At 43.0% G+C, this 71547-nt stretch overlaps 4 protein-coding genes across 6 annotated transcripts; 3 read left to right on the forward strand and 1 right to left on the reverse strand.

Annotated features, from left to right (window-relative positions):
• Positions 1-5173: 5173 nt before the first annotated feature.
• On the forward strand, positions 5174-9556 carry RNASE12 (ribonuclease A family member 12 (inactive)). Of its 3 annotated transcripts, XM_025884390.2 has the most exons (3): positions 5174-5269; positions 5628-5756; positions 8904-9556. In XM_025884390.2, exon 3 carries the CDS (start codon positions 8942-8944, stop codon positions 9377-9379), a length of 438 nt encoding a protein of 145 aa, XP_025740175.1. In that variant the 5' UTR covers positions 5174-5269; positions 5628-5756; positions 8904-8941; the 3' UTR covers positions 9380-9556. The 3 variants fall into 3 exon arrangements, with proteins under 3 accessions (XP_025740175.1, XP_025740176.1, XP_073745840.1); XM_025884391.2 differs by lacking the exons at positions 5174-5269; positions 5628-5756 and adding an exon at positions 6034-6164; XM_073889739.1 differs by lacking the exons at positions 5174-5269; positions 5628-5756 and adding an exon at positions 7998-8203.
• A 4721-nt stretch (positions 9557-14277) lies between these two features.
• On the forward strand, positions 14278-14859 carry RNASE11 (ribonuclease A family member 11 (inactive)). Its single transcript, XM_025883753.1, has one exon. The coding sequence runs from the start codon at positions 14278-14280 to the stop codon at positions 14857-14859; it is 582 nt and encodes a 193-aa protein (XP_025739538.1).
• Positions 14860-33709: 18850 nt separating this feature from the next.
• RNASE9 (ribonuclease A family member 9 (inactive)) lies at positions 33710-34315 on the forward strand. The gene has a single exon (XM_025883721.1). It carries the CDS (start codon positions 33710-33712, stop codon positions 34313-34315), a length of 606 nt encoding a protein of 201 aa, XP_025739506.1.
• A 29745-nt stretch (positions 34316-64060) lies between these two features.
• On the reverse strand, positions 64061-64708 carry RNASE10 (ribonuclease A family member 10 (inactive)). Its single transcript, XM_025883821.1, has one exon. It carries the CDS (start codon positions 64706-64708, stop codon positions 64061-64063), a length of 648 nt encoding a protein of 215 aa, XP_025739606.1.
• Between the last annotated feature and the right edge of the window lie 6839 nt (positions 64709-71547).

The raw sequence follows: 71547 nt of genomic DNA on the forward strand, positions 1-71547 counted from the left end.
CCCATCGCTCATTCACCCTCTCTCTCTCTCTCTCTCTCTCTCTCTCTCTCAAATAAGTGGATAAAATCTTAAAAAAAAAGAAAGCAAAAAACAAGCAAGCAAGCTATCCTCTGACTGTTCTCCACACCAGGGCAGGAGGCAAAAATGGTTTGGGAGGGCTCCTTAGTGGAAATGAATAGGGAGGAAAGAAATCAGATCCCAATTTAGAAGTACTTCCAACCTTTTAACCTTCAGGGAGGGGCTAGAAGGTGGCAGCTGGGTGATAGAGAATTGGGCACGAATGGTGGGGGAGGAGAGCCCCTTCTGCCCTAAGTGACCTTCCTCAATGCAAGCCATTCCCAGCTTCCCGGCTCCTCACTGCCAGCCCCCACCCCCACCTGGCCCTGCTGCCAACCCACAAGCACATTGGCACTTCTCCCTCGCTCCTGCCTGGCCCTGGAACCTCCCTCCCTGGTGGACCCACACCACCCCAGTTCACCTCAATGATCCCCTATGAAATGACTTTCAGACTTGCTGAAAGAGCACAGGTAATTGAGCACCACAACTAAGGAATACAGACCAATCCTCCCTCCTCCAAGGTTCGTTTGGGGGCAGGTCCTCCCACTGTCCAGGGAGGGAGATACTCCAAGGAGCTGCTTTAGTCATGTGACATGAGGCAAGTGCATACCCTTTGTCTGGGTACTGAGTATTCCATATTATAATGTAAAAGTCAGTTTTATTGTGGGATGGGTGAAACTCTTTAGAAATTATGCTGTTTACCAATTCGGAGCTCATCTATTGTGGTGACCCTTAAACATCCGCGTGCATTATAATCACCAGAGACGGCCTACTGATTACAAATGCAGATTCCAGGGCTTCATCTCCAGAGACTTTGATTCAGTAGGTCTGGGGTAAGGCCCAGGTTTCTGTATTTTTAATTAGAAGCCAAGAAACTCTGATGCATTTCACTTAGAAGCCATCTCCCTCCACTACATATATACATATGTATTTTTTTAATCTGTGAGAGCCAGGCAGTGGCAGGCCAAGGAGTGGTTAAGGGCCGGTGATGAGGTCATTAACCCTCCCCCAATACACTCTGCAACGACTGTCCTTTCCCATTCTATGATAGGGGCAAGTCATGCTTCCTCAGCTTTTGGAGAAGCACTCAGAAAATGCATCTTCAAGAAGAGTGCCGCTCGCGCCTCCTTGTGGCACGATCACTGTCTTTTGCATCCTCCACGGAAATTCTGTGGTCACCATTATAGGGGGCGTGAGCCCCAGGACTTGAGGAAAAGGAGATATAAACCAGGGGTAATAAAGGGACTAAGCAAACCCCATATCAGAATGACCAAGGAAAGGGACATTCAAAGGGAGTTCTAGTGAAGGTCTGCTGATGGTTGCTGGAAGTAGTCCATGCGAGTTAGTGTTAAGATTTTTCTCTCAACCCTATATCCTTGTGTTAGAGGACATAGGGCGGGCCTGTATCCAGGCTTTGGGAGGAGGGTGAAGCAGGCCAGAGGCTGAAGCCCCACGGGGAGAAGCACTTATGAGAAGCCAGGGATGAATAGCAAGGAAGTCTGGAAGATCCGTTTTGGACAAGAAATTTAAAAAGTACTCCTCAGAGAGCTTCTAAAACATTTTGGGAAGGGAACTAAAATTCTAGTAGCAGTGAGGGATGCGGTTGGATTTTTCTTTTTTTTTTTTTTAGAGGGGGGAGGGGCAGAGTGAGAGAGAGAGAACCTTAAGCATGCTCCACGCCCAGCACAGAGCCCAACACAGGACTCGATCTCACAACCCCGAGATCATGACCTGAGCAGAAATCAAGAGTTGGACGCTTAATCAACTGAGCCACCCAGGTGCCCTTGGATTATTTTTATATGAATATTAAAGGAAGGACAATCCCCCAAATCTAACAAATTGGGACTATTTAAGTTAGGTTCTCTTTGTTTATTGTTTCCTGGGTTCCCACTCAGATGCCATCTGTGGCCCCTAGTCCCTTGCATCATTTCACAAACTGATGTTCCATGGAACTCTGTTCCTTTGGATGTTAATAGTGTTAACCAGTTAATAGTCAAATGAAGCTCCATGCTCAAATCAGTTTGTAAAATTCTGAATAAAATGAAATTAGTCCAGCCTCTCAGAATCTCATGCTTTGTGAATCTCGTGATTCTCCAAGGGAAGGAATCTTAATAAACAATGTTTCTGAAACTTATGATCAGGACACTTTTTTTTCCTTGAAGCGCACTCATTAACATTTTCCAGAACAGTGTTTGCCTGAAGGCAAGTAGGAAAAGTGCCGCTAGTTGTCCCCCACTGTTTATTCTCCCCTTCCTCCTTAGTCATAGTACACCAGAATTTGAGCCAGGCACATGCTCACCCAGAATACACCCATCGTTTGCCACTGCCCCTTGCGGTTGGATGTGACTGGGTGGCCAGGTTATTGCCAATGAGACGTAATGGGAGATGGTGTGGGGAACTGGGGGGTGTGTCCCTAGAAGGCAGTGCCATGCCCCTTTGGTGCCTTGCTTCCCCCTGGTGGTGGGATGCCGACATGACAGCTAGAGCTAGCGCAGCCGTCTGCACTGGGACAGAAAAGCCAGGCGCTGGGACTGAAGTCCAGCACCTTGGAGCACCTCGCCAATCCAGGACTAACTACCCCGGGCTCTCTTTTGCATGAGAAATAAACTTCCTTCTCGTTCAGACTACTGTCGCTTCGTGTTTTCTGTCATTAGCTGCCACTGGGGAGCTAATAACCTCTTTAGGTTTGCTTTTTTTTTGTTTTTCAAAACCAGTTGTGTATTAGAATATATGGATAGCCTGGGAATTTGTACAAAAGCCAACAAAAATAATAAAGGATATTAAGAAAGATACTTGGAGGAAGGTGAGGTCTCTTCCTATTAAGAGCTTTTAGGATCAAAAGATATATTCTAACAATAAATATGCTAATTATAATAAATTAGGTTATTTGAAAGTATTCTTCTAAAGTTTCTGTACATAGAGTCTATATAAGGGAAACTAATAAGAATGTTTTTCCCTTGGTTGATGCTGTTGGCCAGTCAGGGCCCATAGTGAGAAGCCGCAAGAACAGTATGCCTTCCAGATTCTCCGGACCCCTGGCTAGGGAGGAAAAGGAAACTTAATAATGGCATAAGTTGAATTTCTCCCCAGCTTAGTAGGATAGAAGACTTAGAATTAATTTCAATTTGACATAGAAGCAATTAAGAAATGTAAATTTCTTGCCCATGTTTGTAGAGTAAGATTCATACCCACTAGGTAGCAAAATATTTACTTACAGTACTTCACTGATTTTTTTTAAGTGACTGGATGATGAGGAAGGGTCTTCACTTGGTCACAAGGTGATTGATGGGAACGTAGGGGGCATGGGGAGAGCCGGTGGAATCCGGGAGACCTTGTGAGCTAACCCACAGCGCAGGGGAGGCTCTCTGGGCAGGGATGGAGAGAGTTGGGGAGTTAAAAAGGAACTTTTGGGAGTTTTACATCAGGTGGAGATTTTAAAACTAGCTTTGCAGGGTGCCTGGGTGGCTCAGTCGGGTCTTGGGATTGAGCCCCGCATCAGGCTCCCTGCTCAGCAGCAGGGAATCTGCTTCTCCCTCTCCCTCTGCTTGTCTCCCCCCACCCCCGCTTGTGCTCTCTCCCTCTCTCTTTCTCCTTAATAAAAAATAAAATCTTTTATTTATTTGAGAGAGAGAGAGAGAGATAGCGAGAGAGAACACAGGTGGGGAAGAGAGGGAGAAGCACTCGCTGAGCAGGGAGCCTGTCGTGGGGCTCAATCTCAGGACCCTGGGATCATGACCTGAGCCGAAGGCAGAGGCTTAACGACTGAGCCACCCAGGCCCTCCAATAAATAAAATCTTTAAAAAAATAAATAAATAAAACTAATTTTGCATTATTGTTTGTGTGAGAACTTAAACTCTTTATCCAAGAAAACTTCACTGGTATCTATTATTGCTTAACCTTTGTGGGATTGGATTTGCCTCGGGAGATTTAGCAAAGTGGTGAGCCCCGTGTTCTGCTTATCTACTGCTGCTTTACAATCACCTTAAAATGGTGACCAAAAATAGTAACAATTATGTGGATCCTTAATCTGGAGGCTGACTGAGATCAGCTGGGCAGTTCTTACTTAGGTCTTGCCTGTTTTTATTCACATGGTGGCTGGAGCTGGTTGGTTGCAGAGGTTTTGCTACTCAGCAGTCTGGCTCCTAGGCTAAGAAGACTCGAACATCAGGGAACTGGAACGGGTGGGGGCAATCTGGGCATCTCTTGCTATCCATGGGGCATCTCCAGGTGGTGGCCTCAATATTGCCAGACTTCACACACGGCGGCTGAAGGCACCCAAATACCCCAAGAGAGCCACGGCCGGGCAGAAGCTGTGTGTGTGACCTAGTCTCAGAACTCACATAGGATCCCTTGCACTATATACTACCTTAGTGGGAGCAGACCCAGAGGCTCCCCCAGGTTCTCAGGAAAGGACATGGACGCTACCTCTTAATAGGGGAGTGTCGAGATTCTGGAAGAGAATGTAGAATGGAAAATATTTTGTGGCCATTTTTGGAAAATACCATCTGCTACATTGCCTTAAATTGAGCGCGGCATCTGGCAATTTGCAGAAGCCTCCCAAGGGTGGCCAAGCACAACCACAGGGCATGAATGAACAACCTCCGCAGTTTCCTGTGGGAGAGCCGAAACGGGGGAGCCCTGGGAGCCTTTCTCTCTACCCATGCGTCCTCTCCATGTGGGGGTCTCAACATAGCGGAACCCCGTATGTGCCGGCTGGAGGCCCCCAGAGTAAGTGTTCCCTTCCTCTGCTATCACCCGGTGCTGGAGCTGGGTAGCCAACCTGCAGGGCAGCTTATTCATTTGACAAAATGAGTAATTAGGGGAACTGCTAATGATGGTTTACAGCCTGACATGAATTTTAGTTTCCAGCAGCTATGTGGCTCCTGTAGCCCCCCGTCCCCCGCCGCATTGTCCTAAGGCTCGGCAAAGGGGGGTCGGGGTGTGGGGAGGAGCTTCAGGACAAGCCAGGCGTCTGAAAACAGACCCAGTTTCTCCCTCCCTTGCCTTCCTCTCCTCCTTCCTCTTCGTCTTCCTCCCCCTCCTCCTCCTCCCGTCAACCCCTTCTTCCTTCTCCCCTCCTCCCCCTCCTCATCTCCCTCCCTCCCTTCCGCCCAACTCCTTCCTTTCCTCTTCTTCCTCCTCCTGCCACCTTCCCTCCATCCTTCCTTCTTTCCTTCCTCCCTCATTTCCCTTTTCAGACACACGGAACTGAGTATGTCCTAGTCCCTTTATAGCCCGTGCTAGGCCTCTCTTTTGTTTTATTCAGTTTTATTATTTCCCCTTTTATTCCTTGTGCCTGCTTCTATTTCTCTCACCCTCCCAGGCACCTATGCTAGAGTGTTTAATCCATGTTCTTCCATCCTATTTAGATGTTGTGTATCCTTGGAAATTTTTTTGTCTTATCTTGGAGCATGTATGTTTTAAATTTAAATAAACTGGAAAGAATTTTCATTCTGTTTCGTACCGTTTTTCACACAGCACCACGTTTTCGAGTTCTATCCATGTTGTTAATTTGTAAATCTAGTGCATTATTTAAAACTGCTTTATACTATCTTATTTTATGCATCCAGCGCTTCTTTACTCATCCATTCCCTTCACGGGGGACACTTAAGTTTCCTCCAGCCCTGTTCTGCCACCAGTCATGCCGTGATGAACACCCCTTCATGTGCTCCATCTGCAAGAACTCACAAGGGCTCAAGGTATATCCCTTTTTTTTAAGTGTGTGTGTGTGTTTTTTTTAAGATTGATTTATTTATTGACACAGAGAGAGAGCCAGAGGGAACACAAGCAGCGGGAGTGGGAGAGGGAGCAGCAGGCTTCCCACCGAGCAGGGAGCCCGATGCGGGGCTGGATCCCAGGACCCTGGGATCTTGACCTGAGCCGAAGGCAGATGTTTAATGACTGAGCCACCCAGGTGCCCCGGGTATATCCATTCTTTTTTTTTTTTAAGATTTTATTTATTTATTTATCAGAGAGAGAGAGACAGAGGCAGGCAGAGGGAGAAGCAGACTCCTTGCTCAGCAAGGAGCCCGATGTGGGACTCGATGGGATCATGACCTGAGCCGAAGGCAGATGCTTAACCGACTGAGCCACCCAGGCGTCCCCAGGTATATCCATTCTTAATTTCACCAAATACTTCCAGATTATTTTCCTGTATCACCACACCGATTTTCATGCCCACTAACATTTTTGCCAGCGTTTGATGTAAGATTTTCTAATTTTTGATAATCTGATGGTTATAAACTGATATCTCTTGGTTATCTTAATTTCCATTTATTTGATTACTAATGAAGTTGAGCATTATTCATCACCCATTTTGGCTTCTCTACTCAAATTGGCTTTTCATCGTTTTTGACAGTTTTTTCTCTTCTGAAGTTTTTTTTTTATTAAGATTTTATTTATTTATTTGACAGAGAGAGAGAAGAGTACAAGCAGGGGGAACAGAGGGAGAGGAAGACAGAGGGAGAGGGAGAAGCAGGCTCCCCACTGAGCAAGCAGCCTGATGTGGGCTTGATCCCAAGACCCTGAGATCATGACCTGAGCTGAAGGCAGATGCTTAACCGACTAAGCCACCCATGTGCCCCCAAATTTCCTTTTTATTGCTGATAGGAGTAAGTCCCTTATATCTAGATGTTAACTCTTAATTGGTTTTAGGTATTACAAGTGTTTTCTCCCAGGCTGCCAGCACTATTGAACATTTGAACCCAGTCTCAGCTCAATTTCTGCAGGGTAATTCTCTGAAATGTACAGACAGGTCCAGCTGCTACAGTTGAAGATAAATTTTGTAACAAACATTGCCTTCGGGTTTGTAAATTTAACATACCATCTGTAATTCAGCTACTTGGAAGTCTCAGCAGGATATATTGAACATATTACAATATGTATATATATTTCTCTTTATACAGTGGAAATGTTTCCGCAGATGGTGTGCAAATCAAAATTTGTTCACTAGGAACAATTAATTATGCATTTATATCTTGGTGGCACGAGGCAACACGTATCCCAAACAGGACAGTTTGAATTCTGAAAGAATGCCAATTATGCACATTTGGGGAAAGTAAATAATAACCTTCTGGTTGTTCATTTTCATGCTCTGGAATTACGCTTTTGTTGTTATATAGAAAGAGACCTGTTCTTTGAAGACTTTTCCAGTAGTTTCCACCCCAAAATCGTTTTCTTCTTACCAGTTAGAAAGACACCGATGTGTAGAGAGGAGACTGTGTAGCTGTCTCTCCAAAAGAGAAATGATTTCGGGGCAAGAAGTAGTAAAATTAAGTCCATTTTCCCATTTCTATATCAAAGGACCAAGAGATGATAGCAACAAAAAGTCTTCTATTTTCTCAATGCCTTGTACCACTGTCTTTCACCAAACCCTCTTCAGCTGGTTCCCCATGTCAGTTTCCCAAGAATATCATAGGCCAGTGGTTCCAAAATTTCCTCCATTTAGAATCACTGGAGGAGCTTTTACTAATCTCAGACTCGGGTCACACCCAACACCAATTAAAGCGGAATGTTTCAAGGTGGCATTGAGAAATGCCCAGGGGATTCCAATGTTCAGCAGGGTTTGGGAACCATGCCATACTCCCCCAGCAGCCCAGGGCTTTATCAAGACTAATGTTAATGTCAGGGAATTGTTTCTGTCCTGTCCTGGACACCCTGTGGGAATGACACCTGCTAGAACTTGGCGTTCAAGTGTGAAGTGTTGAGAGGGTGAGACTCTTGTTACTCTCGCCATCTCCTCTCTCCACCTGAAGCTTTCTGCAACTCATCTCTTCTTTAATGAAATGGGGGTAATAGCTATTTCACGGGTTTGTAGTAAGGACTGACTGCAAATGTGAAAAACAGGATACTGTGTCTGACGCACATCAGGACTTTAATAAACGTTTAGGAAAGTCCACGCTTGTTTAATGAGGACACATTCGGGACCTGCCTTATGCAACTCTCACTTAGGAGGTAACTTGCCCTCCTTCCCTATGGCACCCAAGCACACTCCCCACAGGCTCCTCCCTTTATGCTCTTTACACTTTGGCCCTCCCCACACTCAACTGACTCCCTACCTGTTATTGTCAAGGAAGAGCTAAACACAAAGGACTTTCTCAGATCCATGATCACAAGGATATGTTACCTCTGAGACCTACAGCAAAAGGTGAGAGGAGCTAGCCTAGTAGGAGAGATCAGGAAGAACTGGGAAGAACAGAGTAGAAGACAGTGCTGAAAACATGTGGAATTGGATGGAATTAGTGTTGAGACAATTATGGGAAAGGAAGTCATTCAGCAATAGGAAAAAAACAATCAGGCATGGGTACTTTTGAGCATCCTTCTACATGTTCGGCTCTGTGGTAAGCACTCTGACGAATTCAGGAGAAATAGGAGCTCTCAAGGAGCTTGCAGAAGCAAAACAAATACAACACAATGGAATGAACAGAGAACAGTTCAAAGCCAAACTCAGAGAGCTGAAATGGTCCAAAAGGGCTTTTCTTGGGGAGTTGTACCTCTAGATGGAGCTTGCAGAGTCACATGAGATTTTGCTTATTTATTTTTTAAAGATTTTATTTATTTATCTGACACACAGAGAGAGCACAAGCAGGGGGAGCGAGAGAGAGAGAAGCAGGCTCTCCACTGAGCAGGGAGCCCGATGCGATTCAGTGCCTGATCCCAGGACCCTGGGATCATGACCTGAGCCGAAGGCAGACGCTTAACCGACTGAGCCACCCAGGCGCCTCTCACCTGAGATTTTAATTAGCAGAAAGATGTAAAATATCCCAAGGGTGGGGGAGCAAATCAGGGACTGGGGCTGGAGGAATCTGAATACCTTTGGCTATGTCCCGTCTCTTCTTACCCTATAGGAGTTAGAGCAGAAGATGTGAAGGGAATCTTACCCCTGATGATCCTAATGGTGATCATTTTCCTGCTGCTTCTGTTCTGGGAGAACGAGCTGAATGAGGAAGGAGAGGTCTTAACCATGGAGCAATTGCATGTGGACTACCCTCAGAGTGACATTCCCGTAAGGTATTGCAACCATATGGTCTTACAAAGAGTCATCAGGGGACCTGACAACACCTGCAAGAAGGAGCATGTTTTCATCCACGAGAGGCCTCGAAATATCAATAGGGTCTGCACCTCTTCCAAGAAGAGGATTTGTCAGAACCATTCTTCCATTTTATGTTTCCAGAGTATGACCAAGTTCAAAATGACAGTGTGTCAGCTCATTGGAGGCACCAGATATCCTGCCTGCAGGTACCAAGTGTCCTCCATGAAGGGGTTCATTGTTGTCACTTGTGATGATATGGGGCCAGTTAGTCTCCAGAAATATGTTGAATAAGTTGAGACCAGTGTCTGAGATCCTTTCTTTCCTCTCTCAGGGGTACTCGCTCTCCCTGAGGCACACCTGAACTGTGGACCTAGGGTAATGCCTTGAGCGAACTGGGTAGCCACTGGTAATTCGTTTATCCTTCCAATATTGCTGAGCTGGAATCTTTTTATTCTGCTTTAATAAAAAAAAAAAACCTCTACTGAATTAAATCATAAACTCTGCATGTGTTTTAATTTCTTGTCCCTTTTCCTTGGGTCATTTGTTGAGACCCAAAAGTGAATCAGAGGCAGAACTGGGATTAGGGTAAAGGGAGCAAGGCACTCACTTCAGGTTCAAAATTTAAGGGGCACCCAAAATTCCAGTAATCTAGATACATAAATTTTTAAAAAATCAAAATTAATGCAAAAATCTCTGATGAATAAAATATCTAAGTTTTTTTTTTAAGATTTTATTTATTTATTAGAGAGAGAATGAGAGATAAAGAGCACGAGAGGGAAGAGGGTCAGGGGGAGAAGCAGACTCCCTGCTGAGCAGGGAGCCCGATGTGGGACTCGATCCCGGGACTACCAGGATCATGACCTGAGCCGAAGGCTGTCGCTGAACCAACTGAGCCACCCAGGTGCCCAATAAAATATCTAAGTTTTAAGTCAAGACCTAAACAACCCAGTCTGACAGGGTTGGATTTAGGGTATCGGTGCATTGTGCCAGTACAGGGTCAGATCCTATTCTATGACATTTTGATATTTCTTGATCAGAGATTATTTTGCATTAAATTAAGATTTTTAACTATTGCATTAAAATATTTATCTTGATTACTGAGCTTTTTGGCACCCCCCTTAAATTTTGTACCGGGAATAAGTGTGTCCTCTCATCCCGCTGTACTCCCAGACTTGATCCTAGGTGTCGAGGCACTTGGAGTAGTCGATTAGGGTCTTCTCTAAAGATGGCACATATAATTCCAACTGCATCTGTTCCCGTTCAGCAGCTGCCTCTGTGCCTTGAAAGAAAGGAAAAGGGAGATCGGAAGGATTGCCTGACTGGTCAGAAACCATGTCCCTTAAAGACCATGGAGAGAAATGAATCAGGATTTCTAGGGCGGGATTGATACTCTCAGAGCTCATTGTCCCTGCGCTTGCATCCCTGGAAGGAACAGAGAACTTGCATCCAGACTCCTAACTCCTTTCCCCTTTTAGATCTTACAGCTGAGCTGGTTGTTTAGCTCTCCCACATCCAGCTGTGGGCAGGACGTCTTTAGAGTTAGAAGGCGAGGGGGGAGAACGAAAAGAAGGAGAGGCTCCTCATTCCGCCGATTTAAGTCTGTTCTTCTCTGAGCACTAGTCCCCACATCTGGGAAGTGAGGGGCTTGGACTAGCTAGTCTTTGAGGTTTCCAGGCCTGTTACTCCACAATTCCATTTCTCCTTGTTGGAGGGGAAGGTTAGTACAGGCGAGGTTTGAGAAATAAGAGGTAATTGGCAGCTGAGCGCCAGATTATGGGGTCACTAATTCTGAGCTATGACATTTCCATCCTGTGAGGGCCAGAAACACAGTGAGCTAGCACGGGCACAGGCAATGCACAAGCTTTAGAGGGCCCTTTCTGTTCTTATCTTTTCAGTTGAGAGACTTCAACTATTGCATTATTTATTTGGACTTAGTTCAAGGTCAGATAAAAAAAGGAGGTACACCTATGCTAGTTGTTAACTCTGTCTTTTGCAAGCATCAAATTCTAACTGACTGATTCAATTCACAGAGGGAGGACACTTAACAATTGTGAGTAAAGTACACTTTGCAGCCTTGTAAGTAGGCAAGGCTTGCTCATGACCCATTTCTCCAGGGGAGTCCCACTTCACTGTTATCTTCGTGGACATTTGGATGTCACCCAGAAAGCAGAGCCCTCAGATGCTGAGCAGGATCAAGTGGTCCCTAGCATATCACCTGTAGCCCCATCATTTCTTGGGCAAAATTTTAAAGTAGCTGAAATGTGTCTTTAAGGTCCCTGTTTCTATGTTCTGAATTCTGATTCCTTTTCCTGCCCCTCCTCTAGGCTTTACTGGCTCTTTTTTCCTTCCCACTGCTTCTGCTTTTTCTTCCCTCTTTCTAAGTAGAAACAAAAGTCTTGCAGATAAATGCATTCACACTAAGATGTGAGTAACTGAGACTCTCCAGTGGAATCTATTCTGGGAATAGGTTCATTCAATAGGGATCAAGAGCCAATGCAAATGAATTGCGGTGTATTAGACATTTGTAGTTCGAGAGGGTATTTTTTTTTAAATGGGCACCTAGCAGTCCAAATCAAATTCAGATAGTTGTGAATTCTGTGCACTTGAAAAAAGATGTTTCAGAAAAATAGTTTCAGTGCAGAATCTCTGCACTGTTCTTCCTCTTCATTCTTCTCCGCATTGTCTTTCTGTTTTTCTAGTTCACCTCACTACTGATGTTGACAGTAGAGGATATTTAGGAAAAAATCTAAATCCTTTTCCCCTACTCCCTTCAACTTGCAGCAAGTCTATGCTCAAGCCACACACGTGAATACATCCACTTAATTCCTAACCATCTATCAATAATCAATCAACCCAATTATTTTTTTAATAATTTGTTATTATTATGTTAATCACCATACATTACATCATTAGTTCTTGATGCAGTGTTCCATGATTCATTGTTTGTGCATAACACCCAGTGCTCCACGCAGAACGTGCCTTCTTTAATACCCGTCACCAGGCTAACCCATCCCCCCACCCCCTCCCTTCTAGAACCCTCGGTTTGTTTTTCAGAGGCCATCGTCTCTCATGGTTCATCTCCCCCTCCAACTTACTCCCCTTCAACCCAATTATTAAGGCTTATATATTCTTAGTCCTGGGTCTTTGCTCTATTTTCACACACAGAACATTTTTAAATTAAATATAATAAAAAAAATACAAGTCCACATGTGTTCATGTCAAATGAGTGTTATAAGAAGTGAATATATAGAATTATCAAATCACTATGTCACACATCTGAAACTAACATAACATTGCCTGTCAATCATACTTAAATAATAATAATAATAAAAGAAATGAGTGATAAGAAGATCAGGGAAGTGAACAATGGATTTGGTGGACTTAAGTAGTGAAAAATGTGTTAAAGAAAGAATATGATCTGAAATGGGCTTTGAAGGATTTCAAGAGGCAGAAATAAAAGTAGGCTTCCAAGAAAGGACCAAACATGGAGAGACAGAACAGGGTGTATTCAGAGAAGGGTGGGTCACGCTGATTTGACTAGAGCAGGTTTGTGTACTAAAATAATGCTAGAGAGGCTTGAGAAGCAGGTGGAGATTAGATCAAGAAGAGCCTTTGACGAAGTGGCCTCAGGGGATTAGATTACCTCCAGCGGGCAATGGGGATACGTCAAGGTTTTTGAAATAGTGTCATTACAAGTGCTGTTTTTAGAAAAGTAGTGTACCCAAGGAATCGGAGGGGCAAGGAGCAGTGGTTAGGAGGTAAGAGTGATAATGTGGGAGATATAAGGGAAAGAGGCTCTTAGCTTAGAGGTGGGAGCGAAAGAAATTCTTTTATTTTTTTTAAATGTTTTATTTATTTATTCATGAGAGTCAGAGAGAGAGAGGGAGAGGCAGAGGGAGAAGCAGGCTTCCTGCGGAGTAGGGAGCCCGATGCAGGACTCGATCCCAGGACCCTGGGATCGCGACCTGAGCCAAAGGCAGACGCTTAACCATCTGAGCCACCCAGGCACCCTGAAAGGAATTCTTTCTAAAGCAAGGGAAAGAATTATCACCCTAAATAACCATTCTTTCTGAGATTTTCATTATGAATTTCCCAGCATTGATCTCAAGTAAAGGGTTTTCTACACTAGTCAAGCCATGTTATGTTGTTAACAAATGTTGAGAAACAAGCATATATGCTCTTCGGTGTTTGATTCTGTACAGAATAAAAAGAAGCCTAAACTAAGTTCCAGCCTCAAGGAATTTTCACACTTAAAAAAAAAGGGAGAAAAGAATTATGTATACTAGCCAACTTGAAAAACAAAAAAAAGAACATATAAAATGTAGTGCGATGTAATCTGTGCTGTAGGGTTTCAAAAAAGCTAAAAACAAATCAGTTTGGGTTAAAGTATAAACAGGGAAGATTCCACAGAAGAAGAAACAGTGATGCTGCCCACGTCACAGAGATTCTGGCAGCCAAAAGCACACTTTATGAACTTCTCCGAGCATCCTCGACTCCACGTTGTCCTCTCCTTCTGTCTCATGCAAGGCTACCTACCCCTTTCTTGCCCCTCCTTCCCTCAGCTAGACCAATAACAGAAACTTCCAGGAAACAAATACAGTTTCACTTCTTGCCCCATAACAAGCTGGATTCTTTCTCAGCAGGATCTACTTGTCAAAAGAACTGGTAAAGAGAAATTCCATGACTGAGAATGGGTGGGAAAAGAAATGAGAGATGCTTTTAAATGGCTGCCATGTGCCCGGTACTGCGTGAGGCTGTAGGAGACCCGGCAGCAGCAAAGAATGTGTTGGGTGAGATTATTATGACCACGATGTGGATTACAGACCCTTCCAGTGAGATTATGGACAAGGGGAAAAGGGAGAGAGATGACTACTTGGTTTGGGGCACTTTAAACACATTCCCTTATATAAGTCTCACCTTTCCTTTTTTCACATGGGGGAAACTGAGGTTGAAGGAGTAAATTGTTTATGAGAGGGTAGGCAGGGATTTGAAGCTGGGTCTACAGATTCCACAGCTGATTATCTTTTCATGCCATCATCCTTCCATTGAAGGAGCCCAAGTTTACATGTCGGAGTCAATCCTGGACTAACTGCCATAAGGAAAAGAGAGCGATCTCATTAATATTCTCTTTATTTTCATCTTTTACTTTTTTTTATTTCTACTGCAGAAGAGATTACCCTAGATCTGAGATGGAGACCTTCTCTCTGCTGCTACTCAGCCTGGGTTTGGTTCTTGCAGGAGCTTCAGAAAGCATAATGGAGATAATTAAAGAAGAATTTTCAGGGGGAGAGATGCCATATGACATGGCAAACAGTGACCAAGAAAGACAAACTATTGAGGTACTAATGAACTTGACTGTGTTATATAAAAATACCAGCCTCAGTATGTCCAAGGATATTCTGTCTTCCTCATTACTGACATTCAGAAGATTACATTATAGCTTCGCCAAAGGAAACAGTTCAGGTAATGACAAAGAGTATTGCAATGACATAGTGGTCTGGAGAAAAGTTTCAGAAGCTAATGGGTCACGCAAATTAAGCTATAACTTCATCTGTGGTTCCAAGGAAGTGATTCATGGTGCCCCCGAAGCCTCCAGCTGCAAGCGTGGACAGAATCTTGGCATAAGCTGCTCTAGGAGCCCAGCCCTGGAGACCACTATGTGCCAGCTCACTACGGGCAAATACCACAGTGATACTTCATTGAAGAAAATATTGGCAGTGCTGACAGGTCATTCTCTGATGAGCTGGTTAGTTAGTGGCTCTAAGTTGTAAATCCCACGGGGCTTTGAGACCAGAGTCTGTCTAAAGAAAGACATACTTATTCTCATTCTTGTTTATGTCCTTCTATTATCTCTATCTACACTTTCAGCACTATAGTAAACTCTTGATTATCTATACTAACTGGAGGAATAAAAAAAAATCCCAAATTATGGAGAATTCAATTAAAATTTATAATTAATCCTGGAGTACAGATACTCTCTCTCTCTCATACACACACCCACACACACACACACTTTCTCTGAACTAAACTGAATTCCATCCTAGCTCAGCTATAAAGCCAAGAGGTAGAGTCCACCCAACTTGACAAAATTAAGGAGGAAAGGCCCAAAACCAATATTGATAATTGAAAGTTAATTGTACTGCCACTGAGACTATTCAGAGAAATAGTGAATGAGCATCGGGGATCTTATCACTGTTTCTTTTCAAATTAAGTGTGTGCATTGATGCACACAAAATGTGAGCACCCACCCATGTAACCAGGTATCTGCCTGTCCTCCAGAAGATGCCAGAGGAAAAAGATGCTTTTTGCTTAGCTGCTGCCCTCAGTCAGCAGCTCCGGCCCTATGCAATCTCCATTCCTCCATCTGCTATATCCCAGATTGCTACAGATGGAGTAATAAAGCTCTTACTGCCATTTTTACTCAACCTAGTCTTGATTTCCTGAGGGATGGCAAGCCACAGAAGAATGGAACAGGTAGAAAGATGGCAAATGGGACATCTATGCCAAGTGCTGAGCAGGCTTAGTCTTCAATCTTGTTTATGATGTTGTATTGGATTTTTTTCACTACCAATTGTTTATTTATAAGTTTTTATGGTTCAACACTCTACACAAAGTATGGGCAATGATCTCATTCATTAAAGTGTGCCTACATTTTCCTGCTCCCTCATCTTACATCCTCCCTCCATCCTGAGACCACTCGTTTTTAATGTCCTGACTTCAAATAAAGGCATGTAAACAAATGTTACATCACTGTAACACTTTTCTTACTGTGCATCACTCTTTAGACATCAATTTTCCTAATGTTGTTCACATTTGGTACAGAATCCTCATTGTATTAAAACTTCAAAACCCTGACAATCAACCGTTATGTGGCATTAAGGGCAGATACATTTGTATCTTTTAGCTGGGTTTTCCTTGTCAGTATGGTGGCTGCTTAAATTAACAGTCACTATGGGCTTGGCCAAATAGGTGTGTAGTTAGCACTCCATTTTCTCTTGGCAGCCAGAAGAGAAGGTAATAGAGGGAATTGCCTGGGGCCCAAAGTTTTCTTCTCTGTAAGGGGAGAACCTGGGGCCCTGGGACAGAGATACAGTCACTGGGTTCCATTCTAGGGATAGTTCTATGTAGTAAGACTGGAGCTACCACCCACTCACCAAACATGGAATAGGCTCTGTCATTAGCAGAGCAGTTCAGTGGGTCTCCTCTGGATTCAAACTTGGTTCAAATTTGAGTAACTTTTTTCCTACAGTAGAGTCCTACTATAGAGTCCAACTCTGGGTGATGGGCATGTTGGCCCCAGAGACAATTACTATTCAAACTCTGGCAGAGTTTTTTGGTAATATGTAAGAAAAAGCAAATCCAGCCTCATTCAGAATTTAGTACAGATTTCTTCCTTCACCAGGACAGAAGAGCAAAAACCCAAAATAGATACCTCTTTCTAGGTCAGGAACATCCTCTAAAGAGTCTTAATTAATACCAAACCTTTCCACTTCTCTAAAGGAATCAGGAGCTCCCAGGATCTATTGAATCATCATACTATGAAGTCTGAAAGATGTCGAATATGGGGGTGCCATCGAGAGTCAGGGCTCCTGAGTACTAGCATTTCCCACCCTCGAAGCCTGTCACCTCTTTGACATAATGTGAATCCTAAGGTCCTTCATGATGACAATAGGCAAGGGATTTCAGATTTTAACGCATTAAGTCTTCATAACGTCCCTTCTCTGCTCCCAAACCATAGGGGGCTAGAGGGCTTTTTTTTTTACTTGTAGCTTTATACCTAAATTTCTCAGGCTGGCTTTCAAGGCCGTTCATGCCCCATTCTCCTCTTACCTAGCCTGACCCCAGCACTGCCCAGGCTCTGTTGCTTTGAGGCTGCTGTCTTCACAGCCCACAGAACTTGCATCCTTCTCTTCACTCTGTTGGTGGGCTGGCCCCAACAGACTAAGAAGTCTTCCCTTTCCCATTCTATCACCTCACTCTGCTCGATCACACAAGCCCCCTGACTAGGAAAGGCCCAACAAGTGTCTCTTGCACTTGCTAGAAAGTTACCTGAGAGTAGATATGTGTCATCTCCCTGTAGTGGCAAAGAAACATTAAAGAGGATGAAATGAGGGGATAAAGGAGACAGATCTAATCATGAGGCCCATGGGCGTGAGAGTCAATAAAGAGAGGACATTGGGAATGTAGTGAGAGAGAGGTTTGAGAAATGGATACCAAGGGCATTATTAGCATAAGAGAAGTGCCCTTCTTGCTTCTAACCATCCCCTCTGCTTTTCCAACATAAAAGTGCACTAAATTCCCTTTAACCAACAATTTTAAGGCAAAACAAATCCCTGGCTCCAAGGGCCCAAGATGGTGCTAAAGTAAGGAGAGCCTTCGTGACATCACAGGTAAGTTCTCATATGCTTTACTGACTCATCATGCTCCCCCAGCCCCCGAGTCATTCCACATGACTAGGATTCAATTTCCTTATCTACACAATGTGGAGGTCGGATTCGATCTGGGTTCTTAGACTTGGGTATACATCAGAATCATTTCAGGTTGCCCACCCCCAAACACCCTCCTTGGTCTCAAGTTGAAGGGGTCCAGTGAGGCACGGGGCTTCCCAGCGAGACGTCTTTTCCCAGGCTCTCTGAGCTGACGTGATGCGTGCCACTTCGGCATCCCGCTCTTGTGACATTGGACTGGCCTCCTCTGTGATTTTTTTCTTCTTCCCAACAGCTAGATCCCAAAATGGACATGGGTGTGACTCAACTGTAATCACTCAGATGATAATAGTGTTCTAGGAATGGGCTGAACAGTGAAAGGGAAGGAAGGTCTGTGCCTGATTACCTGTGCAAGGCAGTTATCTTGCCAATCTGGACTGCTTAATTTGGGGCTATTATATGAGAGAGAAATAAACATGTACATTTTTAAATGCACTGTATTTTGAGATTTTGTTCTGTTAGCTGAGCTCTACCCTAAAAATTTACTCGCTTTAGGAGCTATTATTTAATACAAATCCCTGGGTCCCAGTGCAAGAGATTTGGGTTCGATAGCTCAGAGATTGGACTATAGCGTGTGGGATTTTTCAAGTGTGAGGTTTGCTGATGTGGTTCGAAGTTTGAACCCCACTAGATTAGATGAACTTTCTTTCTCGTTATAGAACATTCTAATTCTACTCCCAGGGAGAGAAAAAAATCTTGCTTCCTATGTATTCAGAGCTTTTGAGAACAGCACTAGGGGCAAAACAAGTCAGTTTAACTCAAAGAGCATCCACCTCATACACAGTGTCCCAGAACTTGCAAGGCAGTATTTTGCTGCCCTGAAACTTCCTAGCCATGGGATACACCTGAGAACAAACACATCTACACTCTAACAGCAGCTCATGTTTCAAAAAACACAAGAGTAGCCCACACGTTAGAAGAAGGGTCACACACATGAAACGTATCCTTTTCACTCCAGCAACCAGAGAACTGGCAGGTTGTGGATAAGATGGCTGTTTTAAATCCCTAAACCTTCCTGTTTATTAATATGTTAAACTTTTTCAAGATCACATATGATAATTACCACAGGGATGATTCATAGGTAATAACAATAATTAATAACAATCACTGAGTGCTTATAAAGTGCCAGGCGCTGGTCTAAAATGTATATATTGCTTTTGTATTCTCAGAACAACCTCCACAAGGTAGGTTATTATCATCCCACTTCAGTGAAGAAGAAACTGAAGCACAAAGACTTTAGATAATGTAGGGGCGCCTGGGTAGCTCAGTCGTTAAGCGTCTGCCTTCAGCTCAGGTCATGATCCCAGGGTCCTGGGATTGAGCCCAGCACCAGGCTCCCTGCTTGGCGGGAGGCCTGCTTCTCCTTCTCCCACTCCCCCTGCTTGTGCTCTCTCTCTTGCTGTGTCTCTCTCTGTCAAATAAATGAATGAAAAATCTTAAAAAAAAAAAAGACTTCAGATAATGTACAAAGTCACACACTTTGTACATTATCACACAGTAAGTGGTCCCCCGGGAACAAACAAGGATGGTCTGATTCCATTCCTTCCATTCTGATTCCACTTTTTGCCACTCATCTTTATTTCCTAGGAGAAAGCAAACTTGCCCATAACTATACAGAAAGATAATGGTGGAATGCTCCTGAATAAAAACGCTTCCTCACATGATTGTTTTGAGAATGATCATTACTATCTTCATTATGATTATGATCAGGGCTCTGTGTTAAACACAATTGAAGAAAAGCATTTGCAATGTATATATGGCTGACAAAGGGCTGCTGTCTTTCATATATAAAGAGAGCTGTCTGTTTAATAAGATAAAGATGAATACACCTACAGAAAAATAAGCCAGGAACACAAACAGAAAATTAACAAAAGAAGAAAGAAATAGCCATTAAACATTTGGAGATTTTTCCCCCTTTCTACTAAAGGTAACATAAATAAAAACAATGTGATATCAATTTTTACCTGTCCAATCAGCAGAAATAAGATTTAAAATAATAACATAGTGGTGGTATATATAGGTACAGGAAAGGGGAAATTCTCATGCACTCCTCCTGGGAGAACAAATTAGTACATTTGCTGTCTCTCTGGAAAACAATGTGAACTAAGCCCCATTCTAGTTTTCAGATTCTCTTCACATTTGATTTCTTTACTGATGATGCTCCGCCCTCCTCTCATACATCCTTTAGGTAAGAGACTTAACTTGGTCAATTCTGGCCCTTTTGACTTTGAGTTTAGGCTCTCACTGGGGGCCTGGGTAGGCCCTGGGGCTTGTCCTGCATATGGTCAAAGAACAGGGTCTGGCTGGCAGAGCCCAAGGCATGAAAGCTCCAGGCTATGCCGCTTGGTTTGCTCTCCTTGCTCTCCGCAGTTCAGGCTGTACTAAGAACTCCATGTTCTCCTTTCCGGGAACATGAGCTGAGCCCTCAGACCCATCCCACTGAACACCCCTCCTGCCCACAGGAGGCAGGGCCCCTCAGAGGAAGAATCAGCAGGAATAGGGACGTGGGAGCAAGGCCAGAAGGATGGACTCTTGAGAGATGCCCCTTCTGACACCTTTCCCTTCTATCCCTTTCTCACCCAATGTCCGTCTTCTCTTCTCTTGCCCAGATTGTGCCCCCAACACACATCTCCCTTTTGCACCCTATCTTGGCCTCTGCTTTCTCTTTTCCTTTCAGGCTTTGCACCACTTGACTTTATGTGTTCTTCTCTGTGAGTTTTGCATTCAGACTCACTGCTCAGGTGTAGAGTGACAAGTTGGACAGGTTTCCGGGGTCAGGCCACCCAGAAGACTTTCCCTTAGAGGCCACTATTCAACCTGTCATGGTTTTAGCACCTGTTAATCCAGGGCTCCTGGAACACACGGCTCTGAGTTGCCCGCGTGGAAAAGGACAAGAACAGCATGAATTGCTGGACTCACCCTAGGTACACATCAAGCCCTTTTAGTGGATGCCTCTGCTAGTCTGCTCCCTGATCTGCTGAACTCTCCCTTGTCTTCCTCTAGAAAACTCTGGAACTGCTCAGGTGTCTTTATGAAAATCATACTCATTGTAACTATTTTAATGAACTGCTTCCTTTTGTGCTTCATTACCAGGCAATACGACTGTGGCTATGAACACCGCTCAATGTGTAGCAAATTTTATTGACATAAATTTGTTTTTGTCACAGTTCAAAAATCATGTTCATCTTTTTTTTTATTATTTTGTCATTTTCTTTCTCGGGTCAGGGAGTCACCTGTCCACAAATTATAAAAGCTGAAAGGTGGGGCACCTGGGTGGCTCAGTCGGTTAAGCGACCAACTCTTGATTTTGGCTCAGGTCATGATCTCAGGGTCATGAGATCAAGCCCCGAGTAGTGCTTCATGCTCAGTGTGGAGTCTGCTTGGGATTTTCTCTCTCCCACTTCCTCTGTCCCCCACCTGTTTGCACACATTCTCTAAATAAATAAATATAAATAAATAAATAAAATCTAGGAAAGAAAAGTTGAAAGGCATCTTTGTGTAGGTTCAGAATGGTTGAATAAGCATTTGGACCTAGTGGAGAGAAATGTCATGAGATTACAGTGACGTGGCCTGTTGAGGGGGCAGAGTAATTAGAGCGGTTAATGAGCAGAAGATGTTTATGGGCAAGCAATTGAGAAACTTCCATATGTAAGGCATTGTACCAGCTACTGTGAGGAAAAAGCATAAATAAATGTACCCTCACTATGAAAGGTATTGGACACAGGACAATAGAAGAATATCTTAAGAGAGAGAGACATACAGATCTCTTTTGTCTGGAGTGATTAGTGTAGGTACCTGTAAAAGAATAAAATCCGGAACTTGATGGATGATCCATTCAAATAGCTAAGATCTGAACAGAAGAAGAAAACGGTCCTAGGAATGGGAACAAACACATAAGGAGTAGGTGGGAAGATCGCTGTAGCACATGAGTACTGGATCCTTTGAGTATTAGAATAAATAATTTGTATGCTGTTTTCCCTACAGGATTGTGGTTGCCTGACTAGCGGCTCCCAAAGATGTCCAGGTCCTAACCCCTAAAACTGGCAGATGTTACTTTATGTGGCAAAAGAGACTTTGCAGATATGATTAAGTTCAGGAGCTTGAGATGATTATCTGGGCTGGTCCTGAGTGCAATTATAAGTGCTCCCGTAAGAGGAGTGTGGTCATTTGACTACAACAGAAGAAGACAATGTGACTGGAACAGGATAATTGCAGAGCATTTACCTTAGCTTACGGTTGGGCAAAATCATCTAACACAAAGCCAAATCTTTTTCTTTGATCAGCCCCCAAATTCCTCAAACTCACCACAATTCTTGTCTTTATATGGTGATCCCAAAGTCTGCCCAAGTCTTTGATTTGTATTCCCTGTTAACAAAATTCTAAAAGTGTGGCAAACGATCAGCCAATCACCACTAAGGCTTATTATATGACTTCATATTTTAATTTTTTATAACAGCTTTATTGAGATGTAATTGACATATGATAAACGGAATGTATTTAAATCGTCTAATTTCCTAAGTTTTGACATAGGTCTACGTCCATTAAATCATATCCAACATTTACCAAATGTCACGTCCTTTAGTTATTCCTTCCTCTCACCTGTCCCCACCCTCCAACCCCCAGCAACCATTGATCTGTTTTCTGTTCATTATAGATTAATTTCTGTTTTCTAGAGTTTTATAGAAATGGAATCATACACTATGTACGATGTTTTGTTTGGCTTCTTTAACTCAGTTTAGTTATTTTGAGGTTCATCGGTGTTGTGTGTATCATAGATAGATAGATGCATTGCATTTAATATGGATGTAGAGTGTTTATCAGTTTTCTCTTCAATACTGCTTTAACAGGATCCCGTAAATTTTGCTATGCTGTGTTTTTGTTTTCAACAGTATTCAGATAAAAATATTTTCTAATTTCCATTTGTTTTCATGTTGGCTCTATGGGTTATTTAGAATTGGTTTATTTAGTTCCCAAATGTTTTGAGATTTTTGAGAGGTCTTTCTCTTATTCATTTCTAATTTCATTCCAATGTCAGAGAATATATCTTATTTAACTTGAATCCTTTTGAGTTTATTAAGACTTGTTTTGTGACAGAAAATTTGGTGTATCCTGGTAAATGTTCTGCAGGCACTTGAAAACTGTGTATTCTGCTTTTGTTGTACAGAGTATTCTATAAATGTCAGTTGGGGTAAATTGGTTGTTAATGTCATTCAAGTCTTCAATAGTCTTGATTTCCTGCCTACTTGATCTATCAGTTATTGAGAAGTGGATAATGGAAAGCTCAAACTATAATTATGGATTTGTTCACTTCTCCGTAGAGTTCTTTTTTTTAAAGAAAACATTTTATTTATTTATTTATTTATTTGACAGACAAAGCACAATCAGGAACACAAGCAGGGGGAGTGGGAGAGGGAGAGGCGGGCTTCCCGCTGAGCGGGGAGCCCTATGTGGGACTCAATCCCAGGACCCTGGATCACGACCTGAGCCAAAGGCAGACGCTTAATGACTGAGCCACCCAGGAACCCCTCCTTATGGTTCTTTTTATGTTTGCTTTATGTAATTTGAAGCCCTATTTTTAGGGCCATAAAATTTTAGGACCATTATGTCTTATTTAATTGACCCTCATCATTCAGAAGTGGCCCCCTTTAGCCTTGGTAATATTCTTTGCTTTGAAATCTACTTTGATATTGCTCTGGCACTCCAGCTTTCTTTCTTTTTTTTTTAAGATTTTATTTATTTATTTGACAGAGAGATAGACAGAGCATGGGCAGGGGGAATGGCAGTGGGGGAGGGAGAGGCAGGCTCTGCACTGAGGAGGGAGACTGATGCGGGGCTCGATCCCAGTACTCGGGGATCACGACCTGAGCCCAAGGCAGACGCCCAACCATCTGAGCCACCCAGGCGCCCCCCAGCTTTCTTTCAACAAGCAGTAGTATGGTAAATGTTTTGACATCCCTTACTGTTAATCTATTTGAGTCTTCATATAAAGTGTATTTTTTGGGGCGCCTGGACGGCTCAGTCATTAAGCCTCTGCCTTCAGCTCAGGTCATGATCCCAGGGTCCTGGGATCGAGCCCCGCATCGGGCTCCCTGCTCCACGGGAAGCCTGCTTCTCCCTCTCCCCCTCCCCCTGCTTGTGTTCTCTCTCTGGCTGTGTCTCTCTCTGTCAAATAATAAAATCTTTAAAAAAAATAATAAATAAAGTGTATTTTTGTAGACGGTGTATATTGAAACTTATTTTTTTAAACCCAGTCTATCACTAGCTTTGAATTGGTATGCTAAGACCATTTATATTTAATGAGATTAATGATATAGGTTAGTTGGAGTCTAACTCTTGCTATTTGTTTTATTTGTCCCTTCTATCCTTTGCTCCCTTTTTCTGATTTTGGGGCCTTCACTTGATTTATCAAATTTTATGATTCCAGTTTTTTCTCTTTGTTGACTTTTTAGCTATAGCTCTTTGTTTTAATTCAGTGGTTGCATTAGGATTTATAGTATATATCTACGACTTATCATAGCTTACTTTCAATTGATAATTGTACTACTTCACTTACAGTAAAAACCTTACGATAATATACTTACATTCCTATTGCTATTGTTCGCCACGCATTTTACTTTGAAATACCATATAAATCCCCATTATACATTGCTACAAGTTTTGTTTAGTCTGTTTTATTTTATTTAATTTTTTAAAGATTTTATTTCTTTATTTGAGAAAGAGCACACGCCGGTGGTGTAGGGGCAGCGGGGGCAGAGGAGGAGGGAGAGGGACAAGCAGACTCTGGGCTGAGCACAGAGCCTGACTTGGGGCTCGATCTTATGACTCTGAGATCATGACCTGAGCCAAAATCAAGAGTCAGACATTCAATCGACTGAGCCACCCAGGCACCCCTAGTCTGTTTTATTTTAAATAAATTTAAAAAATAGAAAATAAATCATATTCATTTGCCCATGGAGTTACCATTTATAGTGTTCTTCATTCTTTTGTGTAGATTCACATCTCCAACTGGTATAATTTTCTCTCTGCCTCTTTGCCTTTCCTTTACAATGTCTTGTAGTGAGAGTTTGCTGGTGATGCATTCTTTAAGCTCTGCAACCTGAAAATGTGTTTATTTTGCCTTAGTGTTTTAAAGATATTTTTGCCAGGTATAGAATTTCTATGTCTAATTTTCTTACTGTGAGTGCTTTAATAATGTTTTCCTACTCAATTCTTACTTATATTGTTTCAGATAAGAAATCTAACATCACCCTCATCTTTGCTTCTCCTGGCATAGCATGTCTTTGTTTCTGAGGCTGCTTCTAAGGTTTTCTTTTCATTATTAGGTGGGTTTTTTGGGTTTTTTTTCTTTTCAGTTTGTTATGATGTGCCTTGGTATGGTTTCCTTTGTTTTTGTGCTTGGAGTTTGTTGAGCTTTTTTGGATTTGTGAATTTATACTTTCCATCAACTTTTGAAAGTGTTTGGCCACTACTTCTTCTAATTTTTTTTCTTTCCCCCTGCTTCTCTTTTTCAGGGACTCAAATTATCCATCTGAGGTCACTTGAATTCAGTCTACAGCTTGCTGATGCTCTTTTCACTCTTTGTTTTGTTTTCTTGTTCTGTGTTTCACTTGGATCATTTCTGGAATCTTCAAATTCACTAAACTTTCTTCTGCAATATCTAATCTGCCATTAATCCCATCTGGAGTATTTTTCATCTCACACATTTTAGTTTGTATCTTTAAAGCTTGATTTGTTTGTTTGTTTTTTTTCCCTATCATCCGTGAATCTACTTAATTTTTTGCACATAAGAAGTACAGTTATAATGATAGTCTTAATGTCTTTATTCTGTGCCTGTTTGGGATCAAATTCAATTAAATGATTTTTGTTCTCATTATGGTTTGTATTTGCCTGCTTCCTTTCATGCTTAGTAATTTTTTTAAAGCTTTGATTTATTTATTTGAGAGAGAGGACACAAGCAGGGGGAGAGGCAGAGTGAGAGAGACAAGCAGACTCCCTGCTGAGTGGGGAGCCCCTATATAGGGCTCAAACCCAGGAGGACCCTGAGATCATGACCAGAGCCAAAGTCAGACACTTAACCAACTGAGCCACCCAGGTGCCCCTCATGCTTAGTAATTTTTGATTGGATGCCAGATGTTGTGAATTTTACCTTGTTGGTTTACCTTGTAAGAATATTTTTGTATTCCTGTAAATCTTGAACTTTTTTCTGGGATACACATAAGCTATTTGGAACCACACTGATCCATTTGATTTGTTAGGTGGGTGCAGAGCAGTCACAGTCTAAGGCTAATTATTCCCTACTACTGAGGCAAGACCTTCCTGAGTATTCTATCTAATGCCCCGTGAATTTTTACTTTATCCAGCCTGGCTAGTGGGGTTAGCCACTATTTCTTCTGATAGTTTTAAGATTTTTATTATTTATGTATTTATTTATTTGAGAGAGAGAGAAAGAAAAGTGCATGAGAGGGGGGAGGGTCAGAGGCAGAAGTAGACTCCCCACTGAGCAGGGATCCCGATGCGGGACTCGATCCCGGGACTCCAGGATCATACCCTGAGCCAAGGGCAGTCGCTTAACCAACTGAGCCACCCAGGCACCCATCTTCTAATCCTTTTAGATAGTTATTTCCTCAGCCTCAGGTGGTTTTCTCCCACACACATGATAAACAGTACTCTGATGAAAGAGAAATTCTTCATAGCACAAGAAATTGTCATACTTTGGGGTCTTGATGGCTCCAAGGGATGTTATTGGCTTTTGTGTTAAGTTCAAAATGTGATCTAGAAGGTGAGGCAACAACAACACTATGTTCCATATTAAGACAATTTGTAACAGCAAGAAAAACTGTGATGTTTCCACTCAACCCCCCATACCAAAACTGAACTTTCTGTTTTACCAGGACAAATTCTGATACTTTGACTTTCCTAATTAAGTAAGAAAGGTAGAAGACACTTAAAATACTAAGAAAGGTAAGTTTTACTGCCACCCTTAAGAGCTGGGGTTTTCGAAGGGGTACGTGCACCCCAATGTTTATAGCAGCAATGTCCACAATAGCCAAACTATGGAAAGAGCCAAGATGTCCATCGACAGATGAATGGATAAAGAAGATGTGGTATATATACACAATGGAATATTATGCAGCCATCAAAAGGAATGAGATCTTGCCATTTGCAATGACGTGGTTGGAACTGGAGGGTGTTATGCTTAGTGAAATAAGTCAATCAGAGAAAGACATGTATCATATGACCTCACTGATATGAGGAATTCTTAATCTCAGGAAACAAACTGAGTGTTACTGGAGTGGTTGGGGGTGGGAGGGATGGGGTGGCTGGGTGATAGACATTGGGGAGGGTATGTGCTACAGTGAGCGCTGTGAATTGTGCAAGACTGTTGAATCACAGATCTGTACTTCTGAAACAAATAATGCAACATATTTTAAGAAAAAAGAAAAAGAAGAAGATAGCAGGAGAGGAAGAATGAAGGGGAGTAAGTCAGAGGGGGAGACGAACCATGAGAGATGATGGACTCTGAAAAACAAACTGAGGGTTCTAGAGGGGAGGAGGGTAGGGGGATGGGTTAGCCTGGTGATGGGTATTAAAGAGGGCACATTCTGCATGGAGCACTGGGTGTTATGAACAAACAATGAATCATGGAACACTGCATCAAGAACTAATGATGTAATATGTGGTGATTAACATAACAATAAAAAATTAAAAAAAAGAGCTGGGGTTTTGGTGCAGATATGTTGGATTTAGAAAAGAAAGTCATTGATCTTTTTATGACCCACAAAAATCACATTTTTCTCTAGATTTTCTCAACCTGACATTCTCAGTTTGGTTGTCGAAGTAAAGGTCAGAAGCATAAATATTGCCTCGAAATGTTTATGGAAAGTATAAATGTGAAGCTGGCTAGATTTTTCTTACTGAATTCAACGAGGAGATGCTCTGGGATTTACTCATAAAGGTAAGTCTAATTCTAAGGACTGAGTTTTTATCTTTGCTTAACCACTCAAACTAAGGAACTGACTTTCCTGATGCTGAAAAAAGTGGAAGTTCACTGATATCAAAATGTAGCAATCTGAGAAATTGGCACTTAACATTTAAGAATGTGCCCAAGCCAGCTCTTAAAAAAATCTATTTCTTAAGTGACATTTCTTTAGGATTACTTATTTTAAATTCGAAAAATAGACAGCTTTAAAGATAACAATAAGAAATCAACCATTCAGAAATAATAGTTTACTGAGGTTTTTAGTTCCTTCGCCCCCCACCATGTAATCTATATTTCCATTAATTTGGACCATGTTGTAGATATAATTTAATGTTTTATTTTTCTCCCAGCCATTTGTAATGGACATTTGCTACTCTTGTATTTGGTTTCCATTCCTTTCTTGTGTTGCAGGGAATAACCCTTCTGTCAGCAATTGGAATTCTGCTGGAGTTTTTCTTTTTTTTTTTTTAAGATTTTATTTATTTACTTGAGAGAGAGTGACAGAGAGCATGAGTGGGGGAGAGCCAGAGAGAGAGGAAGAAGCAGACTCCCCACTGAGCAGGGAGCCTGACGAGGGGCTCAATCCCAGACGCTTAACTGACTGAGCCACCCTGGTGTCCCTCTGGTAGAGTTTTGGGTTTTTTTTAAGATTTTATTTATTTATTTGTCAGAGAGAGAGCACAAGCAGGGGAAGTGGCAGGGAGAGGGAGAAGCAGACTCCCCCATTGAGCAGGGAGGCTGATGTGGGACTCCAACCCAGGACCCCAAGATCATGACCCGAGCCAGAGACAGACAGTTACTTGACTGAGCCACCCAGGCGCTCCTCTGCTGGAGTTTTAATTCTGTGATTTTGCTTTTCCTTCTCAAAGGAGGACATGAGTTTCAGGTTGGCCAATCGGAGGACCCCACATTCCTGGATTTATGCATATGACAGGACCAAAGCCAATCAGTAAAGTATTTTCTAGATTGAATGGAAGTGGGAGAGCAGGACACTTCCTACTGTGACCCTTAATGTAGGCTATAAAGGTGACAATGATTTTCTCTGCCATTACATCGCGAGACCCTGCATGAGAATGGAGTTAGCATAGAAAACAGTGGAGCAAGAGAGAAAACAATACTGTAGTGAAGGACTTCATTTCTTCATCCCACTGTGCCTCTTGGATTTGTTTTCTGTGAGTTAATACAGTTCCTCTTATGTTTAAGTTAATTTGTTTGGTACTTCTGTAACTTGTAACCAGACAGTCCTACTAGTATAATATTAAAAATATTTCATATCTTTAAAATTTCATTGATTAATATACATGTAAATTCTGGAAAACAATCCATCCTAAGAATATATAATTCCATGACTATAGAATACTATCTCAAATATTAGCTCTTATCACAATGTTTATTATTGTTTTTATCATATTTATGAACATATCAGACTCAATTTAACTTTTCCTATAATTTTTGGATATTTATGTTTTCAAATTTCAAATTTTTGTCTCTATTAAATAAAGCTTGCTGTCCATGTTTCCATATAAATTAATAGAATTCTACCTATTAAAACTAGGGGGAAATTATCAGCTTTTTAAAGCTTTGTGTTATATTTGCCAACTTTTTCATTCTAATCACAAATGCATGATTGCCCATAATTTTTGGCAATTTGAAAGATACAGTTTTAGTTTTTTCCTTTTGTGACTGAGGCTATATAACTATTATATGATCAGAATCCACTGATGCCTTATCGTAAGATCTGTTAAAAGTCTTGCATTTTAAAAATGATCTACTTTTATTTATTTATTTTAAAGATTTTATTTATTTATTTGAGAGAGAGAGAATGAGAGATAGAGGGCACGAGAGGGAAGAGGGTCAGAGGGAGGGAGCCCGATGTGGGACTCAATCCCGGGACTCCAGGATCATGACCTCAGCCGAAGGCAGTTGCTTAACCAATGAGCCACCCAGGCGCCCTTAAAAGTGATCTGCTTTTAAAAGACCACTTAATAATCTCTCTGAAATATGTATTTGTCTACCTAAGGGGCCTATGACTCATCTTAATCTTTTACTTTGGTAAAAATGGTGGTTAAATACAGAGTCCTGATCAGGGACTCAGGACCTGCATCACAGAAGCAGCTCAGGACCCACAAGTTCTCACAGGCTCTTCCCTGCCTATAAATCTAAGCTGCCCTAACCCTCCCAAGCAAGTTTCAAAGCACTGAGGAAAAGCAGGACTCAGTCAGAGTACACCCATGTTCAAAGCAGCATTATTCACAATAGCCAAAAGGTGAAAGCAATGCATCTCATTTTTTCCCCAAAAACATTTACTGAAAAGGCCTAACACTTTCCCCACTATTTGGGGATGTTTTTTATATCATAAATTACATTTTTATGTATACTAAAGAAGTGCTTCTCAAACTTTCCTGGGCTAAGACTCACCTTGTGTGTTTGTTAACAGTGCAAATATATGGGCCCATTCACAGAGATTTTGATTAATGAGGTCTGAGGAAAAACCAAGGAATCTGTAACCCATAGGGAGGCCAGGTGGTTCTGCTGTGAGGCTTCCAGGCAAAAACTTAAGAAACATCCTATGAGCACGTTTCGATGCCATCTGTTCTGTGTTTTCTTCTTTTTTTTTTTTTAAAGATTTTATTTATTTATTTGACAGAGAGAGACACAGCGAGAGAGGGAACACAAGCAGGGGGAGTGGGAGAGGGAGAAGCAGGCCTCCCGCGGAGCAGGGAGCCCGACGCGGGGCTCGATCCCAGGACCCTGGGATCATGCCCTGAGCCGAAGGCAGACGCTTAACGCCTGAGCCACCCAGATGTCCCTGTTCTGTGTTTTCTGTTTCTGTTTCTTTCTGTCTTGCCCATTTACTGCTCATCTCCATTCGTACCCTCTGCCCCAAGCAATCACTCATCTACTTTCTGTTCTCTCTGCTAACTTTTGAACAAGCAGATGAATGCATGGGGGTTGTTTTATTAGATATTAAAATATTTTATAAAAAGAAAATAAGTAAAAGCATATTACTGGCCCAGGAATAGATAAAACTATCATCAAAACACAATAGGTAGTTCAGAAACAGAATTATTTAATATATAAGGTAACTTTTAAATTAGAGGTGAGAGGGGCACCTGGGTGGTGCAGTAGGCTAAGCGTCGACTCTTTAAAAAAATTGTTTAAATACATACATACAGGGCGCCTGGGTGGCTCAGTTGGTTAAGCAACTGCCTTCGGCTCAGGTCATGACCCTGGAGTCCTGGGATCAAGTCCCACATCGGGCTCCCTGCTCGGCAGGGAGTCTGCTTCTCCCACTGACCCTCTTCTCTCTCATTCTCTCTCTCTCAAATAAATAAATAAAATCTTTAAAAAGAAAAAAATAAATAAATACAGACATACATACATACATAAATAAGAGGTGAGAGAATACATTTCATTCCCCAAATAACTGGTACTGGGATTATGAACAAATCATGTGAAAACAAAAGCCACCTCTCACTATACTTCAAAATAAATTCCAGATGGGTAAAAGACTTAAGTTTTTAAAAAATCCATAAAAGTCACAAAATAGAATAGAAGCGAAAATGCATATACTTTGAGCTGAGAAAGGATTTTGACAAGCATGAAACTACAAGTTGAATTCCTAAATAAAGGATTAAGAAGTTTAAGATACAAGAACCAAGGAGGTGTCCCGGGCAGGGCGTGATGCGTGTCCTCAGCAGGAGCCTGAGCTCTGCTGTCCGTGCACCTGCTGTCCTGTTCGCTCCAGCCCATGACGTCGCAGAGGCTCCAGGCTCTCCTTTATGGCACTGTGTGCTGGGCTCCCTGGACTGTCACAACGGGCTCACTCTCCTGAAGAGACTCCCTGGGGGAGTCTGATGGGAGTGTGCAAGCAGGGACGGGAGGAAGGGCTTCTGAATCTGGTCACACCAAGACTGCCTACTCTCACAACACCGCCGTAGGCCAGTTTTTCCTCCCAGTCCGACTCTCTGCTCTCCTGCCTTCACTCTTCCTGTTCTTTCCACTTGCTCATGTGTGGCCCCAACATCTGCCTTTCTTTAACCCCTCCATTGTCTGATTTTTTTTCTACTCACATACACACGGGTTGCGTCCAACCTGGAATCAGAGGCTCTCCGTCTGCATCTGCATGTCAGTCCAGGTCTGCGGGTTATGAGTATTAGAGAATCCCTCAGGCTGCCAAGGGCACAGAGGAGTAAGACAACCCAGGACCCTGCTCCTGCAACAGCACAGATAGGCTTCATGGCATGGCGGCCAATTTTTCACAGCACCCTAGTGGTTCAAAGACAGCTGTAGTTCTGGCCATTTTTGTGATGTCTCTGTTTCTGTTAGTCTCTACTGATAGTTACAAAGACAGCGTGGAGAAGGAAGTACCCAGTAGCCTCAGGAAGGGAAACTAGACTGATGAGGGCCATAGAATAGCAGTGAAGAACAGAGATGTGGACATTCAGAAAGACTTCTGACCTGGGCTTGAACCAGGGTTCTGCCGGAGCCAACGTAAAATTTTAAGCAACCTCCTTTCACAAAGAGATGCTAATTACAATGCAAACAAAAACAATACTAAAAGACAACATGTTTATCAAAGGTTGTTTGGATGATGAAGATGCTCATATATATATATATATATATATATATATATATATATATATGTAGTGCTTAGCATAGGGCTTGGCACATCATTGCTCATTACGTCAGCCATTATTATTTATTATTTTTATTTTATTTTGGGGTGACCCCAAGAATGTATGTATTTCAGCGGCTCAGACCTGTTTTTCTCCCTTTCCACTCCAAGCCCCTGTGCTCTTAGGGGAAGCCAGTACCCCCCATATTAGGATCTCTCCAGCCCAGACCTGGAAACATCCATTCTCTGAAGCACAGACAAGACAAAGACTGAACGAGGTAAAGAGGCCACAGGCAGAGGTAGGCCTGGCAACCTCTCCAGCGTCCCTAAGGTACATGCCTTTCTCTGGGAGGAAAGCCTCCTTGGAGAGTTCATGATTAACAGCCAGATTTGGAATAAAAATGGAAAATGAGGGGTGCCTGGGTGGCTCAGTCGTTAAGCGTCTGCCTTCAGCTCAGGTCATGATCCCAGGGTCCTGGGATCGAGCCCCGCATCGGGCTCCCTGCTCAGCGGGAAGCCTGCTTCTCCCTCTCCCACTCCCCCTGCTTGTGTTCCCTTTCTCGCTGTCTCTCTCTGTCAAATAAATAAAATCTTTAAAAACATTTTTAAAAAATAAATTATTTAACATCATGACCGTGAAGCTTAGTAATAACATGCTTCGTCAGTATGTACCAAATTCAATATTTTCATTTCTTTTTAAAGTAGGACCATTCTTTTTGAGAGAGAGACAGTGTGAGAGTGGGACGAGGGGTGGGGAGAGGGAGAGAGAGAATCTTTTTTTTTTTTTTTTTTGTGAAACCTGGTCACAGCAAAACCAGGAAGCCTACTGGAGAGAACAAAATAGGATGAACCCACCCCCCAACACACACACACAACAAGGTAAGTGATGCACCTGAGTGGTCAGAGGAGGCTGCACAGTGGACCGAGCAGCTCCTGGCAACGAGGTCGTGGTGAAAGCAGACACACAAAGAAGCAGCAGACGGTGATCCTCTGACCCGAGGTTCTTGGCTTGATCCCTTCTCCCAGGGCAGCTACCATCAGAGATGAGCCAGAGGACAAGTCCTAAGATGAAGAATCTTCCTCCGGACAGCAGGGGGAGGGGAGGGAGGATGACTTACGGCTCTTTGCAGTGCAAGTTCACAACTCCTAAGAAGGGGACTCTGTTCCAGAGGGCGGCAGCCCGGGAACCTCCTCCCCACCTCTCTCCCCGCACTGCTGTCCTGCCCTCCATCTGTCCTTTGCTCTCTTCCTCATCCTTCCTTGTTTCCTGCTCTCTCCCTCCTTCCTTCCCCTTCTCCTCCCACGTCCACAGTCTTCTAGACTGACTAGGGGCATGGGAAGGCTACTTTTCAGTCCATGTTTCAGAATATTGAAATATACACCAAGTTGTCAATTGGAAAATTGCCCAAAGCCTTAGAGCTCAGAACAGCAATAAGTGGCAGAAATGAATGTGTGCTGCTGGGGGGCAGAAACGGGCACAGTGGCACAGGGCCCCCATCTCCTTCTCTCTCCTAGTCGCCCCCCACCTCCCGGAGAACATGCCGACTCTGATCACCTCGCGGCCCCTGGCTCTGCTGCTTCTGCTGCTGCAGCCACTACAATTTAAGATTTTGCGTGTCAGTCTCGATAAGTCAGAGGAAGAGATAGAACAGTTTGAAGATTACTTGGAGGAACTGCACAGCTCAGGACCTGCCAAACCTCTGACCAAGGAGGCTTTCCAAAGACGTACAATTATCGATCCTGAGAGACCACTAACTGATCCAGACTACTGTACTGATGAAATGAAGATGAAAAATGTTCACGACAAGTTCCGTTGTGTCAGAGAACATTTCTTCCTCCAAATAGCATATGAGGACTTGCAAAAGATCTGTAAAAACTTATTTGTGCCTTGTAAGAATGGAGTTAAGAAATGTCACAGGAGCAGGCAACTAGTAGAAGGGGTGTATTGTAATTTAACGAGAGGAGCTAGAATGTCAGACTGTGAATATGAATCTTCTTATAGGAAGGGCCATGTCCTTATCACTTGTCGATGGCAAGATGATATTCAAGAAATTATTCCTGCTTACGTAAATGATATTATGGTTTTACATACTGATGTCAAGGGTAATAGCCTCTTCCACAATGAAGCACAGTGGCCATTCTAAGAGAGTAATTCTCTAAAAAATCAGGAGTAGGAGAATGTCATCTGCCCATACTGATCCTTGCAAGTTAAAATTGAGAATGGCCATTTTGATCCCATTCATTTTAATCATCCACCTTCTTCCCTTCTCACACTGTGCAAAGGCAACGTGGGCTAAGTTCATCGATGGCCCTCTGAGATGTGGTTTCAAACAGGTCAAGAAATTTAGCATATTTTGAGTGTGTTATGAGGATGAATGCCTGCAGTGAAGGAAGAGCCAGCTCCCAAGAGGAACAGGAAATGGTAATCTAGAGTGTGCTCCTGAGTTGTATTCATGTGAATCTCTAGTTCAGTAGAACTAATGAAGTGTGTTGACCTAGTGAAGTATATCCGGTATGGCTATGCGGGGTGTCTGGGTTTGGAATTACCTTTTTCTGTAACATAATTTGAAGGAGAAAGAACTCAAAGCTCCTCAAGAAATTGTGCAATTCAGCTTTCCAGTACTGTGTTTGTAGACATTTCACTTGTTCTGTTCTTTCCATACAACGAAATACTCATTGAGAACATGAAGGTGTAGATTCTAATAGGAGACATCTCGGGATAAATACCTAAATATTGAGGATAGCAAGCTCCCCAAAGTAGTTTTCAATTGTCCAGTGCTGTGCTTGTAGATTCCCACATCTTTCCTTTAGATTAGACATCACTGTTCGCAAAACTCCAAACAATTCCTCACTTTCTGGCACAGTCACCTTAATTTACAATTCCTTTTCCTCACTTGCCAGTAGATGTGGCTTCATCTGAGAATACGCCACTTCCAAAAAAGGCTGGAGAATCTGTATGATAAAGGAAATCTGTCTGGGGGCTCCTGGGTGGCTCAGTCGTTAAGCGTCTGCCTTCAGCTCAGGTCATGATCCCAGGGTGCTGGGATCAAGCACCGCATTGGGCTCCCTGCTCCGCAGGAAGCCTGCTTCTCCCTCTCCCACTCCCCCTGCTTGTGTTCCCTCTCTCGCTGTGTCTCTCTCTGTCAAATAAATAAAATATTAAAAAAAAAAAAAGAAATCTGTCTGTCCAGTACAGGTAATAATTTCTCTCCCTTTGTGAAATTCTTTAATGTCCTTTAATTATGAATCTCAATAACTTACGGAAAATGGGATAAGAAGTAGTGAAGGGAGATGGTAGGGAGAGTGTCTGTTACTTTTGCACATTGCCCTGAAATCCAATCTGCTCATTTCTTCCCCAATCCTTATTCTTGTGGTCAGACTCAGAGCTAAGAGCTTACTTTATCAATCAGTTGATGTAAATAAGGGCCTAGGGCCAAGGACTGCCAGACCCCATTTCAGTGACTAAGGAAAGAACACCAGAAAATCCCCAAACTGCTGTTCAAATGGAAGCTTGGGGCTTTTAATTGTAATGTCTGAGTGAATGAGGATCCCATCAAACTAGAAATCTCATGACACGCTCTAAGAGGCCACCTTTCATACATCAGCCAAAGAAGTTCTGCACAAAGGCTAGCCTGCGTATGTGCTATGGACCATCTTGTCTGGGCCACGCTCATCTCACATATCTCAGGATTATACAGCACACAATATATTTGCTAGAGTATGATATATTACAGTAAATACGGCATGAAATAATCATAATATTATCTCCTTCTCTCCAGATAAATGGTCAGATCCATACACATTCGAAAACTAGAATCATGGTCCTAGAACAAGCATTATTTACATGGGTTGTTCTTTTTAACTAGTTTTGCATAAAAAAATCCAGATCCTGGCATCTATCCATTGGATTACTTAAGATAGATCAAAACTATAATTGTCAGCTTTACCCATTGTAAGATTTCAAAAGATTTTCATCCAGTCTCCATTCACATTCTCTCTTCAATAATACCAAACTAACAGGATGAATATTGTCCATAACCTTGACTGACATGACAATTTATTCTTTATGTTAGAATCCCAGTAATGCTGATGCAACAGGAATTTTTTAAAAGTGTGGTAAGATACACATAGCATACAATTTACCACTTTCGTGTACGCTTCAGCGGCAATAAGTGCATTCACACTGTTGTGCAACCATCCCAGCGGCCGTCTCCAGAAATTTTTCACCTTTCAAGATGAAGCACTGTGTGCATTAAACAATAACTTCCCCATCTATCCCTCCCCTCCACCCCTGGCAACCACCATTCTACCTTCTGTCTCTTATGAGTTTGACTACTCTAGATGCCTCAGAGAAATAGAACCATACAGTATCTGTCCTTTTGTGACTGGCTTATTCCACTTAACATCATGTCTTCAAGGTTCATCCATGTTGTAGCATGTGTCAGAGTTTCCTTCCTTTTTAAGGCTGAATAATATTCCATTGAATGTATATACTACATGGTGTTTATCCATTCATCCATGGATGGACACTTACTTGAGTTGCTTCTACTTTTGGGCTACTGCGAACAATGCTGTTATGAACAAAGATGTACAAAGATCTGTTCGAGGCCTTGCTTTCTATTCTTTTGGATCTATGCCCAGAAGTGAAGTTGCTGGGTCATATAGTAATTTTTTTTTTTTTAATTTTTTGAGAAACCACCGCACTCTTTTCCATAGCAGCTGCACCATTTTACCTTCCACCAGCCATGCACTGGGGCTTCAGTTTGTCTAATTCTCACCAAAACTTGTCAGTTTCTTTTTCTTTTTTTTTTTTTAATAATAGCAATCCTAATGGGTGTGAAGTGGTGATACAACATTCATTTTCAATTTTAATCATTCAGTTAAGGAATGTAGGTAGCAGCATTTGTAAGAGTAAGGAGAAAAAAGTAGACACGGTGTTTGTCTCCTAACCAAAGTAAACCCAGCTGGTATTCTCCTTTGAAAATGTATGATGTGGGGCGCCTGGGTGGCTCAGTCGGTTGGGCACCTGCCTTCGGCTCAGGTCATGATTCCAGGGTCCTGGGATTGAGCCCCACATCAGGCTCCTTGCTCATTGGGGAGCCTGCTTCTCCCTCTCCCTCTGCTGCCCCCCACCACTTGTGCTCTCTCTCTCTCTGTCAAATAAATAAAAATAAAATCTTAAAAAAGAAAATGTATGATGTACATTATGTCATTGAATAAGAGCAGAAGAGTATAGTCCACTAAGCAGAGAGCATGGTCGCTCCATCCCTTCTCTCCTAGCACAACATCCTCAAATGACACGAGGGGAAGTATCCAACTGAAGCTTGCACCTATCCCTGCGTTGCTCCTTATTGAAGAAAACTGAGGATGCCAGGTTGAACCCTATTCATTTGCCCCCGCGTATTTTTGTGCAAAATTGAATTCATATTTCTCATTGCATTTGGTGCATTCTATGACTTGCATCAAGTATGAGATAAATATTCTACCCTAGTTTTCATGGTTAGAAGATTACAAAAGTTAGTAAATATTAACAAGTTCTTCTTAAGAGATTAAAGGAGATACCTCCAGTGACATAGAGCCTCTGGGCAGTGACTCTAGCCTATCAAAACAAGAAATAAAAGATATTTTATCCAAATGAGATTTTGAATTCAGAAACCCCTTTTCCACAAGACTGGACTCTGAGACTATGTTTTCCAACTACTAGGATATAAACTTAAAAAGAACAAGGGCATTCACGGTGATAATGAGTATATATATATATAAATGTGCTGACTTAACCCTTATTTCAAATGTCAGTATTTGACATTATTCAATTGTTGAAGATTACCTTCCTCCTCTTATTAAAATATATTCATTATAAGTTAAATAAAAGCAATTTACCACTTCAATATATGCTCTAATAGTGGTACCGGAGCAGAAGGAAGAGCAGTAGGCTTTGAGGATTTTTTTTTTTTATATTTTATTTATTTATTTGACAGAGAGAGACACAGTGAGAGAGGGAACACAAGCAGGGGGAGTGGGAGAGGGAGAAGCAGGCTTCCGGCTGAGCAGGGAGCCCGATGCGGGGCTCGATCCCAGCACCCTGGGATCATGACCCGAGCCGAAGGCAGACGCTTAACGACTGAGCCACCCAGGAACCCTGGTTCTGAGGATTTCAAGAAGCAAAATATGTTAGGGCTATTGGACTAGAAGCTTGTGAAACAAATATCAAAATAGAGGGATCACTTTTTTTTTTTTTTTTAGGGTGGAGCAGAAAGAGAGAGAGAGAGAGAGAGAGAGAATCTCAAGCAGGCTCTATGCCCAGCGTGGAGAGAGGGATCACTTCCAAGAAAGGGATAGACATTAAGAATATGAGAGGGAGAGATTTCAAGGAGAACAGAAGAGTAAGAGAAAGAGTTATTTTTTCCCTACTGGGAATAGAGAAAGAAAATGAAAACAAGGCCTGGACATGAAGAGGTCTCTATACCAGGAATAAAATTTATGTCAATAAAGGGCAATTTAAGGAGCACTGTTAGCACATGGGAAATCATCAGTGAATGCTATCCAATGTCTGTGTCATGCAACAACATGGATGAGTCTTGAAACGTTAAGTAAATAAGCCAGACTCAAAAGAACAAATATTGTATGATTCCACTTATACGAGGTACCTAGAATAATCAGATTCCTAGAGACAAGGTAGAATGGTGGGGTAGTACCGGTTTCTGGATGCAAGGAGTTCCTTCCGCATGCACGTAAAGATGTGGGAAGGTGCCACCCCTCCCTAACAACAAGTACAAAGCTCAACAGACTAAAAAATCAACAACTCTTTTAGGATCTGTAAAAGAGTTGAGGAGAGGGCAAAGTGCTGCCCCCAAGACTGGAGAGACTGACAGGCAAATATAGAGACTAACACCTTAATGGAAGGGAGGTTCCTGAAGGGTGCTAAATTAACTAGACCAAGGGGGCCAAGAGCCGGAAGTGGCTTTAATGCCTTAGTCCTCTAGGTAAACAAAACAAAACCTAAGCCTGAAAAGGCTTGAGGTTAAAAAATTAAAACCTAAGGACAGCCAATCACAAGCAGCCAACTAGGTTTTCCCAAACAAGGGGTCCCTGTCAACTATAGCCAATTAAATAATTTCCTTGCTTTGCTTCCTACCTCTTTCTATAGAAGTCTTTCCCCTAGCTCCTTTTGGTGAAGCGCTCCTAACCACTTCTGGTTTAGCACACGATTCGAATTGGTTTTTGCTCAAATAAGCTGAAAAATTCAATACCTCATTTTATCTTTAAGAGGGGAAACCACTGTGGGAACCAGTGCAGGGGCAGGAAAATCAGAACTGTCATTGATAAATTGCTGGAGGCTCAGTATGGACAACTCTGAGAGTTAAAAATTCCAGGAGACCCAGTCAAGGGGAGGCCCCACAATTTTGTGAGATTTACTTCCCGAAGCTTGAACAGGCTTCCCAAATCACAGAAAAATCCCCTAGTGCTTCTGGCAGGGAGGGGAGAAAGCAACCATATTTCCTCTGTTCTTAACACTATGTTTTCTTTCTTTTTTTTTTTTTTAAAAGATTTCATTCATTTGACAGAGACAGCGAGAGCAGGAACACAAGCAGGGGGAGTGGGAGAGGGAGAAGCAGGCTTGCCGCTGAGCAGGGAGCCCAACGCGGGACTCGATCCCAGGACCCCGGGATCATGACCTGAGCCGAAGGCAGACGCCCAACGACTGAGCCACCCAGGCGCCCCAACACTATGTTTTCTTAACAGACGCATGCTGTTCTTCCTAATAAACCTTGCCCTCAGGAGAAACTAGTTAACCCGAGGCTAAACTGCTAGGGAATTATCAGAGGCTAACTGATCTGGGGGAAAGAAAATACCCAACTCCAACCCACTCTAGACATCCTCTCCCCTGGAGAATCCAAGATAGGAAAGACATGACACGAGTGAGATTTTAGGAGCATCTGGAGAGTATATAGTAGAGCAGACAGGACCTGTTGTGCCTCAGTAGCGATAATTCCTTTCTTCCTCTGGGGGTTGTAATAGGAACCTCAAATTTTACCTGAGCACATAATCACCCAAAATAAAAGAGTTTTTTTCCAGGTTTCCTTGCAAGTAAAATTGTCCACATGACTAATTTCTAGACAGAGGAATGTCCACAGAAAGTGACCGAAATGAGTGAAACTTCTGAGACATATCCTTGAAGGGGAGGGAAATGCCCCTATTTTCCTTTTCTCTTTCCTAATGGCTGGGATAGAGACATGATGGCTGAAGCTAGAGGAGCCATCTTGGACCCTGACATGGAAGCCGCATGCTCGGTTTGAGCAAAACAAAACCGAACAACAAAATAGGAAGAGCCTGGGTATCTTACACCATGGAGCACTATTTCAGACCTAAACTGACTGTCACTGGGCTTTAGAAAAAGAAATGTAAGAGAGAAATAAACACCTACCTTGTTTCAACCATTGTTATTTGAAGTTTCTTTCCCTGTCACAATTCTAATTGATACATGCAGGAACTGGGGAGAAGGGCGCATAATCATGTGTAGATGTAGGCGGTTATCATTTTTTTTTCAGATTTATATTTATTTATTTGAGAGAGAGCATACGCTTACATGCACGCAGGGGAGGTAAGGAGGGGCAGAGGGAGAGAGAGTCTTAAGCAGACTCCACACTGAGTGTAGAGCCCAACACAAGGCTCAATCTGACAACCCTCAGATCACAACCTGAGTCAAAACCAAAAGTTGGAGGCTTCACTAATTGCACCACCCAGGTGCCCTAGCAGGTTGCTATTAAAGCAATTCCATCAATAACCCCAGACTGCTGAGGCCTGAGGAAATCTAGGTTGTCCATGTATAGGCCTGGTGTGAATTTTAAGAATGACATGTAATGATATAATTAGAAAAACAAAAGCACGACAGTGACACTATCTGTGGTAGAGAAATATGACCCTCTTTTAACTACTGCTTGCTCCCCGCTCTTTAACTCAAGTGTTCTGGCATGGGAGGACAGCAAAAGAACATTCAAATATAAGGATTAGTAGAAACAACTCTTAGGTTGGGGAATTACAGTTTGAGTTGCATCACTGACTTATTTATGAGCCTGGAGGACCACAACAATTCCTTGTGTTTCATTAGCCTCTGCTGATTCTTCTTAATCCGGAGACTGTGACAGGCAGAAATGAGGCTCTCTACTCCCCAAGCCAAGACCAAACTGAGATTCCCCATGCGTGGCATCCTCTGTATCCATCTCATGATTTATGACCAGAGCTCACAAGAAAGCTTTGTGAGAGACTCAAAATGCAGGCAGGTATCTACTGAATTTATGAATTAACTAATAAAATTCGCAATTTAAAATTAAAAGACTAAGGAAAAACTGTGGGTCTTATTTTTGTATTTTAACCAATTTAATTCCCATTGTTAAAACCAAAATGAAATTCTTTTTTTTTAATTTTTTATTGTTATGTTACCATGATTCATTGTTTGTGCATAACACCCAGTGCTCCACGCAGAACGTGCCCTCCTCAATACCCATCACCAGGCTAACCCATCCCCCTCCCCCCTCCCCTCTAGAACCCTCAGTTTCTCAGAGTCCATCATCTCTCATGGTTCATCTCCCCCTCCGATTTACCCCCCTCCATTCTTCCCCTCCAGCTATCTTCTCAAAATGAAATTCTTAATAAGTATATTGGAAAAACGGCTTGGGTGCACCAAAAAGCTCACATCAACCCGCACACCCCCATTCCTCAATAGGCTGATACTGTTGACACGCCCTCAGTTGCTAAGTGTACAGAAAAATTCTGATGTTAGGCCTGGCGCCTGCCCTGGACCCTCTGTTTCTGGCTGAGGGCCAAGACAAGTGGACTGATGCCTCTGGACCTCACTGGAGACCTTGGGAAACCCCCGGGGCAGAGCTTGGGCCTGATCAAAGGACAGAGTTGATGGGTTAAAAAAGATAATGTAGGAAATTAGGAACATTCTGGTATGTGTCATCTATGCACACGCTGACCTCATTCGCCTCATTATTCAGGAGGTATCAGCGGTCAGGTGTTCTCCCTAAGTGGGAACAGGTACTGTTTCCTTCTTATTTCAAACAGTAATTATAAAAAATCATGAAAGCTTCATGTCCAGGCTTTTATAGCCTCTCAGTATAAAATAAGGCTACTCTTCCATTAAACAACTCATCTTAAAGACTTTTAAATACCCATTTCCCCAGACAGGCATGTAATTTCCCTGTAGTATCCTTGGGGGAACTTCTGAATCTCCTGGGGGTGATGACTCCCTGCAATGGTCCCTCGGGTCCCTCCCACTGCATTCTTTGTCCAGGGGTCACGTCCACAGACTGTCCTGTCAGAGGCTGTCATAAGCTTGCGTCCTCACTGATGCTGGCTTCAGGGGAGAGAGCACTGCACCCCCTTTAACCTTAGGCCCCAAGACACACTATTTCATTCCTTTACTTATCCAGAGCAGAGCTGTGATTAGATAGAAACAGCTTTAAAATTAAATTTTAAGATAACTGGAATTTTAAAAATTCAAACAGCCATAAAATACATGGAAGCCAGCATGGTTATATAAACCTCTTCATCTTTGGAGATCTTTCCAAAGGATAGAGTCCTAGAAGTAAACTTTATGGTGTATGTGAGGATTTGATTTGTGATTGTCACTGAGAGGTACACATGTTCTGTGTGCTTTTCTATAATGAAGTTATACTTCAATTTTAATAGGCTTTAATTTTTTCTGGATCAAAGAAAAATTACATTTTAAAACCCAATGTATACTGACAAGTTTTCTCCCAAAAAAGCTATATCAATGCATACTCTCATAAAGGGTTTATTTAAATCCTTCTAACATTACTATCAAATATGTCATATTCCATTCTGATACATAAAAAATTCTGTTTGTATGGTTTTTAATGAGGTTAAATATCTTAAATGTTTACTGATAATTTATTCTTTTCTTTTGTGAATTTCCTATTCATATACTTTGCATATTTTTCTACTGGCTTGTTTATGTTTATTGATCTTTGGAGCACTTTACATACAATGTTTATTTTATTTGGGTATTAATCCTTCTCGTGTATGTTGCAAATAGTTTTTCTATTTAGATGTTTCTTTTACAAATTTGTTTGTGATATCTTCCATCATCCAGAGGTCTTAAAATTTATGCACTGAGGGGCGCCTGGGTGGCTCAGTCGTTAAGCGTCTGCCTTTGGCTCAGGTCATGATCCCAGGGTCCTGGGATCGAGTCCCGTGTCGGGCTCCCTGCTCAGCGGAGAGTCGGCTTCTCCCTCTCCCTCTCCCTCTGCCCCTGCTTGTGTTCCCACTCTTGCTGTCTCTCTCTCTCTCTCTGTCAAATAAATAAATAAAATCTTTAAAAAAAAATTTATGCACTGAATTACAACTGATGACTTGCATATCCTTTAAATACATTTTCCTTTATCTTCTGCTTTGTTTTTATAATGTGATTTTTAAATGTCTTAAATTTTAAATATTTAATTCATATGAAATCTTTTTTAGTGTGTGATCCAAGATAGAAATCCAACTCTACTATCGTTCAAGAAAAAGTCTAACATGTCTTTACTAGTTTCAGCTTCTGGCTGACTCCTGGCATGTGAGACACTGGGCATAGAACCCAGTTGAGGCAAAATTCAGAACCTATTGAACTGTGAAATAATAAATAGATATTGTTTTAAGCTACTAAATTTGTAGTAATTTATTACACAGCAATAAAATAATGAATACAGCAAGATTGAGAGTTTTGGCAGCAACAAAAAACAATGTTATAGAGAGGCGTCATGTTGAAACTCACTTTCAAATGGTTCCCTCCAAAACGATAGAGTTATAAAAACAAACGTAGTGGAATGTTTACACTTGGGGAAACTGGGTTAAAAATTTATAGGAAGCTTGGGTTTTGTTTTTTTTACTATTTTTACAAATGTTCTCTTCACAGATTTTATTCAGTAAAATAAGTACCTGAGTACTCAAATTTTTATTTATTTATTTTTTATAATTTTCAGAGGTAGAATTTAGTGATTCATCAGTTTCATACAACACCCAGTGCTTGTTACATCACGTGCCCTCCTTCATGCCCATCACCCAGTTACCCCAATCCCCCACCCACCTCCCCTCCAGCAACCCTCAGTTTGTTTCCTAGAGTTCAGCATCTCTTACGGTTTGCCTCCCTCTCAATTTTCATCTTATTTTATTCTTCCTTCCTTTCCCTTATGTTCATCTGTTTTGTTTCTTAAATTCCACATATGGGGGAAATCGTATGGTATTTGTCTTTCTCTAACTTATTTAGCTTAGCATAATATCCTCCAGTTCCATCCATGTCATTGCAAATGGCAAGATTTCATTCTTTTTGATGGCTGAGTAATATTTCAGCGTGTGTGTGTGTGTGTGTGTGTGTGTGTGTGTGTGTGTGTGTGTGTACATATACACATCCTCTTTATCCATTCATCTATCTATGGGCATCTGGGCTCTTTCCATATTTTGGTTATTGTGGACCTTGCTGCTATAAACATTGGGGTGCAGGTGCCCCTTCAAATCACTACGTTTGTATCCTTTGGATAAACACCTAGTAGTGCAATTGCTGGGTGGTGGGGTAGTTTTATTTTTAACTTTTTGAGGAACCTCCATGATGTTTTCCAGAGTGGCTGCATCCCAGGGGAATTCTACCAAACATATAAAGAATTAATACCTATTCTTCTGAAACTGTTTCAAAAAATAGAAATGGAAGGGCGCCTGGGTGGCTCAGTCGTTCAGCGTCTGCCTTCCGCTCGGGTCATGATCCTGGGGTCCTGGGATCGAGCCCCACATCGGGCTCCCTACTCAGCGGGGGAAGCCTGCTTCTCCCTCTCCCACTCCCCCCTACTTGTGTTTCCTCTCTTGCTGTGTCTCTCTCTGTCAAATAAATAAAATCTTTAAAAAAAATAGAAATGGAAGGAGAACTTCCAAACTCATTCTGAGTACTCAGATTTGTAAAGAAAACTTGGGACCCAGCTGAGTCAAGCCCGGGTTTCATAGTTCCAATCCTGAAACTCTTGCACTGGCGCCATCTGGTGGCGCGCCTCATACACCTTGTAGGCGCTGTGGGGTTTGTTATTTTTTGAGAAGTGAATACGTAAAAGAAGAAAAATTAGACCCACCATAAATTCAGCACCTACCACTTCCCTGATATTATACACACACACACACACGCACGCACACGTGTATGTGTTTATATCTTTTAATGAGATTGAATTCTCTTAAGTCAGTCAAAGAAAGACATATATCATATGATCTCATTGATATGAGGAATTTTTAATCTCAGGAAACAAACTGAGGGTTGCTGGAGTGGTGGGGGGTGGGAGGGATGGGGTGGCTGGGTGATAGACATTGGGGAGGGTATGTGCTATGGTGAGCGCTGTGAATTGTGTAAGTCTGTTGAATCACAGATCTGTACTTCTGAAACAAATAATACATTATATGTTAAAAAAAAGAAGAAAAAGGGCGCCTGGGTGGCTCAGTTGGTTAAGCGACTGCCTTCGGCTCAGGTCATGATCCTGGAGTCCCTGGATCGAGTCCCGCATCGGGCTCCCTGCTCAGCAGGGAGTCTGCTTCTCCCTCTGACCCTCCCCCCATCTCATGTGCTTTCTCTCTCATTCTCTCTGTCTCTCAAATAAATAAATAAAATCTTTAAAAAAAAAAAAAGGGTCCAATACTTTTTTTTTTTTTTTTTTTAGCAGGAGGGGAAGAATGAAGGGGTGGAATCGGAGGGGGAGATGAACCATGGGAGACTATGGACTCTGAGAAACAAACTGAGGGTTCTAGAGGGGAGGGGGTTGGGGGGATGAGTTAGCCTGGTGATGGGTATTAAAGAGGGCACGTTCTGCACGGAGCACTGGGTGTTATACGCAAACAATGAATCATGGAACACTACATCAAAAACTAATGATGTAATGCGTGGTGATTAACATAACACAAAAAAAACATTGAATTCTCTTTATTTTCAGGAGAAATTTACTTGCCCAAGTCTACAAAATTAGTTCTCTTTGTTTGCAAAGTCCATTTTCTTCACATATTGAATTGTTTCCATATCTCTTTGAAGATTGCAGTTAAAAAACATGAAGCTGGACAACCCTCTCGGGTCCCCTCCCATTTTGGGAGCTTTGTACTATTGCTCAATAAACTTTGCTTTGCTGCCCACCAAAAAAAAAAAAAAAAAAAAACCCTATGAAGTAAAAACAAACCTCACAAAGCAGGGACCAGAGGATAAAATCATAACAATTAATAGTTAGACCTTGAGTTGGTGTATTCTGAGTTATCAGAGGAACTATTGCTTTCATAAAAGAAAAACAGGATGCTATGAAAAAGCAACAGTGAAAAAAGAATAAACACTTGTAAAAATGTATATAAATGTGACGGGGAGCAAAAGAATCAGTATTAGGATCAAAAGGTAAGGACAAAGAAATTAGCCAGTGTGGGAAGTGGCGCCTCTTAGGACCTGGACCGGATTCAACAAGTGTCAAGAAAGAGACTGTAGCTTGTAGCTCTGTGCAAGTGTTACTCTGATAAACACAAAATGTGACCTGAGTGACAGAGTTTTCATTTGGGACAATGAAAAAGGTTTAGAAATAGATGGTAGTGATGGTTTCCCAGCATTGTGAATGCGGTTAATGCCACTGAATTGTATACTTTAAAATGATTAAAATGGAAATTTTTATGTTTACATATATTTTACCACAATAAGAAAAAAGAAGCATGACCCACGGTAAGATTCATATTTTGCTGAGCCCATGAATTCCACAGGATGGATTTAAGCGACCACAACTGTGAAGAAAAAAAGAACTGTGGAGCCAGGGAATTGCACTTGTTCTATTTGGTTATTTCTGGACGTGATGCTGCCTGTTCAGAATAAAAAACTTGAGTCACCATGGAACAGGGCCTTCAGGGGAAAAGTTCCCTTTTTACAAACGGCTTACTCTTTTTTTTTTTTTTAAAGATTTTATTTATTGAGAGAGCGAGAATGAGAGAGAGAGAGAGAGAGTACATGAGAGGGGAGAGGGTTAGAGGGAGAAGCAGGCTCCTCACTGAGCAGGGACCCCGATGCGGGACTCGATCCAGGGACTCCAGGATCATGACCTGAGCCGATGGCAGTTGCTCAACCAACTGAGCCACCCAGGCGCCCTTCTTTTTTTTTTTAATCTAGTCTTGGAATTTTAACTAAATCTCTTTCCATTCTAGGATTAACATTAAAAGAGTCACTTCAAAAGTGGTTGAGGTGACTAATCTGGGCAAAACAAATAGATTATAAGAGAGGAGTTAGGGAGAAGAAGCCTGGGTGTGGGAGCAACATGTCCAGGCTGCGAGAGATAATCTCGAGGACGGTAAACACCGATGCTGGCATGACCACGGAAGGGCGTGTGGCCAGGCTAAACATGGGTGAATGATGAGATGTCCGTGGCACCTGCACATACTGAGCACTATGATGGAATTTCCCTCTAGGAAAATTTCCTCTAGGAGAAATTCCTGAACCATATCTTCCCTGGATATCTTCCTAAAGAATCCCAGATTCAACATGCTGAGTGCATGACTGAAGATACCACGCAGCCATCATGAACAATCCATTCAGATTTAAAGAGTTTTTAATTTGTGTTTACAGAGTATCAAGAAGGTGTGTGCGGAAATCGGACTCATGAGGGTTTGTGTCAGGAAGTGGAGAGAATCTTAGGGAAGAGGAGGCACCGGGTCATTAAGAATTGGTTTAAAAATGGCCTATTCAGTAAAAGGTAGGCAAAGTTAAGTAACAATGAGAAGCTGTATTTTGCCTATCAAACTGTGAGATTAAAATAAAAGATAATACCAAATTGTGCAAAGGATACAGTTGGCACAGGTCCATTCTGTATACTGGTAGCAGGGGATATAATAAGTACAACTTCACTGAAAGGGAAGGTGTGAAAACCTAAAAGTACCTACAACTTTAAGATTATTTATACTCTTTGACCTAATAATTCCACTCAGAAGAATTTGTTTTAAGGAAAAGTATCTGTGCAAATATTTATCAGTAGAAGTCACTTCAATGTCCAAGAGTAGGGAAATAGTTACATAAATTATATGTCATTAATAATATATAGCTAGTAAAATTTTTAAAATCTAGAAAATGCTAATGTATAATTTGAATTTTCAAAAAAATGTAACTTTTTCCCTTTCCGTTGCTCATTTCCCCTTTCCTTCCCTTCCCTTCTCTTTGCTTTCCTCCCTTTATTTCCCCTTTCTTCCCTTCCTATACAGTTTAGTCCTGAAGCCATTAGATGGGACAGAGGAAGGTAGGCATCCACAAGGAGGGTGGGGCTGGCATGGAGAATGGGAAGTCAAAGCCCGAGACAGGCAAATGTGGCATCCATTTAGAGGTGAGAGGGATTTAGGGTGAGGTGTGACGGGGGAAATCCAGCATGAAGAGTCAGAGCTTGAAGAGCTAGAGGAGGTGTCCACTCAGAGGGTGACTTGGTGTGGGGTCTGGAAACTGAAATGGGGAGCATCTGGTAGCCTGGCACAGAGTATCAGAGTCAGAGTGGGCAAAGGGCATCCATATGGAAGAGGGACAGTGACAGCAACAGAAGATCTGTTACATACATGGAGATTGATCAAATAAGTAAAAATATTAAAGAAATTAATGGAGAAGAGGGTTATAAATATGGAAATGGAGATATAAACATGGAAAGGGAGAAAAGTAATATGAGCCTTGTGAGGTTAGATTAGAACTGGTGTGAACTCATGGTTTTCAGTGTAAGTATATAAATAACATACATGCAGGGCGCCTGGGTGGCTCAGTCGTTAAGCGTCTGCCTTCGGCTCAGGTCATGATCCCAGGGTCCTGGGATCGAGCCCCGCGTCGGGCTCCCAACTCCGCGGGAAGCCTGCTTCTCCCTCTCTCACTCCCCCTGCTGTGTTCCCTCTCTCACTGTGTCTCCGTCAAATAAATTTTAAAAAATATTTTAAGAAAACATACGTGTAAGTGTGTATGTGTGTGTGTGTGTGTGTAATTGGATCTTTTTGCTATATTCCCAAGCTCTGTCCATTGACAGAGTCTTGGAGCTCTCTCACCCCAGCAACCATAAACACACAAAATACTGTTCTCCACAGAAACAACCAGGTGTCTTTGAAGAAATGACTGGTTGGGGCAAGGAAAATGTAAGATGAACTTGGACCATTTTGTTCTTTCTCAAAGCAGGGAAGTACCTAAAGAATCTTGGGGACATGGCAAGAGTGCCCAGAAGTCAGATTTAAAGGACTTCCACTGAATAATCTGGGGACAGATTATATAACTCCTTGAATAAAACAAGAAACCATGAGTCCTTACTGATGTAAGTAGATAGGTACATTGAAAATGTGATAAGGAATGAAATACTTGCAAAGTCTCAAAGTACATCTACCACAAAATATTTATTACTTATTATTAGTTACAAGAGAAAAGTAATGGTAACTTTAGTAGAGAAACCTGGCAAATTCTATCTTAATAAAGAGAACATCACTGGATCAAGCTGACATTGAAGGGTAACTGAAGGTGGGGGAATAACATACATCATTTCCATGTAGAATCTGAATCAAATCAGGACAAACCCACACTGAGGGACATTCTACAAAATAACTGGCTTAGGGGCGCCTGGGTGACTCAGACGGTTAAGCATCTGCCTTTGGCTCAGGTCATGATCCCAGGGTCCTGGGATCAAGTCCTGCATTGGGCTCCCTGCTCCTTGGGAGCCTCCTTCTCCCTCTGCTTCTCTCTCTCTCTCCCCCTCATGAATGGATAAATAAAATCTTTAAAAAAAAATAAATAACTGGCTTATAACCTACCAAAAAGTCAAAGTCATGTATGAAAGAAAGCCTGAAGTACTATATCGGACCCAAGGAGAATAAAGAGACATGACAACTAAAAGAAATACATGACTATGAATTGGATTATTTTGCTAAAAAGGACATTATTGGGACAAATGGTAGTGTTTGTGGGGTTTTTTTATTTTTTTTTTAAGATTTTATTTATTTATTTATTTATTTGACAGAGACAGAGACAGCGAGAGAGGGAACACAAGCAGCGGGAGTGGGAGAGGGAGAAGCAGGCTTCCCGCTGAGCAGGGAGCCCGATGTGGGACTCAATCCCAGGACCCCGGGATCATGACCTGAGCCGAAGGCAGACACTTAACCACTGAGCCATCCAGGTGCCCAAATGGCTACATTTGTTACCATAGAGCCTGAGCTAGGTGGTAGCATAATGTTAGTATTAATGTCCTTGTGTGGATCTGTGGCACTGTGGTTACATATGCAAATGTTCTTATTTGTAAGAAAGATACACTAACATATTCAGGGGTGAAGGAGCAAACGGTTTAGGAAAAAACATTCTTTGTACTGTACTTGTAACTTCTGAGTTTGGTATTACTTCAAAATATATTTATAAAGTGTAATAAATCACAACTAATGTTTTATTCCAATCATGCTTTTAAAGATATACATGTTTGTATGTATATTTTTTGAAGATTTTATTTATTTATTTATTTGAGAGAGAGAGAACAGGAGTAGGGCAGAAGGAGAGGGAGAAGCAAACTCCCCACTGAGCAGGGGGCCCCATGACCCCTGCGATCATGACCTGAGCTGAAGGCAGTGGCTTAACTGACTGAGCCACCCAGGCACCCCTTGTACGTATATTTGCACATAAAAAATCTAGAAGTATATGCACCAAAATATTGAGTGATTAACTTTGAGTAAATACATTTGACCATGACTCTTCTTTTGTTCTGTATTTTTCTCATTTTCTATAACGAATTATATTGCTTTTTTTCTTGATTCATTATATCACCATAAAGAAAAAGTAGAAAATACAGATAAACAACAACAAAAATAATCAATCAATTAAAATTGCCCTCTCATTGCTGAAAGTTAACCACTGATAATATTTTGACATATATCATTCCAGGATTTCTTTTTTTTAAGATTTTATTTATTTGACAGAGAGAAACACAGCGAGAGAGGGAACACAAGCAGGGGCAGTGGGAGAGGGAGAAGGAGGCTTTCCACAGAGCAGGGAGCCTGATGCAGGGCTTGATCCCGGAACCCTGGGATCATGACCTGAGCCGAAGGCAGACACTTAATGACTGAGCCACCCAGGTGCCCCTCCTTCCAGGATTTTTTACATGCAAATATATACATATAGTTTTTTATATTTATGTAAAGTGGAATCTTAATAAACACACTATAAATTTTTTTTCACTGACCTTATCTACATTCTTCCATGTTAACAAATGTAGGTGTTTATTATCACTTTAAGGGGTTGAACAGTATTTCACTATGGGATTACCTTGCTTATTTAAATGATCCCTATTGTTGGACATTTAGGATTTTCCACTTTTTACTATTGTAAACCATGCTGCCAACTTGTTCATACAACTTTATGTACCTGCCAAATTAAGTCCTTAAGAAAAATTGTGAAAAGTGGAATTCGTGAGTCAAAGAGTATGAAAAACAGTTTTTAGGAGCTTTTACTGCACATTATCAAGTTGCCCTCCAGAAGTATGGATCAGTTTACATTCTTACCGCCTGGTACCCTACCTCAGGACATCACTGGAGATTATAATTATTTTTTCTTCTTAAGGAACTTACATAATCTAAATAAATAATAATCTTTAACTTTTCTGGAGACATCTTGATAAACAGATGCATGTCAAAAGTTTATAAATGTCCTGGAAGTGATAGATAATCTATGGTTTTTAACTAAGTTGGCGGGTCAATTATTAGCCGGGGGCTGGGGGGAGGGTATCATCATTCTTTAGGTTCCAGGTAAAGAAAAGAAAAGAATAATTATGAATGGAGAAATGAAAAACATCATAATGAGCTATTCCACAACCAAAATCTTTCATTTCATACTATATTCATTGCTTATTGTTGTGTTAACAAATTACCATAAAACTTAACAGCTTAAAGCAGCAAAAATTTATTATGTCACATTTTCTAAGGGTCAGGAGTTTGAAAGCAAGTTAACTGGGTGGTTCTGTTTCAGGGATTCTTATGAAGTTGCCATCAAGATTTTAGCCAGGGTTGCAGTCATGGAAAGGCTTGATTGGGGCTGGAGAACCCCTTTCCAAGAAAGCTCACTCACATGGCTTTTGAGAAGGGGACTTCTCCCTGCCTGATGTTACTGGGAGACCTCAGCTCTTCCCCACAGGAGAGGCTTAGTGTCCTCATGACATGGCAGCTAGCTTGCCACAGACCAAGTGATTCAAGAGCAAGAGCAAGGAGGAAGTCTTGCTCTTCTTGACCTATTTCGGAAGCAGCATGCCATCACTTTGGTCACGCACTGTCACATTTGATCAACTAGAAATGAATCCTTAAGTTCAGCCCATACTTAAGGACAGGAGAATTAAGCTCACCTTTTGAAGGAAAGAGTATCAGTAAACATGTGGACATTGAGTCACCACAGTAACTAAAAACCATAAAGCTCTTCTCAAAGCCCCTGTGGAAGTCCCAGATACTGATGACAAGTGGCTGACTCGCTCCAGATCAAGAAAGTTGGAGACATGGTACAGTGGTAACACTATTGATGTAAGGGCCAGGAGATCTAGTCCATCTTTCTCTTAGGTGGTACTGACTAGTTATAAAAGGAGGACCAGGGCATATCAGCCAACGTTGGAGAATGGGCCATGCCAAAAAAAAAAAAAAAATGTGACTTCAATTCAATACATCTACCTTGAGCACCTGAAATGCACAAGGCATTGTTAGTTCTGCCGAAGACATTCCCCACTTGTTGATAAACAAGAACCAGAGAGGTTGCTTGCCCAAGGTCAGCTAGTGAATGTTAGAACTAAGATTTGAACATAAGCTGTGAAATTCCAGATTCTCTGTGCCCAGCTAACCATGATGTCATCCTGACATTCTAGAGTCTACTCCACCTGCCTGTCTGCCTGACATGATCTCCAGCAAAACGGGTTATTTATTCCTTCCTTAGAATGTGTATGTCCTAAAGAACCAGCTTCTGTCAGGGCTTGCTCTTTGCAAAGGTGTTAGGCTTGGTGGCCAAAAAGCAGAGCCTAAGATGGAGATCTCTGAGTTAGTAATTCATTGAGGGCGTGCTCTCAGGGGATACCTGTAAGGAAATAACAGAAGCACCATAGGGCAGAAGAAAAAGCTAAACAAGGATGTGATTTTAGCAAGTCCAGCCTCAAACCTGACCCCATGGGGAGCTCTGGAACATAACTGACATGGGGCAAGAGGAAAACAAAAAATTAAGGCAAGAGGTCCAGGTTCTTGTTCATCTGGATCAATCAATCACTGGCTGTGGGCCACCCTGGGGGCAGGACGTAACCTCTTAGGCATCGCCAGTGAGGAAGCCCCCCCAGGGCCCCCCACTGGAAGTGACACTCCAGAGAAGCGTGCACCTATGAATTCTTGGCAGGTAGCACTCACAGCAGGTGCAGGATGGCTGCACCTGCCTGGTAAAGGATATCTAGCTTTACCGTTGACCCTTTGATACCCTTTCATTCACTCTGGAAATAACATTCTTCTAACCCCAGTCTCCTAATGCGGTTGTTTGCTGTATGTTGGTCCTGAACCAGACCAGCTTTCCAGAGCAGTGCCAAGTGCAGGACCTAATCACATCATCTTCCCTCTTCCTATCACAATTATTCCCTATGGGTCTCGTTTGTGGATGTGCTAAAATGGCAGATACAATAACCGGTTAACTTCTTGCTTTTTAAAAAAAGAATGTAGGGGCGCCTGGGTGGCTCAGTTGGTTAAGCGACTGCCTTTGGCTCAGGTCATGATCTCAGGGTCCTGGGATCGAGCCCCGCATCGGGCTCCCCGCTCGGCGGGAAGCCTGCTTCTCCCTCTGACCCTCCCCCTGCTTGTGTTCCCTCTCTCGCTGTCTCTCTCTCTCTGTCAATTAAATAAATAAATAAAATCTTAGAAAGAAAGAATACCCAGGAACTAGCACACTGCCAAACCCTTGTAAAAGCATTCACAGAAGAACTGTTTTCTTTTTGCTTTTCCTGTTGTCATCTTATAAAGGTACTGAAAATCCCACTCATTCTTTGAAGCTAAAAATTTTATATCCTTGCATTTAGGAATGCACAATAAGTTTATAAAGATATAATTCCAAACACTAGTCTCATGTCAGTGATGGAGAGCTGACACTTTTCGGACAGTGGGGCATCCCAGTGCCTCCTGAAGTCCTACTTTGCCCCAGCATAAGCACCTGAGTTTCCCTCATCATGCCTTCTGCTTAGCCTTAATACCACATTTTCCTCTTCTCCCTTATTCTCCCCCTAAATCCATTGTTTACTTGGTCTCTGAATCATAATTCTTTTTTTTTTTAAGATTTTTTATTTATTTATTTGAGAGAGAGAGAATGAGAGATAGCACGAGAGGGAAGAGGGTCAGAGGGAGAAGCAGACTCCCTGATGAGCAGGGAGCCCGACATGGGACTCGATCCCAGGACTCCAGGATCATGACCTGAGCCGAAGGCAGTCGCTTAACCAACTGAGCCACCCAGGTGCCCTCTGAATCATAATTCTGTTAGGAGTTAGTTGGACAGTTAGGTGGTCAGAGCCAGGGTCCCCAAAAAGAAAATATGGATTCAGGACGGCTAAAACAAAACAGCACTGACATCGTTTTGCAGCTTAGACAGGACCCCACTGACATTCTGCTTTGCAGTCTTTACAGAAATGACTTCTGCAAAATGTCCTAAAATAAGACAATTAATCACAAAAGCATTTGTCAATGTCACGGGCAAGGGGCAGTTAAGACATAAGCCCCCAGATCAACAAAAAAGGACCATCAGCACGCGGACACTAACCTCATAGGTAGACAGATACGTGCCCAAGCCCTGATTGGCACCACTCAGCACACCCTGATTGCTTAAGAACGTTCTGCAAAAGAGCTCATAAAATCCCCTAAACTTAGAAACTCCAGGGGCAACCCTCTAGGGCCCCCCTCCCTCTCTGGGAGCTTTATACTCTTGCTCAATAAACTTTGCTTTGCTGCCCACCACTCTTTGTCTGGTCTGCTTCTTCATTCTTCAGAGCAGCGTGACCAAGAACTGCAGACACTAATGGGACACAAAGCCTGTTAATAAAGAGCCAGCCCAGTTGCTCCTGGAAGTGGCATCTCTGTGATTTGAGCCACTTTCTGGCAACTAACTGAAGCTCAGTCTGCACACGTGAAGAAGAAATGGCAGGCCCATAGGTGGGGTACAGGGTACAGAGGCAAGAATATCAACAAAGAACATGCTAAAGCAAAGGATTGCTGACCATAGCAACAACTCTGTCCCTTGTGATGCGGGAGCAGAAGGCAAGCTGAGGACAAAGCACAAGCTGACACCCTGCAACCCACCCCCCACTTCCTGGGTGGGACCTGTGTGACATTCCTCCAGGAAGCCCCTAACTGTCTTCATGTTACTGCCTTGCTAGAGGGAAAAACAACCTTAACTTGACAATGGCAAGACCTCCAGTATCCTCTGAGTCTTCTTTAACATGTGAAAATCCTTTTGAAACCTCCCTTTTCCTTACCTTCCCCAACTCCCAAGTATATAATCAGCCATTCCTCACACCCCCGGGGCTGCAGCTCTTTCTACCCACGGGGCCTGTCCCCATGCTTTCATAAACCACCATTTTACCCCAAAGATGTATCAAGAATTCTTTCTTGGTCGTCGGCTCCAGACCTCACCCCACCAAACCTCACCTATATTCCAAAACTACATCACCTTGGACTCCCTTTTCATCCCACCAGGAATGAGTCTCTGTCAGACAATATCACTTTGCCACCTTGGAAAGGAGAAGGGACGAAAAGGGCCAGCCCAGTCTACTCTGCCTAGCATAAGTGAGCCCCTGCGGGAGCTGAGGAAGAGAGTCCATATCTGAAGCCCAACAAGGACATGATACCAAAGACATTACCCTGAATTTGGCTACAAGCAAATCCCTTAGGGTATGTGTGGCCCTGGTCAAAATCTGTGGGGAGAAGTGGGGACCCTATGTAGATCAGCAATTTTATTTTCTTTTTTTTTTTTAAGATTTTATTTATTTATTTGAGAAAGAGAGCACGAGAGGGAAGAGGGTCAGAGGGAGAAGCAGACTCCCCGCCGAGCAGGGAGCCCGATGCGGGACTCGATCCCGGGACTCCAGGATCATGACCTGAGCCAAAGGCAGTCGCTTAACCAACTGAGCCACCCAGGCGCCCGGTTAAAATGTTTTTCTAATAATTGCACTGCAACCACAGAAAATAAAAATAACCACAAAAACTAATTTGACCTCAGGGCGCCTGGGTGGCTCAGTCGTTAAGCGTCTGCCTTCGGCTCAGGTCATGACCCCAGGGTCCTGGGATCCAGCCCCGCATCGGGCTCCCTGCTCCACGGGAAGCCTGCTTCTCCCTCTCCCACTCCCCCTGCTTGTGTTCCCTCTCTTGCTGTCTCTCTCTGTCAAATAAATAAATAAAATCTTAAAAAAAAAAAAAAAAACTAATTAGACCTCAAAAGAAAAGTTCACTATAAAGATTAACCAGAGCTAGCAATACATACCTATAGATCACAGATGTCACAGCAATGTACAAGCGTCATGTCTAGTTAGAGGCCACTGACCTAATCACCAGCAAGTTTCCTGGTAAAGTCCTAATATAAGGTCAGAGATGGAGACACCTGGGTGGCTCAGTCAGTTAAGCGTCTGCCTTCGCCTCAGATCATGATCTCAGGGTCCTGGGATCGAGTCCCACATCGGGCTCCCTGCTCAGTGGGAAGCCTGCTTCTCCCTCTCCCTCTGCCCCTGTTTGTGTTCCCTCTCTTGCTGTGTCTCTCTCTGTCAAATAAATAAAATCTTAAAAAAAAATTAATATATGTTTCAAAGTATGCTTAAGAGCAAAAAAAAAAAAAAAAAAAAAGAGCAGGGACACCTGGGTGGCTCAGTCAGTTAAGCATCTGGGCGTCTGCCTTTAGCTCAGGGCATGATCTCAGGGTCCTGGGATGGAGCCCTGCATCGGGCTCCCTGCTCAGACCCGACAACTTCCCCTTGTTGGAAAGAGTACCCTCGAAAACCAAAAGCACGGCAGGGCCTAATAAAAATCATCAGTAATCTAAAGCAGCAAGGGCTCTTAAAAGAATGCAACAGCCCATGTAACACCCCAATTTGGCGGGGGGACAAAAAACTAATGGAGAATGAAGATTGGTTCAGGACCTTCCCACTACTAATGAGGCTGTGGTCCTGCTTCATCCCATGGTTCCTAACCCTTACACCCTCCTTGCTCAAATCCCCACTGATGCCAGTTGGCTCACGATCTTAGACTTAAAGGAAGCCTTCTTTTGTATTCCACTGTACCCAGACTCTCCATTCCTGTTTGTGTCTGAAGACCCTACTAACCCAGCTGTTCAATTGACACGGACAGTCTTGCCCCAGGGGTTCCGAGACAGTCATCATTTGGACAAGCCCTATCTCTGGATCTCACACACTTCTCCGGGGGGAACTATGTCCTATTACAATATGTGGATGATCTCCTATTATGTGCCCTCTCTGAGCAAAGCATTCAAACCAGCACCCAAAAACTTCTCAACTTCCTTGGTACAAGAGGATATAAAGTTTCTCAGCCCAAGGCAGAGTTATGCGAGACATCTGTCAAGTATCTGGGCTTGGTCCTCTCAGAGGTGACAAAGAGACTGGGAAAAGATAGGGTTTAGCCTGTTGCCTCCTACCCTCTCCCTAAAACCCTAAAACAATTAAGGGGTTTGGAGCCATAACTGGGTACTATCGCTTGTGGATACCAGGGGATGGAGAAATAGCACATCCTCTTTATCAATTAATCAAGGGCATCCAGACAGCCTGTACTCATCTATTAATGTGGAACCCAGAATCAGAAAAAGCTTTTAAACACCTCAGGGCCTTGCTCAGTGTCCCAGCTTTAAGTCTTCTCATCAGGAGGGCTTACAACTTGTATATGACTGAAAGAAAGGGAATGGCCTTGGACGTCCTAACCCAGGCCCCAGGACCAACTTAACAGCCAGTGGGAGATTTAAGCAAAAAAACTTGACTTGGTGGCCTATGGCTGGCCGGCAAGACCACTGTACTCTTGATCCCAAGCCTATGGAACTAACTCCGGGACAAGATCTTACTGTATACACCCCCATAATATTCAAGGCCTCCTATCAACTGATGGCAGTCACTGGCTCACAGACAGCCACCTCCTACGGTACCAGGCACTATTGCTGGAGCGTCCAGTCATGCAAATAAAAACTTGCTCCGCTTTAAATCCTGCACCTTCCTTTGGGGAGTATGCTGCTTCTAAAACAACAACACAGGTCAGGTGACCTCTCATTTCTCAGGTATTCCTCAGATAATCTGGTGGCCCAAATAGAGGAGCTCTCCTCTTGGTGGGTGTCCCCCTGGAACACAGCTGTTACAATGGCCCTCGCCATTAATGGCCCCGCTATTAGTCATCTTCCTCCCGCTCCTTTTCAGACCTTGTATTCTTAATGCCCTTATCTGATTTGTCTCTTCTCATTTAAGAGTCCATCAGGCTACAGATGGTCCTGCCTGTGCAGCCACGACTGGAGACAGCCCCTCCCGACTTCTACCGGGGATCCTTAGACAGACTTCCGGGGATGAAACCCTGACTGCGTTCTTCAACAGAGCCCCCGACCAGCAGAAAGCACTTAGGTCGGTCGTCTCCCCCTTTCCCTAATGGGTAGTTTGGGTCAATTCTTCAGAGCGGGGAATGTTAGGAGTTAGTTGGACAGTTAGGTGGTCAGGACCAGGGTCTCCAACAAGAAAACATGGAGTCAGGGCAGCTAAAATAAAACACCACCAACATCCTGTTGTGCAGCTTAGAGAGGACCCCACTGACATTCTGCTTTGTAGCCTTTGCAGAAATGAATTCTGCAAAATGTCCTAAAATAAGACAATTTTTTTTTAATTTTATTTATTTATTTCAGAGAGAGAGAGAATGAGAGATAGAAAGCACGAGAGGGAAGAGGGTCAGAGGGAGAAGCAGACTCCCCGCCAAGCAGGGAGCCCGATGCGGGACTCAATCCCAGGACTCCAGGATCATGACCTGAGCCGAAGGCAGTCGCTTAACCAACTGAGCCACCCAGGCACCCCTAAAATAAGACAATTAACCACAAAAGCATTTGTCAATGATGAGGGAACAGAAGGCAAGCTGAGGACAAAGCAGAAGCTGATACCCCATAACCCCCCCAACCATGGGCTATATGTGACATTCCTCAGGCACTCCTGGCTGCCCTAAAGGAAAAACAAATGGTTAACTTGTAGAGACCACAATCCTACAAAACCTGAGTCTCCCTCAGTTTACTTACATAAGCCTCAGCAATAGCTTCCGGAAGGGAATGTAAATACAATTAAATGTCTTTACAACCTGCGGCCCATCGACGGTATTTGAAGTGGGCAGAGTGTAATGTTCCTCCAGGAAGTTCCCAACTATCTTAATATTAATGCCTTACTAGAGGGGTAGACAACCTTAACATGACAATGGCAAGGCCTCCGGTATCCTGTGAGTCTTCTTTAGCGTATGAAAGTTCTTTCAACCTTCCTATTCCTTACCTTTCCCAACCCCATAGTATAAATCAGCCACCCCTCACAACCCCGGGGCAGCAGCTATTTCTGCCCACAGGTCCTGTCCCCGTGCCTTTATAAACCACCATTTTGCACCAAAGACATCTCAAGAATTCTTTCTTAGTCGTCGGATCCGGACTCCACCCCACTGAACCTCACCTATATTCCAAAACCCCATCATCAATATCACAGGCAAGGGGCAATTAAGACCTAAGGCCCCCCCGCAAAAAAAGACCTAAGCCCCCAGACCAGCAAATAAGGACCATCAGCACGTGGACGTTAACCTAGTAGGTAGACAGAGACGTGCCCAAAGCTCTGATTGCTGAAGATAGTTCCACAAAAGAGCTCATAAAAACCCCTAAACTTAGAAACTCTGGGTGCAACCCTCTAGGGCCCCCCCTTCTCTCTGGGAGCTTTGTACTATGGCTCAATAAACTTTGTTTTGCTGCCCACTCTGTCTGGTCTGCCTCTTTATTCTTTGAAGTGGCGTGACCAAGAACTGTGGGCACTAAAGGGAGAAAATCCTGCAACACTTCCAGGGCAGTGTCAAATCCTTTTACGGGTGGTTTCCTCTTTGCGTGGGGGGTGGGGGTGGGGGGAGGGGGGCTTGGCCCTGCCTGTCTTTCTTCCAACAACTTCGTTACTAGTATGTATGTGCTTATCACAAAGGCAAAGAATCCAGAATCCAGGCCCTAAACTCTAGTTAGAGCTGAATGTCACCCTTTGGGGTCCAGGAGAGTAAACTGAATGGTGCCAGAAATCAGGAAGCAGCAAATGGGGGAAAGGGCAGGAACATTCCATTTGAATGACAGATCAACCGTTTATAAATTGGGTGATCTTGGTCAAGATAAACTTGGCGTCTCCGAGTCTGTTACTTCTCTTCTGTAAAATGGAGCCAATCTACTCTGCTGTTACCTCTTTACAGGAATTATGCAAAACCGAGTATGTGACAGCATCTAGCAGAGCGCCTGCATACAATGATGGTTTCCCTCATGCTTCTCCGGAAGAGCACACGAACCCTCTGAAATGTGACTCAGGCTGCACACGATTTGGCAGGAGTCAGAAAATTTGCTCCTTTTGAATAATTCTATGTTTTATACAATTTTTATAACTTCTGAGAAGGTTCTAATCAACAAGCAGATAAACTTTGATCAATAAATATGCCAATGGGGACACCTAGGTGGCTCAGTCGGTTGAGCATCTGCTTTTGGCTCAGGTCATCATCCCAGGGTCCTGGGATCAAGTCCCTCATCGGGCTCCTTGCTCATCGAGGAGCCTGCTTCTCCCTCTGCCTGCCGCTCCCCCCATCCCTTGTGCTCACTCGCTCTCTTGCTCTGACAAATAAATAAATAAAATCTTTTAAAAAAAAATAAATGTGCCAGTGAAGAATATAGAAGAAGCTTGTATTTGCTTCTACAAAGATGCTTATGACTTCATTGGGCCATTATTGTATACTCAAATTAATTAAGGGCTGATTAAATTATGTATTTAAGTCCACAATCCTTTACCTAAAACTCTTGGGGCCAATGCATTTTGGAAACTTAGAATTTTTCAGATTTTCAAAAGCAATAATGTGTGTGTGTGTTCATACATGTGTGCTATTACTCAAACACCCCTAGAGGAGTCTATCTGAGGCAATGTTCATAAACAAACACTGATATTTCCTCAGTGAAATGTGTAATGAAATGAAGCATAAAGATAATAAATAGGCTTGCATCATTAATTCAGTCAGATTTTGCATCTAAAGGAGTTTTGGAGCCACTTTAAAGAAACCCTTTCAGTTTTCAGAGCTTTGGGGATTTGGGAAGAGTAGGTAAGGGACTGAGGACCTGTTACAGGGGCCAACGCGTATGATTGAAAGTGTAAGGATGGAGCTACATTGGAGCTGAAGGAGTTGGTGATAATTTTGTGAATGAGCCAGCATTTGAGTTAATGAGTTAATTTTCTGTCCCTGGTGGGTGGGGTGTGCCTTGTCACCTTGTTCTGTGGGTCACAGAAGCTGCGCTTTCCTGCTTGAACCACTGGGACCCCAAAGAGCGTTTTGTGAGCTGCTTTCCTAAGACAGTCTCCACAGTAAAAGGCCTGACCACCTAGAGCATCCCAAGTGGAGACTAGAGGAGGAGAGGCCAGTGCGGGAATGCTGAAGGGGAGAAGCGGGCCATCTGAAAACGAGAGAGTACAGGCTTTCATTCCTAGCTAATCCCATCTCTTAATATTTCGAGCCAGACGATGTGGATCCTTTGGCTTTTGGTTAAGATGAAGTCCGTCTTGCAACCCTTTCACATTCCATCCGTAATCCTAAATGCCTTTGGTTTACCCTCTGGACAAATTCCCAACATGGCTGATTTTCTCTGACATCCACTCTTATTTCCTCTCCTCCCACCTCATTTCTCATTTTCTCCCTGGTCTGAGATAATCTTTTGTCTGTTTCCCCTGAAAGGGATTCTGCGTCAGGAAGAGTAGGAATCTGCCCGGCCTTGGCCTTGGCCTTGCCCACACTTCCTGACCTTCTCCCCACCCCCTCCCACCTCTAAAGGTCAGGGCGGCCTGCAGATGCAAATTCGCTTCCTGCCCAGCAACACTGCTCCTACAAGGTTATTACTGCCGGAGGAGGGTGAGAGGTCTGAAGGGAATTGTTGAACCAGGGGAGTCTGAGGTGACAGAGAGGCAACACATTTAGTGGTTGCCTGCTTGGGAGAACAGAAGGATAAAAGAAATTGGGGAAGAAATGAAGAAAGAAAAGGAACGTTAAAGCCAGATCAGAGTAAGCCAGATCTTTTTTTTTTTTTTCCTTCTTCTCTCCAGTCTCCCATTTATGTATGTCCCTGACTCTGGAGTGTGTTACTGTCTCGTAGAATGAAGCAGAGGAGCCCTCTAGGGTGAGGGAATCTCAGAATTAAGTCACCCGGCAATTTTCTCAGATTCCCTTCTGCGCCCATGCACATCTAACTACACTGTTTCTTGATAGAAATTAATTCAGAGGAAATGGGATGAGGGCAGCCACTTCCATCCTCTGTTTATTCCACCCCATAGTTTTCCTGCTCCACAAATAGATCCAATCCCTTCTCTGCTGAAATTATTCTTTCACCAACGTTCTTCTGCAGAGCAAAAAGGGGAAGAGATGATGACTGAAAATAAGACTCCCTTGATCCCATCCATTCTGCATCATTGAACACCCAACGTGAGCACTAGTCTGCTTTCTGGACATAATTTGGAAAAAAGGCTCCCTTTCTCCGCCCTCCCTCCAACTCCCTATGCCAGACTTTTTAGACTATAGGACCAACATCTTCTTACCTGGCATAGTATAAATCATCAGTGTTGGCTGAATAAATTTCTTTTTTTTTTTTTAAGATTTATTTATTTATTTGAGAGAGTGTGTGCTTGCAAGCAGGGGTGAGGGCAGAGGGAGAGAAAAGACTCCCTGCTGAGGGCAGAGCTGGGAGGAGATCCTCGATCCCACTACCCTGAGATCACAACCCAAGCTGAAGTCTAGAGTCTGACACTTAAGGGGCTGAATGAATTTCTAAAGGGATTCTGAGAAAGGAGAGGGAGAGCCCAAAAAGAAGAGGAAAAGGAAAACAGAGAAGGGGGGGGCGTCAGCTGGGGGAGGGGGAATGCAAAAGAAAAGAAAACAAAGAGATGGAAAAAGAAGCAAAACAAAGAGGCAGGGAGCAAAAGTTGGGAGGAGAGAGAAAAGGGTTGAGGAGGGTCAAACAAAAGGGTGCTGTCCTTGCCGCATCACATGTTCTAGCTTAGTCTGCACCACCCCAGCACCTTCCCAGCAGACCCCTCAGACTAGTCCTCCCTTTTGAGGGACTCAAGAAAAGAAACCTGATCCACATGGTTCAGCAGGTGCGGTCATGGCTAGAGTCACTCATTTGCATCTGCAGCACAGAGGGGCCATGTGGAAAGCCCCAGAGGCTCCTGTGATGGCCCTAGAGGCTCATGAAGAGCAGTAAAGGACATGGGCCTAGGATGCATTAACCTCTTACAGTCCACACCCAAAGGCCAAGAGACCGGGGAACAAGCTGATGACCAAAGTCACCACAGAGACTAGGGCAGTTCTTCACTTATCTCTCTCCAGGGCAGGAGAGACGGAGGACCCAGGGACACTACAGAGCATTACCCTATTCTGCCACCTCAAATCCCAGGAACGAAATGCAAGTTGGGTGAAACCTAGGGCAAAGAAGAACTGTGTTCCCAGGGGAGAATGATCCAGAGTAGGCCAGCCTCTCTTCCCAGAACCTTTCTATGCCAAACACCCAGGACGAGGAAAACAGTATGAGAAAGAAGAAGTAGGAAGGAAGGGAAAGAGGAGAAAGATGAAGAGGAAGAAGAAGATAAGTCGTTTCATTGTCCAGACATTATCTGGACCTTCATGTCATTACAAGATATAATGATATACTTTTCAAAAATGAAAGTGAGGTAATTGCAGTGAGGAGTGACCTGGCCTGGTTTGGACAGCCTGCAGAGTGTCAAATCGAAAGGCCGGGAGCTTCTGTGGCATTTGCCCCCCTTGAGCTCACAGGCAACCACAGGACTGTTACAGACAGCGTTGACCGTATCCAGATCCTCGTGGATGAATGTGTACTGGTTTATGCACGTGCGGTTGTGCTCCTTCAGCTTCTGTACCATCAGGCTGTTGCATTCCCTGGCCATCAGGTCAGACCTAAGGTAGTCTTTGTGGCTCTGAAGGAGAGGCTCAGCTCTGAGCATCTTGCTTCCCTGAACTTCGTCTTCCCCGAGGACGGTGTCTTCGGCCCAGCCTGGTTGCACCACTCCTTTGTTGCTAAGCAGCAAGGTTTCTGTAGTTCGGCTGCCCTCTCCTTTCGTGGCCTTGGTCTTGTCCTCTGAGTCACTGGACCACAGCTCACTCAGGGACTGCTCGCTCTCCTCCAGGACTGCTGCAGCCATCTGAAGCCCCAGCCCCAGGCCCAGCCCCAGGCCCAGTAGGAGCAGCAACATCATGAAGAAGATCTGCACCAGAGTCAGCTTCATTTTTCCTGGAGGGCCAAAGGGAAACAGAAGGACTGACTTTGAGATGAAACTAGGCTCCAGGAGGGACCCTAGACTCCCTAAATACTGACACCATAGTCTTTGGGGTCTCCTCTCCCTTCTCCGCATTACCCCCTCCCCTCAAGGCAGAGATTCTTTCTTGTTCTTTTCCCATTTCTCTGGTCCCTCCCCACAACATTCCCGTTGCTGTATAATAACGTATGATCTTGCACGACAGGAAGATGACCAGGAGAAGCAGTTCTGAAATTGGTTCGCATACGGGGAATCAGTAGGGAAAGGTGACATCAAATGGCTCCTACACAAAAATTAGTTCCAAATAACCCAAGAGAATGGTTGAAAAGACAAGCAAGTACAGTGGCATACTTTCCTTGAGAGAAATTCTTATAGAAAGCCTTATTCTCGGTAAAGGACTAGAATTGCCATAGGACACCATCTCTCTATTTTTATCCCAAGTTAATTTTTGCTCATTCCAGTGTCTATTACTGTCCTTGCTACCCGTCCTTCCCCTCAAAAGATAAAAAGGAATAGAAAAAGCACTTTGGTCCATTCTTACTCCTAAGCTGAGGCTACATTGTAGGGACAGGTGGCGCTTTGAGCGGGGGGGAGGCGATGCCCAATTTCCATCTCAGGCCCCTATTAAAACTACATCATGTCATGCCAGAACCCTTCTACTACTAAAGATCTCTTAGCACTTGGGTATTTCCTGATGATTAGTCTTGTACTCTCAGGGAAGAAATGGCATAAGAATGAAACCAAAAAAAAAAAAAAAAGCCCCCAAAACTGACCTGCTGGGGTTCCCCTGCTAATAAAGATCCCAATGAGTGCTGAGAGGAAAAACATGTGTCTTTGTCCTGTGAGGCCAGTTTCATCCCCCTATCAAAGAGAGAACTTCCCTATCAGAAAAAAAAAAAAAAATTTGCTGTAAAGAACATTGAGACAGGGGCGCCTGGGTGGCTCAGTCGCTAAGCGTCTGTCTGCCTTCAGCTCAGGTTATGGTTCCAGGGTCCTGGGATCCAGCCCCCGCATCGGGCTCCCTGCTCCGCGGGAAGCCTGCTCCTCCCTCTTCCGCTCCCCCTGCTTGTGTTCCCTCTCTGGCTGTGTCTCTCTCTGTCAAATAAATAAATAAAATTTAAAACAAAACAAAACAAAACATTGAGACAATTGGTAAAATTAGGATAGTCTGTGGAGTAGATAGGAGGATTATATCAATGTTTGATATACTGAATTTTTAAATTATACTGTGATTATTTAAAAGAATATCTTCATTCTTAAAAAAATGAACCCTGAAATACTAAGGAACAGAGGGGCATGCTGTGGGCAACCTACCCTCAAATGGTTCAAAATATAGATTTTATGTATGTGTATACATGTGTTTACAGAGAAAGAAAATGATTTTTTTTAATGTGGGGGGAAAATTTTTTTAAATTATGTATCTGGATAGAGGGTATTCAGGAGTTCTTTGTATTATTGTAACTTTTCTTTAAAGTTTAAAATATTTCAATATTTAAAAAATTTTTCTAAAGAGAAAGAACTTCCCATATTGTTCCCAGGGGCACTCAACACTACTGGGACTTACCTCCACACCTAAGTAGCTTCAGAGACTTTTGTGTTCTCTTGTTCCCCAAGCTCTTCCCTCCCAGGGTTTCCTTCTTTCTAAAAAGTGCCCTGGATGCTGGTCTGTAGAAAAATGGCTAGCTCCTGCTGGTCCATGTGCTTTTAAATCCAGACTTAATTCCTAAGCCCACCCTCCTTCCATTCCTCCCACCAGCACTGAATAAACACTCACTCAATTCTCTTTGCTCCCACAAACACTTTGAAGTAAGGCTATTTGGACATTGAGACAGACCCAGACATCCAAGGCAGGAAATGACTCCAGCCTGGGAAACTGCAGACGGTTCCATCTTGCCAATTGTCTCACTCCTGGGTTACGCCCACTATCCTGAGCTTTATCGCAGCCTGATCTTGCCAGGAAGCTCAAATCAAGTCATTGTTTAATATTCTCCACATGTACATCCTTTAACCTTTCCCTGTCGTTTCTAGCACGTCAAGATCTTTAGCCTTTATTTGGTTATCTTATAACCATTTAATAACCATATTCCAACATGGTTATTTTGCTTTTTACATTTTAGACTTGGATCATGACTTAATTTGAACACTGGAATATTTGAGGCAATCATAAATTTGAACAAACCTTAACCTATGAAGCCTAGCCCTGCCCTCCACTCCCTTCTTCCCTCTTTCCAACCCAACCAATAACCACATTCCCATCAGAACATCCAGATTTTGCAAACCTGATAATCTAGCCCTAGATAAGACCATATCCAAAGCAGCACCATCACTATCGGTCCCTGTAGTCTGGGTGAGCAAATCCAGGAGGGTAACAATGTTGATTCTATTCACTTCTTTAGCTAAAAGTGACAGCATGAGAGATTTTTTAAAGCACTCTGGAGTTTATTAAGGCACTATAAAAACCCTTTCTGGATATAAACAAGGCTCTTTAGGAGGATGCTTTGCTTTGTCATTCAGGCAGGAGTTTTCAAATGGTGGTCTGGGAGCTGCCTCTGTGATTGGCAGGGTCCACCTGGCTGACCTTTTGCAGTGCTGATGTTGATAATTTACAGCAATTATAATAACAACAACTAATCAATACTGAGCATTTACTTTACACTAGGCATTGATTGCATTTCACTGTCTATTTGCCTGTGCTATCCCTCTTTGGTGTCCATTCTGCCCATTCGTTCTGGTGAGGTCTAACGGCAACATGAAGAGGGCATAAAGAATACTCTGCTAAGCCACCCCCACCCCTCATGCTCACTCTCTCTCCCACTCTCTCTCTTTCTCTCAAATAAATAAATAAAATCTTTATAAAAAATGGGGTGGCTCAGGGCGCCTGGGTGGCTCAGTTGGTTAAGCGACTGCCTTCGGCTCGGGTCATGATCCTGGAGTCCCGGGATCGAGTCCTGCATCGGGCTCCCTGCTCGGCGGGGAGTCTGCTTCTCCCTCTGACCCTCCCCCCTCTCATGCTCTCTCTCTCTCATTCTCTCTCTCAAATAAATAAATAAAATCTTTATAAAAAATGGGGTGGCTCAGATGGTTGGGTGTCTGCCTTCAGCTCAGGTCACGATCCCGGAGTCCCTGCTCACTGGGACCCTGCTTCTCCCTCTCACTCTGCCCCTCCCACCCCCACTGGTGCGTGCACTCTCACTCTCTCTCTCAAATAAATAAAATCTTTTAAAAATAAATAAAAACTAAATAAAATCAAATATGGACTTAAAAAATATGGACTTCCACTTGTAGTCAGGATGGAGGAACAGTGATTGGGTTTTGCCTAAACCTCCTGGAAAAATGAACAAATTATATGAAACAATAGATTTTCAACACATTGGACAAAGGCAATGAAGTCCAGCGATCACTGAAAGAGGGGAAACGAGTGGGATGAGCCTACTCGCCCAGCTTACTCCCTGGGGACAGTTTCTAGGCCAGGTGGCACAGAGACGGGGATGCCCGCAGAGTCTTTCAGGCTCCCTGAGATGTGGCGATGGGACTGAGAGTCCAAGGAGGACCAGACAACTAGAGTTCATGGGGCAGAATACCAGGGACGACAGGACTGCAGAGAAAGAAGTCCAGGGACCTGCAGTGGAAAGACACAGCTACACATCTCTTAGAATAGCTATAATGACAAAAAAAATAGTGATAATACAAAACACTGGCAAGGATGCAGAAAAACCGGATCTCTCATACATTGCTGATGGGAATATAAATGGAACTATTACCCTGGGAAACAGTTTGGCAGATATTTTAAATACTAACTACATGCTTATCATACAACTCAGCAATCACACTCCTGGGTATTTATCCCAGAGAAATGAAAACATATGTCCACACAAAAACTTGTACACGAATGTTGACAGCAGTATTATTAGCCCAAACTAGAAACAGCCCAAATATCCTCCACTGGCTGTGGGGCTAAACAAACTGCAGTACATGCACACCATGGAATCCTACTCAACAATAAAGAGGGATGGACTACTGTTACTCATAACAACCTGGATGGGTCTCAAAGGCATTATGCTGAGTGAAAGAAATAATAATATCAAATGGTCATGTACCATATGACCCCATTTAGATGACACCCATACAATATGGAGAAGAGTGTTTGTCAGAGGTTTGAAGGGTGGGGATAAGGACACAGATGTGACTCTAAGGAGGTACCACAAGAGAGATCCTTTTGTAGGTTTTTTTAAAGTAATCTCCATGCCTAACATGGGGGGTCAAACTCATGACCTGAGATCAAGAGTCGCGTGTTCTACCGACTGAGGCAGCCAGGTGCCCCGACAAGGGTAATCTTTGTGGTGATGAAATAGTTCTCTATCTTGATTGCAGTGGAGATTGCACGAATCCACATATAAAATAAAAAGACACAGAACTACACACACACATACATTATGCTAATGTCAATTTTACACATCATGCTAATGCATAAGATGTAAACGCTAGAGGAAACAGGTGAAGGGTACATTAGATCTCTGTGTTTTATTTCAGCAACTTTCTGTGAACCAACAATTTTTGCAAAATAAAAACTTATTTGAAGTGTTAAGGCTCATGATAGACGTCTTACCTAACAGTATGGAGAAACACATGCACGCACACACAAGTTCCTCATCTGGATGGTGATTGACACTTGATATATACCCTGCGGTCTTCTGCCACCCCACTCAGGCCTGTGTGGATGTTAAATTCAACACGTCTATTAAAATTACAAGTTGAGATGTCAGATGGTAGTTAAATGTAGTGAATATAGGAGTCTGTACAGCCGACGAGTCTGAGCTGGCGATACAAATTTGGGAGACGTCAGTATATGACCAGGTATCTCAAGTATGAGACTGAAGGAGCATAGAGAAGATTGGTTTTCTACTTTGTTTTGTTTGTTTTAAAGAAAAGACAACATCAGTTTGTTTATTGATGATAAAGACGAAGCAGAGAAGAAAACCAATAATGCAAGAGTGAAAGGCAAGAACTGTTGGAGCAACGATGGTTGAGTGCTCAGACTCCGGAGACAAACTGCCTGGGTGTAGGTGTGAACACGTGTAATTGCATCTGTGAATCACACTTCAGGGTAGTGAAAGGGACATACAAGGTATTTGCTATGAAAGCCTGGATGTGGTGACATGGTTGAGAAGCACGGGTTCTGCAAGAATTAGTAACGGTCAGTGGTGTTTCTCCGCTGCGCACGCGGGAGCCCTTCCCTCACTCTGCAGTAGTAGCTGCTTCTGCCCAGTGACAGAGGACTGGGTGGGTGTGCACCCAGCTCAGCCTCGGGCTGGATGCTCTCCAAGCTATGAGGAGTTTCTTAGGATGAGAGACATGAGAACAAAAGAAGGGAAAGGCAACAACGTTTCACTAATAAGGAATTCAACTCAGCTGTGGGTCCCAAAGAAGCCATTGGCTTTTGCCCCCAGGGTTTTCGGCGCGCACATGCCCACGACATGCACCAAGGTTCTGGGTGGGGGCAATGGGGTCGGGAGGCATTTTTCAGAGATGGACATGTTATTTGAGATGACCCCATGTGGAAAGGCTGATGACCTCTGTTAGGACTGCAGAGTGCTCAATGGTGTGCAGAGCCTAGCGTGGGTTTAGCCGGACCCACCAAATGCAAAGGGACCTCGCTATGGAGGAGACGCTGCAAGCATCTTGCTAGTGAACGCTTCCTTGTGATATCATGCAGTGACATTTTCCGTACAGAAACCGTTCTGAGGTTATGCGCTGCTTGAGGGTGGCCAGCCACGGGGGTGCGTAGAGACTGAAACCTAACCGCAGTCTGCGCAACAAAGTACGCAAACTGGCACAGAGCTGACTTCACCCAGGGGAGATGCCTTTCCTTCCAATTCATACAATGGTGGTATTTAGGCTTTCTGGGGACCTAAACAGATGGCTTTGCGTTTTAGTTCACTTTCACCTAAATGACCTTATATGACCCTTACAACTTCCCCAACAAGTAAAAGGAGCTAAAATTAGTTCTCTTGTTTTACAGTAAACTTGAGGCCTTAAGATGTTAAGTGACTTGCCTCAGGCAGCAGAATGGGAGCAGGAGGCTGATCTGTGGGCTCCCACCGATGATCATTCCTTCTTTTATCCCATCTGTCTTGCCCCTGATGGTATGTTCCAGTTGAGGTCATTTTCTCTTGGATCTAGAGAACAACTGATTACCACTGATGCCCCAATCTTATAAATATCTATCTCATATAAGATGGACATTTTCAGTTCTTATTAAGAATCCTGACAATTCACATTTATAAAATGAACTCATATAAACCTGGTCACAACCCATAGAACTCAACCCTTCTAACCTCTGCCAGATCTTTTTTTTTTTTTTTAGATTTTTATTTGTCAGAGAGAGAGAGAGAGAGGAGAGAGAGGGAGAGAGTGAGCACAAGCAGGGGGACCAGTAGGCAGAGGGAGAAGCAGACTTCCTGCTGAGCAAAGAGCCCAACGTGGGACTCGATCCCAGGACCCCGGGATCATGACCCAAGCCGAAGGCAGACGCTTAACCTACTGAGCTACCCAGGCATCCCTAGGTCCTTCATTCTTATACTCTTTTTGTCCCCTCTAATTGCGGCAGTCCCCCTAGTTTGGCTTGTCTTGTGTAGGCCCTGTCTAGGCCTGGTTCCATTTGGTAGATGACCCTCTGGGGGAGTTAGAGCACTACATCTTGTTCTTTCTAACTGAGTGGTTTTGGCACCTTCTATAATGTTGGAGGAGTTTTGCTAATAACATATGATCAATAAAACAGACCACAACCACCCCACTCTGGTGCAACAGGA

Source organism: Callorhinus ursinus, unplaced genomic scaffold (genome assembly GCF_003265705.2).
Source record: "Callorhinus ursinus isolate GAN/ISIS: 27379988/994484 unplaced genomic scaffold, GSC_fseal_2.0 scaffold116, whole genome shotgun sequence".
In the NCBI taxonomy this organism is placed as follows: domain Eukaryota; kingdom Metazoa; phylum Chordata; class Mammalia; order Carnivora; family Otariidae; genus Callorhinus; species Callorhinus ursinus.

Coding starts and splice junctions, on each gene's coding strand:
- RNASE11 (XM_025883753.1), top strand. CDS start 14,278: ATGGAGACCTTCTCTCTGCTGCTACTCAGCCTGGGTTTGGTTCTTGCA.
- RNASE12 (XM_073889739.1), top strand. CDS start 8,176: ATGTTACCTCTGAGACCTACAGCAAAAG. Junction 8,204..8,903: donor TCTGAGACCTACAGCAAAAG/GTGAGAGGAGCT, acceptor CTTACCCTATAG/GAGTTAGAGCAGAAGATGTG.
- RNASE9 (XM_025883721.1), top strand. CDS start 33,710: ATGCCGACTCTGATCACCTCGCGGCCCCTGGCTCTGCTGCTTCTGCTG.
- RNASE10 (XM_025883821.1), bottom strand. CDS start 64,708: ATGAAGCTGACTCTGGTGCAGATCTTCTTCATGATGTTGCTGCTCCTA.